This window comes from Plecotus auritus (genome assembly GCF_963455305.1).
Source record: "Plecotus auritus genome assembly, chromosome: 7".
NCBI lineage: Eukaryota > Metazoa > Chordata > Mammalia > Chiroptera > Vespertilionidae > Plecotus > Plecotus auritus.
The window spans coordinates 154,094,695-154,166,783 of NC_137774.1; positions in this window are offsets into that span (position 1 = coordinate 154,094,695).

Genomic DNA, 72,089 nt, shown 5'->3' on the forward strand with positions numbered 1-72,089 from the left:
TCTGAAGGGTCCTGGGTTCGATTCTGGTCAAGGGCATATGCCTGGTTGTGGGCTCGATCCCCAGTAGGGGCCATGCAGGAGGCAGCCAATCAATTATTCTCTGTCATCATTGATGCTTTTATCTCTCCCTCTCCCTTCCTCTCTGAATCAATAAAAAAATATATATTAAAAAATAAATAAAATCTTCATGTTCATAGATTTTAAGTCAGTGTTAGTATGTGTATATATATATATACACATATATATGTGTATATATATATATATATATACACACACATATATATATATATACATCGATACACACACACATACATATATATCCTTTCTAATAAAAAAGTAATATGCAAATTGACCATCACTCCAACACACAAGATGGCTGCTCACATGTGTTCAAAGATGGCTGCCCCCGTGTGGACACAAGATGGCCACCACAAGATGGCCAGCAAGGGAAGGCAGGTGGGAAGGACCAGGCCAGCAGGGGAGGGCAGTTGTGGGTGATCAGGCCAGCAGGGGAGGGCAGTTGTGGGTGATCAGGCCAGCAGGGGAGGGCAGTTGTGGGTGATCAGGCCTGCAAGGGAGGGCAGTTAGGGGTGACCAGACCTGCAAGGGAGGGCTGTTGGGGGTGATCCAGCCTGCAGGGGAGGGCAGTTAGGGGTGACAAGGCCGGCAAAGGAGGGAAGTTGGGGGCAACCGGGCCTGCAGGGAAGGGCAGTTGGGGGGAACCAGGCCTGCAAGGGAGGGAAGTTAGGGGCAAACAGACTGGCAGGGGAGCAGTTAGGCATCAATCAGGCTGGCAGGGGAGTGGTTAGGGGGTGATCAGGCTGGCAGGCAGAAGTGGTTAGGGGCAATCAGGAAGGCAGGGAGGCGAGCAGTTGGGAGCCAGCAGTCCTGGATTGTGAGAGGGATGTCCGACTACCCATTTAGGCCCGATCCTACCAGGATCAGGCCTAAACGGGCAGTTGGACATCCCTTGAGGGGTCCCAGATAGAAGAGGGTGCATCCTGGACTGAGTGACACAACCCCCCGTGTATGAATTTTGTGCACCGGGCCTCTAATATATATATAAAGTAGGTTTACAGTTGTTCATATGGAAAATAATTTATAAATAAAATAAGAATAACCTGTTTCCTGTACTCAAAACTGTAAGGCTACTTTTGCCCACCCTGTATATATGTATCTTTTTTGAAATGTCTAAATAACCCAGAACAGTATGGAGATAAGCAAACTATTTATATTTTTCTTTATTTCTAAATGTTACTTTCAACTTTAATAACATGTATTTAAGGTGCTTACTTAATCCCTCATTTAATGTCAAGTGAGTATAATTTGGTTTGGAGGTTGTTTTTTTAAACATGAACATATAAAATATTTAAACCAATACATTTTTCTTTTTGGATTGAAAATGTCATTTATCTGTTAAATGTATTTAATATAGTTATTTTGTAGAGCATGCTGGTAAAAGTAAGAAAAACTCAGTTAAAGGATTATGTGGTACATTAGTGTTTTAAGAAGCCAGTACTATAGAAAGTTGCTAAGACTTTCAGCAATTCTATGGGGGGTAGATTGGTTCCTTTCATTTTAAAGAGCATAATTAGATATTGCAAGAACTCTATTTAAGAAAAGGATGAGAGGCTAGTTTATGCTTCATATGTAATGCATGTCTAAAAGTGGTTTATTCTAAAAATATTTATTTGGGTATTGAAATTTATGAAGCCCTAATGACATAGATTAATGGTAAGTTTTATGCCATTGCCAATCCATTGTGGATGCAATAGTTAAGAAGTAATATCCAGAAAATATAGAAGTGTAATTCCTTAGCATTTCAAAGAGAAGAGAGGGATGGTCAGTAGGAAACAAGCAAAAATGTATTTTACCGATGAGCATCTTTGTTATATATGGAATAGATTTTAAATCTAGATCATTCTAATCACTAAGTAGAAACTTAAAATAGTAACAGGAATATATGTAATTTAATTTATACCCAGAAAACTAAAAATTAATTTAAAATTATTAAAAATGTATTTTTCTATAAATATAATAAATTGTGTATAGCTTTCAAAATTTGAAGTACAAATATAAACCAAAATAATATTTGACTAAAACAAGAAAATAATATATATACTTATAAAATAAAAACACAGGGTGCCTATATTAAATATTATAAATTGTTCATTCATTGAAAAGTATGAGCTGAATATAATTAAGTCAGGTACATGGTTGAAAAATGCTATATAAGTTCAATATAAAACTTTATAATAAACAGTAATACAAATAAAATAAGAATGAGCAATAATCCTTTGAGTGTCTACAAAAGAATATGAATTGTTCTATTCTCTTAGATGCTTGTGTTTCTCTGAATACGGAGCTAATAGAAAATGTCAGATAAGTGTGTAAATGTGTGGGTGTACACACAACAGACACACAGACCTACTACACACCATGCACAGGGATCCATATATATATTTATTTTTTGTAAAGTCTTATTATTTTAGTGGGCATTTTTCAGACCATTTACTCATATCTAAATGCAAAGCTCTCTCATATGTAATCTAAACACTGCACAAGAAAAACAATTTAACAATTGGTATTCCAAATGTCTCAATATTTATTTAAATATTTCTTCATAATGAATTTAAAATTTAAGTGTTTATTATAATTAATTACATAATATGAATTAAATGAAATGAAAGTTAATGTTGTTATATATTTAGCCTTGCTATTGGTTATGTATCTTCATCTTTATATATGAAATGTCCACAAGGTATTTCAATTATCCTGTCTTTACACTGACTGATACAGAATATACTATAGAAATGAGTAGACCACCTTCAAGAAGAATCAGGAGCACAGGAGAGGAGATATGAAATGTTACAACTGGCTGTGACAGCTGTACATAATATAATAAAAGTACAATTCATCCTTTAAAAAAAAGTGTTTGGGGGTAAGGATAGTAATATGGATGTAGGCCAGATCATAAAGGACAGCATAATTAGGTAAAGGAGGTTGGATTTGTCCACAATAGTTTTATTTTTTAACTCCTTTGATGTTACAAAATCCTTGTGAAGAAGACCAAGAAGGTATTATCTCCTCTCCATAGAACAAGTAAGCAAATAACAGGTCAGTTGAAGTTAGCCAGTTATATTGCTAATTCAATATTTGAGCTATCTTTCTTTTTCACAATTTTTTAAAATTAAAAATAATTTGTGTCTTTGAGACATCCTCTTTGTCTTATATTGATTTAGTTCTGAACATAATCCCTGTAAAATCCATCATTATGTTTCAGTTATTTTTCTCAATATTATGCTTTAAGAAGATATTACAACTTTTTTTTCTATATTCATTTGGATAAATAGTCCAGAGAATGATTTAAAAAAAAAATGAACCATTTTCACTTGGCAAGATTAATAGTAACATGAGCTAAACTATATGCATATTTATTCTGAAGTTTAGGGACATTTTTGTTAAAAGAATTTTAAATTTCACAGAAGTTATAAAGTAAAATTAAAATTCAAAATATCTTTTTTTAAGTATATTTTTTATTGATTTTTTTTTAAATATATTTTATTGATATTTTACAGAGAGGAAGAGAGAGGGATAGAGAGTTAGAAACATCGATGAGAGAGAAACATCGATCAGCTGCCTCCTGCACACCCCCCACTGGGGATGTGCCCGCAACCAAGGTACATGCCCTTGACCGGAATCGAACCGGGGACCCTTCAGTCCGCAGGCCGACGCTCTATCCACTGAGCCAAACCGGTTTCGGCTTTATTGATTTTTTACAGAGAGGAAGGGAGATGGATAGAGAGTTAGAAACATCTATGAGAGAGGAACATCGATCAGCTGCCTCCTGCACACCTCCTACTGGGAATGTGCCCACAACCAAGGTACATGCCCTTGACCAGTATCGAACCTGGGACCTTTCAGTCCACAGGCCGATGCTCTATCCACTGAGCCAAACCAGTTAGGGCTCAAAATATCTTAATGTTAATAGATTATACAAGGGTGGAGCATCTCATTTTTGTGAATAATGTAAAGAGCTCCATTATGAATTAATTTATGTTAACATTTAAGAAACTATGTGGAAGCTGAAAGTCATTCTACCATAGGCAAGCAAGCTTAGTTGAGAAAATTAAGATAGTTTAACAAACAACATCTTGAAAATCAAAGACCATAAAATAGATACCTGGGGAAAGACAATCTCAAAAGAATTTCAGGGTCTAATGAGCATAGAAAAATGAGCAGGGATGAATTGTTTCTGTAATTGTGTGTACGCCAACATAGTTTGTCTCAGATTTTATCTCCCTCTTATAAATTATATATGTGTGCATGGAAACATATTTTATTTCCTGGGAAGAGGTTAAATCAATAGAAATGATAACAATTACATTAGATTTATGGTAATATTTGGAAGAATTTAAGAGTGTATATAACTTATTACTAAAAATGGGCATTTGTGAAATGACACTAACCATAGTAATAAATATTAATAGGTTTACTAATATGTGCACATGAATTTCCATATCTCCATGCTAAGAATAAGGGAAGAAATTTGGGGATATAAGTGGGCAATCGATGAATTTGTCTTCTATTGGTAGGAAATATTGAATTTGTATTCTGGATAAATCACTAACTAGATAAACTTGACTGATACATTGAACTCTATAAGCTGAATTCCTTATTTATAAAATATGGATTTAATGAGACCTCATAAACATTCATGATTAAATTAGGTACTATAAAATATTTTTATTTAGGGAATGCTCAATAAATATTAATAGCTTATTATCAAAATGCTTTCATATCTGTTTATGAAATAGTTGTATATGGTGAAAATTACTTGAAGAAGAAATCACAGTGATACTGATAATAAAAATATCAATTGCTAGTGTTCCTTTTATTTAGTTTATTTTGACTCTAAAAGCAACCTTAGAAAATTGGAAATTCTCACCTCAATTAATCTATCTTTAACTTTGCACTAAAAATTCAAATGCATTTTCATGTATTGTAATTTAGAATTGTTACTAGATATTTCAAAAATTGTTACTGCCCTAGTCGGTTGGTTGGAGCATCATCCCATAAACCAAAGTGTCATGGGTTTGATTCCTGGTCAGGGCACATACTTAAATTGCATCTCTCTCTCTCTCCCTCTTTCTTTCTAGCTTCCTCTCTCAAATCAATGAACATTTTCTCAGGTGAGGATTTTTAAAAAAGAATTGTTATTGAATATCTATAATAATAAAAGCATAATATGCTAATTAGACTGGACAGCCGAATGATCTTCCAGACGTCATTCCTGATGAAGCTGTGGTGGCAGGAGCTGAGGCAGAGGCGATTAGGGGCAATCAGGCAGGCAGGCTGCGGAGTGGTTAGGGGCGATCAGGCAGGCAGGCAGGTGAGCGGTTAGGAGCCAGCAGTCCCGGATTGTGAAAGGGATATCTGATTGCCAGTTGGACATCCCCCGATGGATCCTGGATTGCGAGAGGGTGCAGGCTGGGCTGAGGGACACTCCCACCATACATGGATTTCATGTACCGGGCCTCTAGTTCCACAATAAAATCAGAGGAAAAAAATGTTTTATATAAATTAGTGATTAGGACATAAAAGTTTTACTTCTACTATTTTATTTCCTGAATTACTAATTATTTTTCCCTCTCTACTTATTCTAAATGACACCAAAAAAAGCAGAGTGTAATTAATTAGAAAGTAAATTTAATAGTGTATTAGAGGGTGAACGGTTGATGGACAAACATGGAGTGGAAATAGAACTCTGTAAGGCTTGGTGGGATGTTGGAATTTCCAGTAAAGAAGTCAAGGTAGGTCTGAGTGAGAATAATTTTTTTGAGTGTTGGTATTTGAGAGTGTGATCCAAATGTCTGGTGGAAGAAAATCCTAACAGAAGGGAAGGCCAATGAAGAGGGCCTGGTGCAGGATTATGACTGGGGAGAAATCCAATTCAGTTTAACTGAATAAGAGAAAAACTAAAAGAAGGTGAAGAAAAGCCAATGGGAAGTAGATGCCTAGAATGGGTACAAAACATTCAGGGCTTCTTAGATGCCTTACGACTTAGAGATAATATATTGTCACATTTAAAAGTATAGTCACTGGAAAAAGGCTTCCTGGGCAAAAATCTCATCCTGCTATTGTTAGCCAGAGAACATGGGCCAAGAAACTAAGCCTGTCTGGGCTTTACTCCCTCTGTAAAATTGCAATAGCACTGCCAACACCAGAGGATTGATGGTTCTTAGTGGTTATTTTGCAATGAGTGAAATGGGAGCCCTAGATTTTGAGCAGAGTAGTGATATAATCCTATCTAATAAAAGAGTAATATGCAGATTGACCATCACTCCAACACACAAGATGGCCACCGCAAGATGGCCAGCAGGGGAGGGCAGTTGGGAGGGACCAGGCCTGCAAGGGAGGGCAGTTGGGGGCAATCAGGCCTGCAGGGGAGGGCAGTTAGGGGTGACCAAGCCGGCAGAGGAGGGAAGTTGGGGGCGACCAGGCCTGCAGGGAAAGGCAGTTGGGCGGGACCCAGGCCTGCAGGGGAGAGCAGTTGGGGGTGACCAGGCCTGCAGGGGAGGGCAGTTGGGGGGGACAAGGCCTGCAGGGGAGGGCAGTTAAGGGAAAACAGGCTGGCAGGGGAGCAGTTAGGCATCAGTCAGGCTGGTAGGGGAGTGGTTAGGGGGTGATCAGGCTGGCAGGCAGAAGAGGTTAGGGGCAATCAGAAAGGCAGGCAGGCGAGCAGTTGGGAGCTAGCAGTCCAGGATTGTGAGAGGGATGTCCAACTGCCCGTTTAGGCCCGATCCCGGTGGGATCGGGCCTAAACGGGCAGTTGGACATCCCTCAAGGGGTCACAGATTGGAGAGGGTGCAGGCTGGGCTGAGGGACACACACCTCTGTGCACGAATTTCATGCACCGGGCCTCTAGTCTGATGTATAAAACGTTTGCTCTGACTAGAGTATTGATAATACACTATAGGGGGAAAACATGGAAAAGTAAAAGAAAACTTAGGGAACTATTATAATTCACATGAAAAACAATGAATATCTTGTGTTGGTGTTGATGAGTTTTAGATTTCAGACTTGTTTTGAAAAGCAACAGGAGTTCATGACTGATGGATAGGAGACTATAAGAGAAAGACAACAGTTAAGGAAAACTTCAAGAGTTTTCACCTGAGCAATAAAAAGGATGGGGTGACATGGTATAGGGAAGTCTGGCATAGAAAAAAATGGGTGATAAAGAAAACCAGTCAGTTTTGAAAGTGGACAGTTTGAGCTTTCTATCACATATTGATTGGACAGTTGGGTATACATATTGAATAGCCAGTTGGATTTATGTGACTGGTGTTTAGGAGAGGGAATGAGGCTTGAAATAGGCATTTTAGAATCTCAGTATAGAGATATTTAAAACCATGCAACTAGATGACTTAAAAGACATATTCTCTCTCTCTCTCTCTCTCTCTCTCTCTCTCTCTCTCTCTCACACACACACACACACACACACACACTTGCTTGAACACAATTGATAAACTAATGTGTGTTATAATATACACCTGGATGAAAATCCTTGACAATAGTGATTTATGTTATAAATTGGAAATATCATTAAATTACACAAACTTTTTCTTAGGCAACCCTGTCATGTGGTTTATTATTTGCAAGTGGTGAACACTTGAAAAACAGAGAAAGCCAGCATCTATTTCTGAATCATGGTTTATGGCCTGAAAGGACAAATTGAGCAAAAGGTCAACAGAGCAGAAATGAGCACAAAATCTTTCCTGCTGTGAACACAGACTTGCCATGGATGTCACATTCAGCTTCTTGAGTAGTTTCAAAGTGTCACTATGCGCCACTGTCACCATCGACTGAAAAGACAGCCTCACCAATCAACTAGACCACTGATACTGAATTTCTAAGGAGATGCATGAAGTAGGGAAATCCTGCAACTGTTTTCTGGTTTGCTACAGAGAATTTGCTTAAGGATAAGCTGGGAGTAAATGTCAAGCAAAACATATAACCTAAGACATGTTAGAAAATTTCCTGGAAGACAGATGAAGAGATAGAAAAAAGCAGAAAGAGTTTATTTTGAAGACTGAGAAAACTTTGCTTATTGCAGCAAACCAATAACCAGTGTAAGTATAGATCAGAAGGACTGGCTAACACATATACACAAAGAGTGGCTATGTGAGCTTTGAGATTTTCAAAAAAGATACACATGCACCATGGTCGTACTAAGTCCTTTAGCTTGATGAACATATATCACTATTAAGAGACATAAATAAATGATGGCTTCATTGTAACACTAATTACAATGTGTGGTGGACTAAAGTAATACAATTATGATTACTTTTTCTCCTGAAAAAGAAAAACTAGGTTTTCTAGATAAAATATGATTTTAAAAATATGTTATTAGTGAAACATGGGTTCGAGGTACATACTTCTTGAGATTCTTGTCCAATGGAGATGAAGAATAAATTCGTGGACTAAAAAATTTCTTTAATACAAATGTGGAAGTTTATTGGAAGCATATACAAACTCCATCTGGGCAGGGTATTCCCAAGTAGAAAAAGCCTCTCTCTCTCTCTCGCTCTCTCTCTCTCTCTCCCCCCCCCTCTTTCTGTCTCTATCTTTCTCTCTTTCTCTCTCTCTCATGGGAAAAAATATAAATCCAAAAATCTAAAATCTGAAAATCTGTCTTGTGTCCCTTTGTTTCCGGTTTATATACGCTGTAGCTCTATGACACTTTCTAATTGAACTTTCCTTAATTTAGGACCCCCTGGCTTTCCTCATTGGTCATTCTGCTCCACAGTATCCGTTTCAAAGTCCAAAGCCCACGTGGTGCCCCCTCATCCTCTCCTCCATGTTGCAACATTCCTCTATCCTCTATGAAACCATGTTTCCTCCTTCCCTATATCCTGTGACTTTTCTTTATCCTCTGTGGATTTATGTCTTCCTCCCCACTTATCTTGTGACATCTCTCTATCCTTTGCAAATTCATCTTATCTGTTCAGGTTGGAGTTGCCTTTGAACTCCCTTATGGCTTTCTCTCTGTTGCCCTGGCTAGAGATGCTTTATTACTACTTATGGCTCATCAAGCTGCTCAGGTCAGGGCTGCTTTTAATCCACCTTATAGTTGCTTTAATTGCTCAGGCCAGAAATGTTTCCATGCTCCCTGGACATCCCACCCCCCTTCCTGCTAACCCGTATCAAGTATTTTGCAAAACAAAACAAAACAAAACAAAACAAAACAAAAAACAAGGCGAAATTCTAGATGTCAGAAGTGATGAATGCACTGAGACTAGACAGAGAAATAAATAAAATGATACAAATCATTGTTATGAAATAATTGAAATAGTAATGGTGGAAGTACTGTACTTTCAGGCCTACACAATTCTTACAGAGTAGGTACCATCAAAGCCTTTAGTAATGGTGATAAAAGAAGTAACTGAATCTGTCAGCAGAGAAAATTAAGTTTGTCTTTGCCATGACTATGTGTTTGGCAGGGGTGGGGTGGGGGTGGGGCAAAAAAGTCTCACAAAAAATCAGAAGAATAGCCCTGCAGCCTTGTATTTGAACGTGAGTTTGCACTATGATCACAATATGAAGATATCCCAAGCTGAGAAAGCAGCCATTAAAAAATGATCCTGGTGTTGTGCAAACTCTGAGTGGTCTAGGAACGAAATCCAAAATTGCTCTGGAGGGACACATTAGTCCCTGTAGGATTTGTAAAGGGATGAATGAAAAGAGGCCAGATTGCAATGAGCTCACAAGCTCAAAATCACTAGTTACAAAATTCATGGTAAGTGAGTCACCAGGCACAGGTTCTGGGAGATCTCAAGCTATTGAGTTTAGATACAGGGGTGGGCAAACTTTTTGACTCGAGGGCCACAATGGGTTCTTAAACTGGACCAGAGGGCTGGAACAAAAGCATGGATGGAGTGTTTGTGTGAACTAATATAAATTCAAAGTAAAGGAGCGGAGGGGAGAGCAAGAGAACTGGATAGAACAGCTGGATCCTGCCCGCGGGCCATAGTTTGCCCACGGCTGGTTTAGAACCTCAAAGTAAAACTGAAGTGCAGAGATCCTGGGATGACAGAAAAAATTGCACACACATGTGCATAGATACAGCCCAAGTGTGTTAAAAAGGATTAAAATGATATGTGTCTTCTGATTAGATTCAGTAAATTGAGAAGACAGATCTTAATTTTGCAGTGGATAAAGTCAAGAATAAAGTTAATATATCCCCACAGAACTTTCAAAAACCATAGTAATTGGTAGCAGTAAACTTTGAAAGGTAAAGGAAGGTAATCTTTAAAGCAGTGAACTGGCTGAAAGTCTAATTTAGAAGAAGTTAGACCAAAGTATCCTGTCCCCACTCCACGCAGGCAGGAGACTGTAGCTCCCCTCCTTAAGAGTAGAAGGAAGAATCATACTTGAGCAAGTAGTGTCAAACACAGATTTTTCTTCCCTGGGGGAAAGTTGAAAGGTAGGAGACCATACAGTTTGCATAAGGGTTAAGGGATACCCAAGGGCTTCTTTTATTTCGTATTCTCACTGGGAGACAGATGTACTCCTTCAGGAAGGAGATAGACATTATCTTCTCTACGATGTATGGGAAGTCCAACGAAATTTAAAAAAATCAACACACACTTAAAATATTACCAGCATGATTTCCACACTCATAAGTGCCAGCCAGATCAAACTAGAGTAAAGGTTACAGAGGACAAGTATTCCCATATGCATGTCAGTTGAACTTGCCTTTTCTTGACCCTATCTATAATAATGAAAGTGTAATATGCAAATTGACCGAACAACCAAACAACAGAACAACCTTCTGAATGACCTTCCAGACGACCACACTATGACATGCACTGGTGCCAGCCCAGCCAAGGCAGGTGCGATGCGATTGGTTGGGGGGCCCTGAGCCCCGCCATCACCCCATGATCGCCTCGCAGAGGGAGGCCCAGGCCACCCTCTGTGGGACTTTGGATGGGAGGGGGGGGGGGCTCTGTGATCCATTGCCCTGCAGAGGGAGGCCCAGGCCAGGCCACCCATTGCGTGGCAATTGATCATGGAGCCCTGGCCAGGTGGTTGGGTCCTCCCTCTGTGAGGCAATTGATCTGAATGATCTGCACAGAGGGAGGCCCAAGCCACTGGCCAGCGACACTGTGGTGGGCGTGGGGCAGGCCAGCGATTGCTCAGCAAAGGGAGGCCCAGGCCAGCCAAGCAATTACACCCCACACCTGTTGCTTGCAGAGGGAGACAACCAGTGGCGGGGAAGAGGGTGGCAGCACCGCAAGGATGACATTTAGTGGCGACAGTGGGGGCGGGGCAGGCCGCTGGCAGCCGGGGAAAGGAAAGCCCCGATAGGCCCTGATTGCTGGCCAGGCCTAGGGACTCTACCCAAAGGGTCTGGAATTGCATGAGGGCACAGGCCGGGCTGAGAGACACCACTCCCATGCACAAATTTTTGTGCACTGGGCCTCTAGTTATACTGGTATATAAGACAATGAGACTAAGATCATCAGGAAAGCAATTAATATGAAAACAAACCAAAACAACCTAAAAAGGAAATGTTTTATTTTCTTATGTCTGACTAGATAAGTTCAGTTCTTAACCATATTTTATATCATTACTATGTATGTGAATATTTGCTAATTTATTTGTAAAAAAATACATTAGAGTGTCATTGGTTTTTTTCTTTTTTTTTAATTGTTTAAAGTATTACATGTCTCCTTTTTCTCCAACTGACCCTCCCCCACTACTCCCACCCTCCAGGATAAGCCCCCCACCGCACCAGTGTCTATGTCCATTGGTTGCATGCATACAAGTCCTTTGGTTAATCCCTTAAACCCTCCCCTGACCCACTGCCTTCTCTCTGAGGTTGGAGGGTCTGTTCAGTGTTTCTCTGTCTCTGGATCTGTTTTTGGTCATCAGTCTATGCCGTTCATTATATCCCACATATGAGTGAGATCATGTGATATTTATCTTTCTCTGATTGGCTTAATTCACTTAGCATAATGCTCCCCTGGTCCATCCATGCTGTTGCAAATGGTAAAAGTTCCTTCTTTTTTATAGCAGCATAGTATTCCATTGTGTAGATATGCCACTGTTTTTTTAATCCACTTATCTGCTGATGGGCACTTAGGCTGTTTCCAAATCTTAGCTATCATAAATTGTGCTGCTATGAACATAGGGGTGCCTATGTCCTTTCTGATTGCTATTTCTGGTTTCTTGGGATATATTCCCAGAAGTGGGATTACCGGGTTGAATGGGAGTTCCATTTTTAATTTTTGAGGACTCTCCATACTGTTTTCCATATTGACTGCATTCCCACCAGCAGTGCAAGAGGGTTCTTTTTTCTCCACATCCTTGCCAACACTTGTCCTTTGTCAATTTGTTGATGATAGCCATTCTGACAGGTATGAGGTGGTACCTCATTGTTGTTTTGATTTGCATCTCTTGGATGATTAGTGACTTTGAGCATGTTTTCATATGTCTCTCGGCCTTCTGTATGTCCTCTTTCAAAAAGTGTCTATCCAGGTCCTTTGCCCATTTTTTGATTGGGTTGTTTATCTTCCTTTTGTTAAGTTCCCTGTAGATTTTGGAGATTAAACCCTTATCTGATATAGCATTGACAAGTATGTTCTCCCATGCAGTGGGCTTTCTTGTTGTTTCGTTGATGGTTTCTTTTGCTGTGCAGAAGCTTTTTTATTTTGATGTAGTCCCATTTGTTTATTTTCTCCTTAGTTTCCATTGCCCTAGGAACTGGACTGGTAAAGATATTGCTATGACATATGTCTGCTATTTTGCTGCCTGTGGACTGTTCTAAGATTTTTATGGTTTCCCGTCTTACGTTTAAGTCCTTTAACCATTTTGAGTTTATTTTTGTGTATGGTGTAAGTTGGTGGTCTAGTTTCATTTTTTTTTTTTTTTTTGCTTGTATCTGACAAATTTTCCCAACACCATTTATTGAAGAGACTATCTTGACTCCATTGTAAGATCTTGTCTCCTTTGTCAAATATCAATTGAGCATAATAGCTTGGGTTCTCTGGTCTGTTCCATTGGTCTATATGTCTGTTCTTGTGCCAGTACCAGGCAGTTTTGAGAACTGCGGCTTGGTAATGTAGCTTGATATCTGGTATTGTGATCCCTCCAACTTTATGCTTCTTTCTCAGGATTGCTGCAGCTATTTGGGATCTTTTTTTACTCCAGATGAATTTTTGGAAAGTTTGTTTTAGAACTTTGAAATATGCCATTGGTATTTTAATGGGGATTGCATTCAATCTGTAGATTGCTTTGGGTAGTATGGATATTTTAATGATGTTGATTCTACCAATTTATGGACACGGTATGTTCTTCCAGTTGTTTATGTCTTCCTCTATCTCTTTTTTCAATGTCCTATAGTTTTCTGAGTAGAGATCTTTTACCTCCTCAGTTAAGTTTATTCCTATGTATCTTATTTTTTTTGGTGCAATAGTAAATGTGACTGTTTTTTTAGTTTCTCTTTCTGTGAGTTCATTATTGGTGTATAAAAAAGCCATAGATTTCTGGGTGTTAATTTTGTATCCTGATACATTCCCGAATTCATTTACTAAGTCTAGTAGTTTTTTGATGGAGTCTTTGGGGTTTTCTATGTACAATATCATGTCATCTGCGAATAATGACAGTTTTACTTCTTCTTTTCCAGTTTGGATGCCTTTTATTTCTTCTTCTTGTCTGATTGCTATGGCTAGCACTTCTAGTACTATGTCGAACAGGAGTGGTGAGAGTGGGCATCCCTGTCTGGTTTCTGTTCTTAGGGGAAATGGTTTTAGTTTTTGCCCATTGAGTATGATGTTAGCTGTAGGTTTGTCATATAAGGCTTTTATTATGTTGAGATATGATCCCTCTATTCCCACTTTGCTGAGAGTTTTTATCAAGAAAGGGTGTTGGATTTTGTCAAATGATTTTTTTGCATCAATTGATATGATTATGTGATTTTTGTCTCTCAATTTGTTTATGTGATGTATCACATTTATTGATTTGTGGATATTGTACCATCCTTGCTCTTGGTCATGGTGTATGATCTTTCTAATGTAATGCTGGATCCGATTTGCTAGAATTTTGTTGAGGATTTTGGCATCTATGTTCATCAGCGATATTGTCCTGTAGTTCTCTTTCTTCATGGTGTCTTTATCTGGTTTTGGAATTAGAGTAATGCTGGCTTCATAGAAAAAGCTTGGAAGTGTATCTTCCTCTTGAATTTTTTGGAATAGTCTGAGGAGGATAGGTTTTAGTTCTTTGAATGTTTGGTAGAACTCTCCTGTAAAGCCAGGGCTTTTGTTTGCTGGAAGATTTTTGATTACTGCTTCAATTTCTTTGATATTTATCAGCCTATTCAAGTTTTTTTATTCTTCCTGATTGAGTTTTGAAAGCTTGTATTTTTCTAAGAATATGTCCATTTCGTGTAGGTTGTCCAGTTTGTTGGAGTAGAGTTGTTCGTAGTATTTTTATACAATCCTTTGTATTTTTGTGGTAGAGTGTTGTTGTTTTATTTTTCCTTTTTTAACACCTTTAAAAAATATTTGTTGTTGAAAGTAGTATGGATGTCCTTTTTTCCTCCATTGACCCCTTCTAGCCCACTCCTGGCCCCTGTCCCAGTACTTCACCGCCCTATTGTCTGTGTCTATGGGTTACAAGTTCTTTGGTTGATCTCTTCCACTCACCCACCCCAGCTTATTTGGATTATTGTCTCTTGTCAATAAAAATTTAAAAAACTGACAATAGTGGCCCAGAGGCTTTCATATAGACTGTGTCCAAATATTTGGTACTGTTACTGTTTTTTAACGATGTTAATGATTTTCCTTGTTTCTGCTAAACAAGTCAAGCCAATTGAAGCAATTCCTTTTGTGAGCATTTGGGCCTTTGTTTTCAAGTTTATGGATTCAATTCTGTTCTGCAAACATTTATGAGAACTCACTTTTTGTCATGCTCTATGCCAGATGCTGGCAAAACAAAGATAAATGAGGCATGGTTACTATCATGAAGGAAGTAACTAGCAACCATATTAGGTGATAGAGTTGTACAACTGTGTGCAGAGGAGGGCAGCAATCTGCAATACCTCATTACCCACAGAATTAGGGAGACAGAACACATCAGGGTGGAAATTTTGGTGTTTATGTTATGTCACCACCAGAGATAAAATTTCAGTCTTTTTATTTTTTCAGTTTCCCATTTGCTATTAAGAAAGCACAATTCACAATAACTAGTGTGTTTCACTCTCTTGGCGTATTAGGCCAAGAATCAGGGCTTGGTAGAAGAAGACAGTAAGAGAAACCAGATAGAGGTCAGCTGAAATATAGGGCAAAAATGATAAAATTTAAAACTTGTGTTTACGTGCTTTTAAAGGTCACATAATCTTTATCAAAATTATCTATATTCTTGGTTGTTGAGTAATTATTAACAAATTCCAAAGATTGAAATCGTAAGAGGAATGGACTATTTCAATGTGTAATTCAAATCATCCAGTAGATGACTATTGCTGCTTTTTGCTGTAATATATGTATGTGCATTCCTATTTGTGTGTGTGTGTGTGTGTGTGTGTGTTCAGTGTCCCATATGTCTAACTTCTAAAAAAGTAAAAGTTGTGTAGTTTTAGAAAATGCCACCTAAGTGTAAATACTATTTTAACTAGAATTCAATAAATTGCTAAGTGGAAATCTGATGTAGAATATCAGGCTCACACTGATGCATTTCCTTCTAGGACTTAGTCCATCAAATCCTGCATAGCTTTGTATCTCTCGATTGCCCGCAATTTTTTTCTTTTTATTTCAACCAGATTTCCTATGTTTTTAGTGAGTGAGCTAATCTGTTATAAGCTACTCCAGTAACATAAAAAGCAGAAAATGACTAAACCCATTTTGTCTCCACAGTTTTATGTATTTTCCTCCCTGAAATGTTTCTATGCAAGTCCTTAAAGTTAACTGCTTTCTGCCATGGCACTATTCAGTATGAGGAAAGGAAAGGCAGGTGTCCAAATTATATTAGACATTCTTGGAAATAATAATGGTTTCTTGCCCATTGAGAAAGAAAAGTGTAGGTCATACTAGAGAGAATTCAAACTTATTGTATGCTTAAGTTTAGAATGCACAATCGATTAGAAATAATTTTCTCAGAGAGATGTTGTGAGTTTTATCACTGTCGTATTTATTTCTAAGAAACTAAAAGATTTCAACCCAAAACCAGGGTATCTCTATTTATAAGAGTAGTAGTATCTATATATATAAAAGCCTAAGCGACCAGCCAACTGGCTGACCGTCTGACCATCCAGTAGCTATGACACGCACTGACCACCTGGGGCAACCACAGTCATGGAAACATGGAACAGACTGATGAATCTCAGAGGGAAGGGGGAGGGTGGGAAGAGATTAACCAAAGATCGTATATGCATACTAGAGGACCAGTGTGGGGTCCCTCAGCCTGGCCTGTGGGGATTGGGCCAAAACTGGCTCTTCAACATCCTCTGAGGGATCCCGGATTGTGAGAGGGCACAGGCCAGGTCGAGGGACCCCACTGGTGCACGAATCCATGCACCGGGCTTCTAGTTATTAAATATAAGAGGATATTGGTTTAAAAACTTGGCTTTGGATTTGCTCTCAGTTATTAGAAAAAGAATTTAATTAGAAAAATACAGAATAACTGAGACATGTTTCACAAATGTAATTTTCTTTTTTCTTTTTATGAGCTCTGGTAATGGTTATACCTATATTAACTCCTTTGCATGGAATTTCACCTGCCGTGTGATCCTATAGGTTGCTACTATAATTACCCTCATTTTACAGATAGAAAAATTTAGCCCAGGGATGTTAAAGTCAGAGAGCTGGGATTTAAACCGATTTTGGAGATTGCAACCATTATGACATACTAAAACAGCCACTGCTTTGAGACACAATTAAACCAGTAAACTGACTGTTTGAAATTAGATGTAACAAATGAAGTAGTGCAACTGGCAAAAGCAAGACCATGACCCAGTGGGGCAAAAAAGCAATACTTCCCTCCAGTATAACCTTCCTGTGGAAGAACTCAGAAGCATGAAGGTTATCTACGTTGACATTGAGTGGAAAAGATTTTATATTCATTTGCTAAATTGAATGAATATTTTTTATTTACTAGATTTCCAGTACCAAGTTTTAGGCTATTTGAAGCAGTTAAAACATAGGAAGGTCTAGATAGAAATGCCCTAAAATATTCAAATAAACACTAAGGCACAGCTGGTAAATTTTAAGCAAGTACTTAGCAAATATGGGTGTTTAAATGATTAGTATTTATGTGCCTGCAAGGAAAAAAAAGAAAAATTAAAGCTATTAGTTCCTTACTTTCACTCCCACAGTTTTCAGATGCTAAGGTTCCCTCATTTCTATAAACTTTCATGTATAACCTTTGCTGATAATTCAACCAGACCATTTATATATTATTATTACCATAAATATGTTCATTAATGAATATTTACTTAATAAATTTATATATAATGTGTTCATTAAATTATAGAATAGGGTTCTATTTATTTTAAAATATATTGTAGATGTCATTCTGGAACATGTTTTTCTTTTTAGTATTATAATGTCAAGATGTGTATATGTAGTTGTACATGAGTGTATACTGATTTACTTATTTATTTCTGTACAAAGATATTTAAGTATTGGCCATTATTTTAAATACATGACTAATTTCATCATGCATGGTTCTTTGGGTTCATTAACTAAACTCTGTTATCAAATTGTTCTCCAAAATGTAGGTGATCTGTGAGTGCCCTATTTCTTTATCTGTGTCAATACTTTGCATTGGATAGACTATTGGGATACTACTCTAAATATAGTAATAGGTGTGACATGGTTATTTCTTAACCTGCTGTCGGGGCAGGGCCAGAGCCCTGCATGAGCTCTGGTGCTCTGAGTTGTTCTGAGTCCATTTATTCTTCTAAATTCTATCCGACTACACCAGGGCTGGTTTCTGCTTGAACCCTGCCCACTGTACTCACTGTTGGGAACTTAGTCCAAGTTCCTCCTTTATCCTCTGCTCACTAGTAACGGGTGTTGGGTCTGAGCCCCTCTGCCTGGGGCTGGACCTCCTAGGATGCTGGGTCTTAGAGAAGCCATGAGAGGTTGTGGGTATATAAGAATGAGTCTTCATTGCTGAAGCCAATGGCCATATAGCCATCAGACAAGAACAGTCCTCACAGCAAAGTCCATACAAGCAGGCAGCCGGACACCGGCTGGTGAATATATATCTTTCCCATAAAAGAGCATCAGTCTCTGTACTCAGCTATTATCTGAGCAGCCGCACACTGCCTCCTAGACTCACCACCTCACATCTTAGTGATATCTGAGTTCTCTGCCTCAGCAGCTCCTCCTGTCTCTCCTGCCCAGCTGCTCTCTCTAGCAGACTTCTTCACACACTCCATCCTAGCTGCTCTCTCTTCATACTCCACCAGACTTCTCACTTCCACCTCAGCTGACTCCAGCAAACTAGATGGTCAGTAACTTACTTTTATACCATTTAGGCAAAGAAGGCTTCGTGCCAACAGTGACATCAATCCTATTGGCTATCGAAGGGCACAGTGTACCAGTAGTATGCCCTTACACCTGCTCATGGTATCTCGGCCTGATTAGGATCCCAAGGATCAGAGTCCTTGAACATCCCATTTAGGCATATACCCAGAACGGCCTTCGGCCATTCTGGTGTATTGGTAACAAGACCTCTGCTCCCACTGGCCTTGACTCTCTGGGGACCTGGCATGGTTCTCACACTTGCATTTATCAAATTTCATGTTTGGCATTAGATTTACCTATTATACAATTTGCGTTCACAAGATATTCTTCACTCATTCTTCTATTGAATTTGGAACCATTGTCTATGAGCTTCTGTAAATTCTTTATATATGCTGAATACCAACATGTTGTCACACCATTATTTGTGTTTTCTATTTGCCGCTAGTATTTTAAGAGAAGGCTTATTTTTTGGTCAGATTAAAAAATTCTTAAAACTCTTAACAATATATTATCCTATATTCTCTCTAAATCATTTTGCTCTTCATAATCAATAATTTAAAGAAAAAATTATTTAACACATGATGGATATTTAATTATATTTGTTTGCCATATGGATAGCCAATTATCCTATTATAGTTTATTGACAGTTCTACTTTTCCTACTGATTTGCAATGCCCAATATGTTGTATGTCACACATACCATCTGCAGAGTAAATCTGTTTTTGAGCTACATATTCTTTCCATGGTATAATGGTATTAATGATAGTTTTACTCTCTTAGCTTTACAATCCTACCTATTATTTTACATTGTTTTAATCTTGATAATTTATTTTAATAACAACTTTATTATCTATCACCTTGTCAACTTATAAATAATGCCGAGTTTTTAAAATATTGGCATTGCATAATGACTTAAAGAGTAAACTCCCTTGTTTGTTTACATCTTTAAGGAAATGATTCCACACATACAAACTTACATGTGCTTTCTGCCTTAAGTTCACAGTTAATAAAGTCTCTAGATAAAGTTTGGTTTATTATTTGACATGTCAAATATATATAAAACTAGTTCAATATTAAAAAATAAAATTTTTAAAGAACAAAAAATTTGAAGATACAATTAACAAAAGGAGATCCATAAATGAACAACAAAAATGAATAGATGCTAAACATCATTTCTCTTCATTAGTGCAGTCTGAAACATAATGAGACATTATAAATATCTTTTATAATAGCAAAACAAACAGTGCCCAGTATTTACAGCAATGTTGAACAAGATTATCTTAGTAGGAACTCTTGATAAGAATGTAAAAGGGTATAAACACTTTGAAGAGTTTTATGGCAATTTTTGAAAAAAAGTAAAGCTTGTAGTTATTTTGTGATTCCACTTGAGTATATAAACAAGTGAATTAACATGGCATGTCCCCATAAAAACGTGTACATGCAATTCTGTAGCAGCTTTGGCTGCAACAATGAAAATATGAAAATTAGAAACAAGTAAAATACCTATCAAAAGATGAATGGATGGAGGGGGGCGGGTTTAGAGAGCAACCAAAAGACTTGTATGCATGCATATTACCATAACCAATGGACACAGACGTTGGGGCGGTGGGGGCTTGCCGGGGTGGGAATGGCTGTGGGGGGTGTCAATCAGGGAAAAAGGAGACATATGTAAAACTTTAGACAATAAAAAAATATTTTAAAAATTATTTAACATTCTGAAAAAAAAGAAAAAGAATATTCTAATGAACCAAATATGCATGAGAGAAGCTGACACAGAAATCTATAAGGAATCATAGACTTGCCTTCTAAGAAATTTAGAGTAAGATGAAATATAACAAAGGTTTCAGGAAGCATTGGTTTTATACCTTAATGAGAAGATTCTAAGCCAGATATTTTAAAATAGATTTTCAAATTGTTCTTTGTGGACATAGTATTTTAGTGAAACCTGAAAACTATTACAACTACTTTGAAAACACTTTTTTAAATAAATCAAAGATTTTGAAAGTGTGCTACCAATATTATTTACTTGTCCATGTAACTTAGGGGGAAATCACGTGATTTCTGTATTTTTCTGTATGTGTGTGTTATCTTGGAACTGAATATCACAAGCTTGCACCTATTATAACTCTCTCTTTATGTAAAAGTAATAATGGCAAATTTCTCTTTCATGAATGTAGAACTTTCATGAAATGTTCCAGAGGTTGAACTTTTAACACAGTGAAAGTTACAGGAGACATTTTTATCAAATCCTACTTTATTAACTTTCTGGCTAATTTAGCTGGTACATTATAACATGTAAATTGTATAGTATACAGTGTATGTTTATACATATGTTCCACATCACACATGATACTTTTATCATCTCTGTACTGGTTAGTTTTGCAGTGTAAGAATATGGTAACATATTGCATTTCAGTCTTTATTTAAATCAAGTTTCTTTGCTACTCTGTGAAATGCTTTTATATTTGGCTGTTATATATATATTTCATAAAATTAAAAAAAAAGATGAATGAACAAAATGTATAATGGTATTATATGAAACAAAAATATTTACATGCCATGCTGATAAATTATTCTAGTGAAAACAGACAGACATAAATGATTGTATATTATATTCATAACTCCATTTATATGAAATTCTAGAAAATATAAATTAATCTCTTAAAAAAAACTAGATCGTTTGTTTTAGTTTCTTTAGTCAATAGTGGCTGAGGTTAGTCCTTTGTTTTCAATATTTAATAGCAGGAAATAAGTTGCTTTGTTTTATTTCAATGGTTCTTTAAATGGGGGACGGGGGAAAGAGGGAAGAGAGAGAGTAGATCCGTGTTCCAGGAATGGAAGGCTGGAAGGCAGAAGGGATGGTCTATAAAGTGAAAGTAACATTCCATATATGATTGTGTCAGAGATATCAGTGGACATTTGTTGAAGCAGAAAGAATAACTAACTGTATATAAATTATACTTTGCTGAGGTATATTTTAAAAGTTAAATTATCTCTGCGCCCAAATGAAAAAATTAAGTAAGTCCACTCTAGATAAGTTTTATAACTCTATTATCATAACTTAAGCTTTAATAATGAGAACACATGGAAAGATTATCAAAATCATTACTCTTAAGGGAAATGCAAATAAAAACATGAGATGCCACTATTCACTTATTCAAACCAAAAACAAATCAGTACTTTTAAATAGAGAAGTAATTTATTAATTTAAATATATAATATAATAAATATATTTACTAAAATAGCTAAAGCAATGTTAGCATTCACTTCCACAAAACCATAATTTGCAATAAAACATATGTAATTCATGGTTAATAATATCTTTTAAAGTTTATATTCAATATTTCATTTAAAGAGTTTTATGTAATTTTTTATTTTCTGAATGTTCAACATTTAAGTTATTCTCTCCAGTATATTAGAATATTTTACTGAATCTGAAATGTGAGGCAAAAAAATTAATAAACATATGACCCTATGAAAACTCTCATAATATTAACTGAAACCAAATCTTTTTATAAAACCATATGTGTAAAATTCAATTTTTAAAAAGATAGATTTTATTTTATTGTCTTTCTAGACACATTGATTTTGTCAGTATCTACTTTTTTTCAGGATTTTTAGTGATACTTTATATATGTAATTTACTCTGTAAGAGTATTTTTAATCTAAAACCTGGCCAATTTATTTTTCCCCTCATAATAAAAAGATTTATTTTTAAAATATAAAATTGGGATTAGATATGTAAGGGAGTGCATAAAAAAATTGTGATGCCCCCAAACAGCCCTTTTTAATAGAGAGACAATAAAGCTCTTAAATTCTAAAATAACCTCAAATTTAAATGGTGTAAAGTATCATTTCATTAAGATTAAAATCACTATGATCAGTTTAATAATTAATACCAACATTAAATATATAAATATTCCATTTTGTTTTTTTTAAACCTGTTAAAAATTCTAATGTAAAAGTTTTGGCTGAAATAAATTTAGGAAGTAGTTAGGAGCTTTAATTAAGAACAAGTTTATTTAATTTATCAATATATAATAGCTATGTGGCCTCGCATATGTGGGATTTGGGGATATTAAAAATATATAAAAATTTTGAAAGATTATTAAAACATATTTTTAAGAACATTTGGAAAAAGCAGTCAAATTATAACACATATACCACAAAAATGCTTTTAGTGCTCACATTTTTTGTTGTATTATTTTAACATTGCTTAAAAATGGGAAATAGGCTCTAAGTTTTTCAAATAAAGTAGAGTTTTAATCATTTAAGACATTTTAATAGCAGTCACATAAAAAAAGATAGACAAAATGACCTTGCCATGCCTTCCAGCTTTATGCTTCTTTATAGCTTTAGAATAAATATGTTTTTATTATTATTCCCTTACAAATAGCAAGTGGGAGTAGGAGTATTGACATTACATGCATAATAATCAAGGTAATATCTATTTTATGAGGGCACAGTCCTTAATTAAGGTTGATCAAGTGGGTCACCTTAGGAAAATAATGACAAGTCAAAGTCCAGTGCTCAAGGTTGTACTATTTCATAAAAAGTTTCTTATTCATTTGTACTCTTTATATTACTGTACTGATACAGGTATCTTTGGATGTTAACATTTTTTAAAATTTTATTCTCATTTTTAAATGAGTTTTTTTGTTCAAGCCTTATAAAATACTTAATTATTTAATAGATATTTAGTATATAATCAGATTCTATCAAGGAAAGAACAAACATAAGGAGTGATGTTGTGACTGACTCAGGCCTTGCTTCTTTCTCCTACCCCAAACAAATTCATAGGCTAGGCCGGTGGTCGGCAAACTCATTAGTCAACAGAGCCAAATATCAACAGTACAACGATTGAAATTTCTTTTGAGAGCCAAATTTTTTAAACTTAAACTTCTTCTAACGCCACTTCTTCAAAATAGACTCGCCCAGGCCGTGGTATTTTGTGGAAGAGCCACACTCAAGGGGCCAAATGCTGCATGTGGCTCGCGAGCCGCAGTTTGCCGACCACTGGGTTAGGCCATTTAATTTTTGCATATCTACTGTTTCAAATTTCACAGTTCATTTTCAAGTTAGAGAAAATACTGATGTGTTCCTTTTCTATTTCTTCCTGAATATATCTGTGTTATCTTTTTGTGCAATGATGAATCACTTTTTGACACATCCCAATATTTTTTTCTCACATGCCTTTCCTTTTTTCAGCTCCAAATAATGAAATCATCGCTTACCCCTTTGGCATTCATTTCTACTCTGATTTGTGTGCAGAACTCTTACATTGAAGTTTGACACTGTAGATAACTAAAGGGATTGACTGTGATCTTGTCACAGTCTATTTGTTTTACACTATTTCTCTTCCCCCTCCACATACTCTTTCAATCTAATTTCATGTGAAAATATGTTTACTAGTGGGCTGCTTTACTTATTTTCCTGGACCATCAGTGGAAATTTTAACTCTGACAGAAATAATGTAGGGCTCCACACCTCCCTACTAGATACCCATTGTTGTGAGTGTATTATGCACCATCACCCATGTTCAAACTATGCCAACAACTTTTTAGAAAGTCTGTCTGACTCTCCTATTGATTTTGCTATTAAAATTTAAGATCTTCTATAATTTGACATAAATATACGAAGTGAAGAAAGTAGCTGTCCCTCCTCATGATCAGACAACTTCTAGGACTGAGAAACAGTTTTCTTTACCATGTGATACAGGTTTTAAGGGGACATTTTAGAAGGGCACAGTAGTTGTATCTTATATCAAATGTATTTGTCATCTGGCTTATCAGTATTTGATCTTCACAGTTAGATATTTACTGTAAAGAAAACTCAAAAGAGTTTTAAACACTTTAAAAATCTAAGATTGATATAAAATACGAATTTTTTCTTCCAAGATCTTCAGGAATCATTTACTGGCAAACTTCTAAATATAAATGAGATCATTTATTTTTATGAAATTTATCGTATTAATCCTGTATTTATTCTTTCAGTTGCACACTGTTTTGTATGTGTCTGTTGCCAATGTCTGTGGATGGTATACATTTGCAGAAAAGGGCCAAGTTTTAAAGTGGCTCTGAAAGTGGTAAAAATGAACATTGTTGAATCATTCTCTGAATATTTAATAACTCAACGATACTAGAATGTTGGACTGGGAAATAATCACAAAGTGTTTATTTAGACCAAAGTGTTTTCTTTCTGTTTTGAACAAGAGGAAACATCTATCACAGTCCAATGAGTAGATTAAAATCCATTAAGATGCCACATCTTACACCAAACTCAGCCCTGTAGAAATCCAGAACTCTGATGTGTACAGTCCAAATTATTTAAGTGGAAAGGCCTCTACATTATTTTTCTGTTCCTTCATTGCAGATGAGCACAAACTTGGCAATTTTAAAATAGCCTGGATTTATCATCTCATAGTTCTCAGAAGCCAGGAGAATGGACATGGATTCACTGGCTTCTCTACTCAGGGTTTCAAAAGGTTATAATCAGGCCATCTCATCTGCAAGCTCAATTAGGGAAAAATCTGCTCCCAAGATTATTCAGGTTGTCGGTAGGAGTCATTTTCTCATGACTGAAGAAGTGATGGCACTGCTTCCTGCTGGTCCGAAGCTAGGGGCCGCTCTCAGGTCCCAGGAGCCGCTGGAGGTTCCTGGAGGTCGCCAGCTCTTTGGCAAGTGGGATCCCCTGGCACAACTGCTTACTCCATCAGCCAGCAAGAACAGTACTCACCTCAGTCCAACACACAAAAAATCTCCATTGCGGTGAACTCTTATAGAACAACTAGAGGCCTGATGCACGAAATCCATGCAAGAGTAGGCCTTCCTTCCCCTGGCTGCCGGCAGGCACCCAGGACCCAGGCTTCGCTCGCAGCCCCGGTTTTGTCCAGAAGGACATCTGGTGTAATTAGCATATTACGATTTTATTATTATAGATCATGATTGGGGAGTTGAAATACATTGGCAAAATCTTTTCACCTCTGTCATATTCTGTTAGCTAGAAGCAAGTCACGGGTCCTGCCCATACCTACAGGAAGTGATTATAAAAGGTGTGAATGCGAGGGCATGGGAATCAGGAGGGACTACCTGAAGGTATGTCCATCACAACTTGCCATCTTGGGTCCAAATCACATAAAAACAATCCATTGAAATACTGGCACAGATTTTGCACAGAAAAAGCAGACATAAACTTGTGACTTTTACCCAATAATTCAAGAAGCCTTCCTATGTCTATATGAATTCTCTACCCTCTCTCAAGATTGAACCAAATCAACCTTGTTTAATCTCCTCTCTTTGTCTTGAAATTTTTAGAGAAATTATTTTCCTCTTCCTTTCTTAGCTCTCTCCTGAAGTGTTCGAGCATTCAGATATATTCTACATCAGCCCTATCCAATAGAAATATAATACAAGCCACATATGTAACCACACAAAAAGTTAAAAGAAACATTAGAACTGATTTCCATACTATAGCTTATTTAACGCAACATATTCAAAATATCATCACCTTGATATGTATTCTATGTAACATATGCTTTAAAATAACTTAAATTATTTTCTTCCTCCCAAGTCTTCAAAATCTGGTGTGAGTTTTACACTATGGCACAACTCAGTTTGGACTTCTTCCAGGACTCAACAGGCACATGTGAACAGTTCCTACTTACTGAGCAGTGCAGCTCTCTTATTAAAAATATCAAAATGAAAATTCTCCTCCAGCAATCATCCTATTGATTGGCTCTTTTTGTGTGTGTGTGTGTGTGTTTATGAGTTGTTTAGTTGTTTAATTATTGTTTATTTTCAGTATTATTTTGTATTGGTTTTAGGTGTACAGCATAGTGGTTGACAATCATACACTTTACAAAGTGTTCCCACCAATATTTTTTTTAATTCCAGAATTTTTTTTTCTACAGCTTTTACTTCCTAATCCAGCAATTATTCTTTTATCCTTTCTTAGCTGGCTTCCACCCTCAAAAATCCATCACGGTTACTATTAGTAATAGCTCCATGTTGCTAAACCAAATGGAAACTTTTCTTACTAGAATTCTCATCAGCATGTCACACAGTTGCTATCTTATTTCCTTATAACTTCTTTCTCTTTAAATTAACTGCCAGCAAAATAAATAAATGAAGTGCCAGCATTCATCCTCCATCTCTGTAACCTTCTGGATCCAGTCCTTAGTGATACTGAACAAACCAGGTGCAAAAGGAAACTCTTACTCCGTGCTGAAATCTGGCCCTCTTCCACTATCTCCCATAGCAACAGCTGATGTCCCAGGTGTTTATATAATTGCATCATTATCTACACTAATAAAAGAGTAAAATGCAAATTGACCATACCTTCGTGACACCCACCAGCCAATCAGGGGTGACTATGTAAATTAACCAAACAAAGAGGGTGGGTTAATTTGCATACGCAGGAGCCAAGAGGCCAGGGGCAGGATGGCGATAAAGCAGGTGTTCCGCACCACCCCAGCTGCTTTGGGCCTCTGGGCAGTGTGGGAAGGCAGAAAGGCAGCTCCAGCTGGAGCAAAGGCAGTGCAGGCATCCAGGGGAAGGAAGGCCCATTCTTGCACGAATCTTCGTGCATCGGGCCTCTAGTATATATATTGAATGGATATATAAAAGTATATTACATATACTTTTTAATAGCAAAAATAATTATTGAGTTTCTACTATTTGTCAAGCATTATTCTAGACAGTAAAAAAGACAGCCAAGGACAGCTAAAAATTGCTTTCATATATATGTGCTATAAAGAGCAAGAGAGAGAATATGATGATATAATGATTTGTAGATCATGGTAATATAGATGTAATATAATAATAATTGTATTATCATGTAGAGATTGACTTCTAGTTTTATTCCATTGTGGTTGGAAAAGATATGTAAAATGTTTTCAGTCTTACCAATTTTTAAAACTGTTTTGTGTCCTAGCGTGTGATTTATCTGGGAGAATGTACTGTGTGTGCTCTTGAGAAGAATGTGTAGTCTGCTATTGTTGAATGGAATATTCTGGATATGTCTTTGGTTTATTTCATCTGTAGTATTGTTCAAGTATGCTGTGTCCTTATTGATTTTTCTCACTGCATGACCTATCTGTTATTGAAAGTGGAGTATTTAAGTCTCCTACTATAGTGCATCACCTTCTTATTCCTACCTCAAATCTTTTAATATTTTCTTTGTAAATAAAGTATTCATTGTCTGCATTTACTTTCTCACCACTATTATTATTCCCTTCATCCCAGAATGATTTCCTGGGGGAAAAGCCAAGTGGATGAGGGGATTGTTACAAATGATTCCTCTAGGTGTTAAATTAATGAGATATGAGAATGGTCTGGTGGCAGTGCAATAGTCCTAGTGTTTACTTATACCACCCCTCCCCCACCACATCTAGACAAGTAAGGGTGTGAAGGAAGAAATGTCCAGTTAGAAGGAGGATAGGAGCAAATGACAATGAAATGAGCTGGCTGTATCAAGGCATAAAGAACATATCAGTGTGACTGGAAAGTGGTTAGTTAGGGAGACTATCTCAAGGTCAAAATAAATTAAATTGTTTAGAGTTTTGAAGACCATAGTGAGCAAGTTGATTAAAATGATAAGAAAGTGGTGATTTGAAGAGATTTTTAGAGAGTTATAGGATCTAATTTACAGTATACCAGAAACTTTGAAGTCATCCTTTAAGCCAACTTCTGCCAGTGTTTCCTTGTGAAATTGAGGTAGAAGCAATAGAGACTGTATGGTCAATAAAGCCTAAAATATTTCCTCTCTGATCATTTCCAGGAAAAGACAAGACAAATATTGATATAGAAAAATGTAAAAAGCCCAAATTTGGTTATTTGAAAGAATTAACAAATTAGCAACACCCTAGAAAGACTGACAACAAACAAAAAATTTTTAAAAGATTAAAAATATAAGGAATGAAAAGTTGACAGCTATAAAAATACAAATATAGGAAAGAAATATGTCTGAACATTTTTATTTCTATTTAGAAATGAATGCTATTATTAATTACCCTCCTATAAGTAGAAACAAGCTCAAATAGCATTGAAGGGAAAGAATAGAGGGTGCATTTCCAAAGTCTCTTTATGAGGCCACTATAAAAACAACAACAGTATCTCACAAGGGCACTAACACACACACACACACACACACACACACACACACACACACACACACCAGAAAATCAGTAGCAATTTCATTGTGTAGTATCTGTGCACAAGAACATGATACTTGCTAAATGTGTTGTAGGTCATCAGTATATATTGCCTGCCATTTTTAATTATCTGTTTGCAAAACGCTGACTTAATGTTTCCTCGAAACTGACTTGAGAAACAACAGTCTTTCTCAATTATGATTTAAACTTCTAACCTATTTGTTACATTATTTCATTCTGGGCAATGTTAGATATTCTAGAATTCTCTCCTCTCTGAACTAATACAGTAGCATGCCCAGACAATATTCTTTACGTTTATTAGTAGACTTCATTGAATGCAGCCTGCTTTGGAAGGGGAGTTAATATTTTCTTAAGTTTTTCACAATATGATTTATAGTAACTCATCCTTATTGTCATTTCATGAAATTGAATGCAATGTAGTCTATGGATTTAATAAAGGCTCAAATTTTACAAGCCTGAAAATTAACACCATGAAACAAAGAGGACTATGGCCACTTTCTCACCATTTTGTTACTAAGTGGTTCTAGTTACTGGTAGTTATACTGACCTCTGACAGGACTGTCATGGGCAATGTTTGTTGATGATTGAAGAACATTTTGAAAATGTGAAGTGCCACATAAATACTAAATTATTCCTGACATGAGGAACTCGGTTACACCAGCTGTCCTCACAATAATGTCAGGTCGTGGGATTACCTCTGGAAGGCATCTATTGTCTAATGTCTATCCCTTCTGTTTTCTGAAGGAGCTAAGGTTACAGGTTTTATTGTGAGTAAAATTGAATAAACTCTACTGGTTTTGTTACCTTATAATACTTAATCAGATCATAAAATATTAGATTAATAATCAGGGAAGAAAGTCCACCAGGATTAGAAGAAGGAATGATTTGAAATTCTAAAAATAGGACAAAAATGAATGTGAAATATAATATGAAGAAACTGAAGGATTCTGTTCAAAGAATTACATGCATAATTATGAAAAGTCCAAGGGAAAGATGGGAGTTGTGGTTCACAGTTGGGTACTCCGGAAATAAAAAGGATTCTATGCAATAGGAATAATGTTTGAAACTGTTGAGGATGTGTTAAAGGCATCCTATTCATATTTCTATCAGCAGAGAACAGGGCAAATAGAATGTCCATAAGTAATGAAAAAAATAAAATGAAAGCACTGTGTTATAATTTAAAATCATTTTAAAGAAATTGGTTGAATGTAAGAAAAGATAAACTATTTGATAACTTGATACTAAAAACATATTTTAAAATACATGTAAGAAAATAAATCATAGGATACTATGAAGTTACTATAAATCTGTAAATCAGGTTTGTAATTTTCTATCATTTTAAGGCAACTTATTAGAAAAGTGACAAAAATATTATTCTAGTTTCAGTACAGAATTTAAATGTGTAAACTGAAGGATGTTGTTAATTTGATTAACATGAAAATTGAGGCAAAAATGAGAGAAAACACAAGAATATTATATATCATGTTAAAATTACAAATGTTACAGCAGTTATCCAAGACTAGTATGGCACAGTGAGGGCTCTTTAATGTCCACAGACTTACAAAACCCTTCAAAAACAACTACGTTTTAAAAACTATGTTATAGAGGAGGAAAGATCAAGAACAACAATGTTTTGGAAACTGTATAAATAGTGTTTGCATTAGAAGTCAGCTGTGTGGAACACTGAGGAGCAATCTGATTTGTGGGTTTGAACTCCCATAAGTTTCTGAAATTGACTGTAACAAATACACTTGGAAATGGGGGTGAGCTTGATATGAAAAACTGGATTGATTGAAAGTATCCCTGAATGGAAGTTGTACTTACTTCACCGTCACTTTGACACTAAACATGATTCTCTGAATAGGGTAGTAAAAGGCCCTGGACTAATAGATAATAGGTACGGTTTGAAGGAAAGCTTACATACCAAGTATTATGAAAGTTGAAACCACCTATGTCTTTCCCTGCTAGAATTCTAGAATTTTGAGAGCAGATAGGCTGGCATATATTCTTCCAAGCTGCAGAATCTTACCAGCTCAAAAGCAATGACTAAAATTTCTGACACAAAGGATTCCCCCGTGAAATAGCTTAGCCAGGTGATACCTTGAAGACCACAGCAAAGAAGCCCCATCTATATGTGGAGCATTTTCAAACAGTAGTTTATTTCCCTGCTTTTAGAGATAAGAAAACCACCAAGGATCCCTAAAACTTTGCTGTAAAGAAAGCAAACAAATAAAAAGAAAAAGCCTTATTTCAATTGAGATGAAACAAATAAGAAAGGAGAAAAAAAAAACAGTAGAAAAGTAACAAACTGTTCAGGTGGATAATTTTAAAACAGATAGCTTTCGAGCATTAAAAGAAGTTATAACTTTAATACTAGAATCCAAGAATAATGGACGTGGGTCACAATATCTCCTCATTCTATTCCTATTTAGTTCTATAAGGCTTGTGATGAAAAATTTAAGAAGTAGTAGTATTATATTATACTAGTGGCCCAGTGCACGAAATTCGTGCACGGGGGGTGTGGGGGGGAGTGTCCCTCAGTCCAGCCTGCACCCTCTCCAATCTGGGACCCCTCGAAGGATGTCCTACTGCAGGTTTATAGGGATCAGGCCTAAACCGGCAGTCGGACATCCCTCTCACAATCTGGGACTGCTGGCTCATAACCGCTCACCTGCCTGCCTGCCTGCCTGCCTGATTGCCCCTAACCACTCTGCCTGCCTGCTCACCTACAACTGACCCCTGTGCCAGTCTGCTCACCCCCAACTGTCCCCCCTGCTGGCCTGCTCGCCCCCACTTTCCCTCCCCACTGGCCTGCTCGCCCCCAACTGTCCCCCTGCTGGCCTGCTCACTCCAAACTGCCCCCACACTGTCCTAATCACCTCCAACTGACCCCTCACTGATGGCCTGCTTGCCCCCAACTGGCCCACCTGCTGGTCTGCTTACCCCTAATGACCCCAGCCCCCACCAGCCTGATCACCCACAACTGCTGTCCCATCCTGGCCTGATCACCCAATGGCAACCCAAGCTCCCAGCCCCTCCATTTTATCTTTTTTTTTTTTTTTTTAGTGCCTTTTTGAGTGGAGGCCAGGGCCCACCAGGGCGGGCGGGAAGCCTGGCTTCCTCCATCGCTGGGGGCAACCCAAGCCTCCTGCTTGCTCCAGCTCCGTGGCTGCCTCCATCTTAGTTGGGTTAATTTGCATACTTGCTCCTGATTGGCTGGTGGGCATGGCTGGTGAGTGTAGCGGAGGTACAGTCAATTTGCATGTTTCTCTTTAGATAATGTTATAGAGCCAATTCTCAAACAAACTGAAGTAGAAACTTTATCTTACCTAATAATAGACAAACATGTAAATTGACCATACCTCCACTACACCCACAACCAATCAGAGTGAGTATGGAAATTAGAAGGCCAAAGATGGTGGCCACCCAGCTGCTCCAGGCATGGAGTGGCCAGGCAGGGCAGGATGCCTGCTATGAGAGGGAGGGCGGGGGCGAAAGGATCTACAGGAGCGGCACTCCAGCCACAGCGAAGACAAGACTGCAGACTCCGGAGTCTGCAGCGAAGACGAAGATAACAAACTCCAGCCGGAGTTTGCAGCAAAGACGGCAGACTCTGGCCGAAGTCTGCAGCAAATCAGCGAAGACGAACCAGCTAGAGTCTGCAGCAAAGACGAAGATGGCAGTCTGCAGCCTAGATGGCAGACTCCAGCTTGAGTCAGCAGCAAAGACGAAGAAGGCAGACTCTGGCCAGAGCAAAGGCCTGGGTCCCTGGTGCCAGAGGAAAACCAGTGCTGGAAGCCAAGGGAAGGAAGGCCTATTGCACAAATCTCTTCGTGCAACCAGCCTCTAGTGTATATATCTTGAGGAACAGGAAAGAGAATTAGTTGTCACATGTGCTATTGTTTATCATTTATAAACTGCTCTGTCATATTTAATACTAAGATGTTATTAAAGAGTGTGGACTCAATAGTGTTAAAATAGAGTGACTCTATATCTCATTTCATCACTTCTTTTGAGTCACCTTATATCAAATCACCCTTCCTATATAAGTATTTTCAAGTATAAGAAAAATCTCATTTTCATTATTCATACTCAACAGAGCCATAAGAAAAGTCAAAGGAATCCTCACTCCAATAACTTCCGTTCATCAAATTAATTAGCCTTTTGATTATAGAAGTTGTCTAGACTCTTCTGACTACATACATAGGCTGTGGTACAGGAAGTGATGTTAAGGAGTTAGTGTGCACATTTCTTAACAGGGCATAGAAGGTGACACTGAGAGGGTGGGCTGCTCTCTCGAGTGTGCCTGTTGTCCAAAACTTTAGGAGTTCAGTCAAAAATGTTAGAAAAACAATAAAAAGTTTTCATGATTTTTACTACACATACGTAAAACATATAAAATACATGAGGAGGGGTAGAATGAAGAAATACTATGACCCACATCCATTATTCTTGGATTCTTGGATTTATCTTTTCACCTGTGTAGATTTCTAGGAAAAGAAGTGGGAAGTGACCATGGAAATCAACCAATATCATGAATTTACATCCTAATATACACTTTTCTCTACAGATATTTATTTCACTTTTCACAGAAGCTGTTCCTATACAATCCCCCTTCCATGTATTTCTTCAGTAGTTCTTCCTACTGCAGATGACTTTGAACTCTTAAGGTTGAGAGCAATTTGATATCTATATATTCTGATAGTTATGAATTTCCCAATCCATATATTCTGCCATTTTTCAGAGAAGGATAAATAGCCAAGAATCAATCATTGCTTCCTTAGAAGTTTATGGAAATAGCCCATGGCTTAAGTGAGATTGACACCAGTTTAGTGTCTACAAAAAAACTATATCACTCCATGCAGGGTATATATATATATATATATATATATATATATATATATATATATATATACACACTAGAGGCCCAGTGCATGAAATTCATGCACGGGGGAGGGGGGGTTGTCCCTCAGCCCAACCTGCTCCCTCTCCAATCTGGGACCCCTCGATGGATGTCCTGGTGGGATCAGGCCTAAACGGGCAGTCGGACATCCCTCTCACAATCCAGGACTGCTGGCTCCCAATTGCTCACCTGCCTGCCTTCCTGATTGCCCCTAACCGCTTCTGCCTGCCAGCCTGATCACCCCCTAACCACTCCCCTGCCAGCCTGATTGATGTCTAACTGCTCTCCTGCCAGCCTGTTTGCCCCCAACTTCCCTCCTCTGCCGGCCTGGTCACCTCTAACTGCCCTGTCCTGCAGGCTTGATTGCCCCCAACTGCCCTCCCTTGCAGGCCTGATCACCCACAACTGCCCTCCCTTGCAGGCCTGGTCCCTCCCAACTGCCCTCCCCTGCTGGCCATCTTGTGGTGGCCATCTTGTGTCCACATGGGGGCAGGATCTTTGACCACATGGGGGCAGCCATCTTGTGTGTTGGAGTGATGGTCAATCTGCATATTACTCTTTTATTAGATAGGATAGAGGCCTGTTACATGGGTGGGGGCCAGCTGGTTTGCCCTGAAGGGTGTCCCGGATCAGGGTGGGAGTTCCCTTGGGGCGTGGGGTGGCCTGGGTCAGGGGCCTGTGGTGGTTTGCAGGCTGGCCACGCCCCCCGGCAACCCAAGCGGAGGCCCTGGTATCTGGGATTTATTTATCTTCTACAATTGAAACTTTGTAGCCTGGAGCAGAGGCCAAAGCAGGCCAGGGCTGCGGAAAGCTTGGCTTCCTCCATTGCTGGGGAAACCCAAGCCTCCTTCCTGCTCTCTTTGTGGCTGCAGCCATCTTGGTTGTGTTAATTTGCATACTCGCTCCTGATTGGCTGGTGGGTATGGCTTGTGGGTGTAGCATAGTGATGGTTAATTTGCATATTACTCTTTTATTAGATGGTTAATTTGCATATTACTCTTTTATTATATATTCCAGGATCCCATAGACTTCTAAGCTGTTTTCTAGTGAAGCACCACCATGTGTTTTACCACTTCCCCAGGATTCTCTTTGGAGACACTTAGGAACAAATCTGTGCTCTGATGTTCACTTTACCCATATTTCTTATTTAGTATGAAAGAGATGGAATGATAAAGATCAAAAAACAATATAAACACAGAATGAAGAATCATGTACATTTGTTTATATTGTTTATTGTTGTTATCAATCATAAATCACTTTGCAGGCTTTTTTTTCTTTATGAAATATGGACTACAGATTCTTTTGAATTTTACCTAACTTTTTTTTCTAATTCAAGGTTTAGATTTTGAGAAATATGAATTTTAATGCAAATTCAGTGTTCTCTTTTCATGAGTACTATTTCATCATAAAGTGACCTAAAAGAGGGTCCTGAATTTTAAGAAAATTTTCCAATACTGCCGACTATAGTTATCAAATATCATGGCAGCAGAGGTGATAGTGTTATATAATTTCAACATCATAAGTTGTGATAGGAACTTAACCACATGGCTGTCTCCTTACCATGACTCACCTTGCTATGGTTTTACACTCTGCGCAATTGAAGGATACCAGCTTTACATTTAGGACTCTTCTGCAGACTTTCCGATTAGTCTATTTCCTCCCATACAGTCTCTATTCTCTTTATCTATCCATTCCACAACTATGTTAGAATGGATAGCTCTTTTCCAATGCTATTCAGCTTCTGTTTCATCAGACGCAAGCTTATGTTTTATAGTTTCTCCCAATTTTTATTTCCCCCATTTAAAAAGATTATCTAGATTTCAGTCTGAAGCCTGAATCTAATTTGTGGTATCCTCAATTTCACATAATTCTTAACTTAATTAAATTTAATATGAAGATACAAGCTAGAAGAAATTCTAGAAATCCCGTAGATAAGTAGGTTCAATTTACAAAGGATGAGACTGAGAAAAAGAACTTACAGCATCACACAGTTGTGTACAGTTAGTGCCCCCACTTCTGTTAGAGAGTACTCACATATGTTATAGTGCATTACATATTACATTTTGTTCTATGTTTTTATATGTTTTATTAAAAATCTAGAGGCCTATTGCATGAAGATTCGTGCAAGAATAGGCCTTCCTTCCCCTGGCTTCGCTCCCAGCACCTGGGGGCCTTTGCAAGACTTCGCTCCCAGCTGGAGAGCCGCTCCTGTAGCTCCCTCTGACCCCCGCCATCCCGCTCATAGCAGGCATCCCGCCCCGCCACTCCATGCCTGTGTATGCAAATTAACCCACCATCTTTGTTGGGTTAATTTGCATACTCACACCTGATTGGCTGATGGGCGTCATGGGATGGTCAGTTTGCATATTTCTCTTTTATTAGTGTAGATGGACAACAGAAGTTCTATCATTTGTGTCTTTTCATGTTAAACAATTTTCTGTTAAAATCATATTTAATATGGAGTGTGCTTTTAGGAATATAATAATAAAATATTAGAAAACTTCAAAATGTACTAATTGCCTTTACATACTTTTGATTATTATAAACACTCTTTATAGGTGAAAGGACAGCTTTTCTATAGTGACAATTAGAAATTAGAAGTAATCTAACACACTCTGTTAAATAACTTGTAACAGTTATAAATATACTTGTAAGTATATAATTTGTAAATATTCTTGCAAGAATTAGTATCAAATTCAATTTCCAAAGTTCAAGTTGAAGTTAGAGAATGTAGTCGCTATTTCAACATGCTCCCTAATTATATGTTTGCAGAATGGGTATATATGTGTGTGTCCTTTTAACTTTGGTTTTTCTCATTCTGGATTATTATGAAAAAAATTTTACTATAATTATGCTTAAAACCTTATAGACATTGTAAAATAAATTACAGGGTAAGTCATGATATCAGGACAAATAATACTTAGCTGATGAATATAAACAAAGTATAGAGTAGCATGAATCTTATAAGCACAAAAGTGGTAAAAACAGCAAGGTTTTGAGGCTCAAGTACAAGAGAGATATATAGTCTCAACTGCAGTAATCTCAAAAATTTATATCCCAAAATGTGCAGACTTGATCTTATTTTCAGTCAGTGTGTTCTGTATGGAAGATGAACAAGCTCATGACAATGGAGTGTGATTTAGAAAATGAGATTCCGCACAGAGGAATATAAAATGTGCTTCTATACTGTACTTCATTGTGAAATTTTTAAACAGAATTTAATCAATCATTTTGAAACCTAGATATATTTGTGGAACAATGACATCACTTCTAAATTATGTGTAGTTTGTAAATGCAGAAAAGAAATGTCTTTTGTGTACATATATTACTTTGGAAAGAAACTACGAAGAACTATATTATCAGCCCAAACAGTCTTTGAAAATTTGTGTGCTACAGGGCAATTTGTCACTTCATTTTAATGGAATGTTCCATACTGAAAATGTCTAACTGCTCAGAAGAGGAATAGAAGTGTAAATTTATTATCCGAGGAAAGAAAATTAATTGACACAGGCCAAGAATGTAATAGAATTAGACCCATGTGAAATAACTGAGAACTTCAGTAACTCTTTCTAGACTCCATGGAATGATAAAATTACATGCACAAAAATTGAAATATATCATTTTTGGACAAATCTCAGGATTTATCAAAGGAATGCCATTGAAAATAGTTAAGGCTTCTTTATCTCCAGTCTTAGAACAGAATTAAGCATATCATTTAAAGTACAAATGTTATTTTGTTGGTGTTGTTATTGTTTTAGATAAATACTTACCGATGTTTAAAAATTACTGAGTTAAAGTTTAAAAAATACTTAGAGAACAGGGCATGATGAAAAAAACTGCATTCAGTCTAAAATGATTTATTTCACATCTGCTATTTGTTTGGTAGGTCATATTCTAAGAACTGAGGAAACAGGCATGACAACTATTCAAAATGAAAAATTTGATGAGCCTGATATCAGGGAAGTAATTTAATACAAAAAACAGTTAATTTTTAATCACTCCATATACCATAAAAATGATTTTAAAATTATGCATCAAAAAATAGCAATGGCAGAACCATGATGTATGTAGTAACAAGTTGGCCAGATTTTGCTAAACAGAATATAGTCCAATGTGGAAATGCAGAGAGGGTCATAGGAATGTGTTATGGGATGTGGTTTAGGAAGCTTCAGTGGTTTTCAGTCACAGTATTGCTTCCAGGGGTCCTCAAACTTTTTAAACAGGGGCCAGTTCACTGTCCCTCAGGCCATTGGAGGGCCGGACTATAGTTTAAAAAAAACAACTATGAACAAATTCCTATGCGCACTGCAGGCCCGGGACGAGTTGGCTGCTAAGCAGAACAGGCAGCGGCACCCGCCGGGCAGGATAAATGTCCTCGGTGGGCCACATGTGGTCTGAGGGCCGTCGTTTGAGGACCCCTGGAATGTAGACTGACATTTAGTTCTAAAATATTACTTACGTGGTGATTAATTAGATTCCTGGTTTGGAAAGAAATATCTCAACCTATCTATGATTTTTATTGCCTTCTTTGATAATTATGTCGACATAGCATTGTTCATAGTATTCTTTTATTATCCTTTTAATGTCCACAGTATTAATAGGGATGGGTCCTTTTCTCATTTCTAATATTAGTCATTACGTCTTCTCTCTTTGTACTTTACCTCTTGCAGGCTTTTTAGTTTTCATCATGTCCAAGAACCACTTTTGGTTTCGTTGATTTTTATTTCTGCTTAGCTGATTTTAATTTGCTTTTCTTTTTTTCTAGAAGGTAGAATTTTAATTTATTAATTTTAGATATATCTTCTTTGTAATATGTTCATTCATTCCATATTATAAGTTTCCCTGTAAGCACCTCTTTCACTGCAACCCACAAATTTGGAAGGTTGTATTTTCATTTAGTTTAAAGTATTTTTAAATGTATCTTGATATTATTTTTTTGGCACATGTGTTATTTAGAAATGTATGGTTTAATCTGCAAGAATTTTGAAGGTTTTCAGCTATTTTTTTGTTATTGATTTTTAGGTTAATTCTTTTGAGATCTGAGAACATATTTTTTATGGTATCTATTCTTTTAAATTTATTAAGGTGTGTTTTATGACCAGGAATGTGGTCTATCTTGGTAAATTTTCCATGAGAGCTTGAAAAGAATGTGTATCCTGTGTTGTTGGATGGAATATTCTCTAAGTGCTAATTAATCCTGTTGATTGATAGTGCCCTTCAGTTCAACTATGACTTGACTGATTTTCTGCTTGCTGGCTATTTTAATTACTGATCGAGCACTTTTGAAGTCTCCAACTGAATAGTGGACTCATGAATTTCTCCTTGTAGTTCTATTAGTTTTCGTTACATATTTTGACATTGTTGTTAGGCACTTGCTTGCACATTAAGGGTCGCTGTGTCCCCTTTGAGAAGGATCCCTTCATTGTTATGTAATGCCCCCCTTTTCACTGATACCTCCCCTTGCTCTAAAATTAGCTGTGTCAGAAATTAACTACTTCACCTTTCTTTTGATTGGTATTGGCATGGTATGTCCTTCTCCACCTTAACTTTTAATCTATGTGTGTCTTTATGTTTAAAGTGGGTTTCTTGCAGAAAACATATAGTTGGATCTTAATTTTTAAAAAAAATAACACTACAGTCTCTGTCCTTTAATTGATGTATTCAAATCACTGATATTTAAGTTATTATTGATATAATTGAAATAATATCTACTATGATACTGTGGCTCTTGTTTTTCTTTGCAGCAAAATAAAAATATAAAGAAAGAAAGCCAGACCATGGCAATGGTAATAAAAACTTCAACTGCCTTGTGTGCAAAAATATTGATATTGATGACAATTTGTATTCTCTACTTTCAACCCAAATCATCCATATGCTTGCAACATCAGCAGTGGCAATACTGTTATTGGTGGGGAAAAATCCTCGTCCCCATCTGTTGCTGGTGGGAGTGGGCTTCTTGCAATATCCTGAGAAAATAAATTTTCTGAGACTGGCATGGGAGGATGTGGTATTGTACAAAGCTTTATTTCTGTGGAATCAAACCCCTGAGTTTCCGAGGGCCCATTTCCCTTTGTTGGACCAAGGAAGAAGTGTAGCTGTGGCTTTCATCCCCAAAAATAAGACAGTGTCTTATATTAACTTTTGCCCCCAAAGACACGGTAGGTCTTATTTTCAGGGGACGTCTTATTTTTCCATGAAGAAGAATACGGTACACATTTATTGTTAAATGAAAATAAAGGAAATTTATTACCTGTATACGGTACAGTAGTACGGTAGTTGTCAACACAAACCAGACAAACTGTGAATCCTACAGTATCAAGAATTTACTCATTTATTCAATGACAATCATGTCATCATCTTCTGGAACATCATCATAACAATCCAATTCCTGAATTTCCTGGTGAATTTCATGTGACTCCATTTCTTTCAGAATCAGTGGACCAAATCTCTCATGTTTAGCAATAGCACTGTCTTTAAATGAGTACTTCTTGTCAAGGTAGCCTGCTCGCAGTGCATTTGCAATGCAACTGTCAGTGATTTTCTCCCATGAATTCTTCACCCAACTCACAACTTCCTGCAGTTTAGGTTTCACAAAGTTTCCACGCTGATTACTCTCCATTCTATTTTCAATGTAGTCATTAATTTCCATGCACAAATTGTCTTTGAATGGCTTGTTTATTGCAATATCAAGAGTCTGGAGATAGGCCATCATTCCTGCGGGAATCATTATCTGATCTATTTTTCTTTCGTGAAGAAATGTCTTCACATCTTTAGCGCGGTGAGTGATGGCTGCATCCCAGACTAGCAGACCTCTTTGGCTCCCTCGCATAACAAGCGGCAGCATTAAATCGACCCACTTCCTTATAACTGCTTGTGTGGCCCAGGCTTTTTCAGTTTCAAGAATAAAAACGCCCAAAACACGTTCAATCTTTTCCTTCTTGCCCTTAGAAATGATTAAAGGTGGGATTTTAGTGCCATCCAGACGAATTGCCAAAATACAGGAAACACGTGCACTTTCGTAAGCAGTGGAGGGAATGTACGCTAAGGAGGCCCCCGCTGTTCAATTGTTGTTTGAGATGATTGGCCCATAAACACTGCAGTTTCATCCATAGCAATCATGTTGGAAAGATTGTATTTAGAGAAGTCAGCATCATCAATAAAGGACTTGAATGCAAGTGCTCGCTTAATAACTTGAGTATCTTCCAACCTAAACAATGTTGTAGATCTTCTTAAAGACAGTTCACTTCGCTGAAGGAAATTATCCAGCCAGTGTTGTGATGCTTTGAAGTCTTCGGGGGCTATGTCAAACTGTGGTGCCATTGCAAGGGCAAATTCTTGAATCTGAGCCCTATTCACAACCAAAGCCTTTGCTCTCCTGTCAACAACCCATTCACAGATCAGGTCTTCCAGCTCGGAAAATAATGGTTGCCGACCTGATCCACACTTGGCGCTTTTTAGCATTTCCCTTGTCCACTTGTTCAATGAGGTTACCATACTCTGCTCGCCATTTTCAGACCAATTGGATACTCAACATCTTCTCTTTGCAGAAAGCAGTAAGATTTTGGCCCCAAGAGTCTTCCACGATTCTTTCTTGTACTCCACGGAGTAGCTTTTTCTTTTTGCGCTCATTTCTAGGGGTAAAAAAAAAAGGAATTGGGGTATCAAGGTGGGGGGAGGGGGATCACTCAAAATGACACAGGGGGGATCAGAGGGGGGAATCAAAATGGCCCAGGAGAATCAGAGGGGGGATTACCATTTTAGTAACCCCTTTTGATCCTCCTGTGTCATTTTGATTGCCCCCTCTGATCCTCCTGTGTCATTTTAAGTGATCCCCCTCCCCCCACCCCTGTGTCACTGAACACCTTCACCAGACATCCCCCCCTACCCCTTTATCAGACATTTACCCCCTGGGGCCTGCCTGGGGACTGTCACTGGGCTTGCTGGGGTCTGGATCTGGGCTGGAGCAGGGTCTGCCACTGACTGAGAACCTTCAGTCATCATGAAGGCGGCTGCAAGCATCAGGTAGTGTCACCAGAGACAGACCAGCACTCACCACCTTCGCCGCGTCCCATCAGCTCTAATCCTCCTGTTCTTCTACACGCATCTGTGAAAGTCTCCTCCTCTCTCCCGCCCCGCGCTCACCGCTCACTCCGACCTCCGCTCCGCCTCCACACAGCAGTGATGTCAGGATTCCGCGTAACGTCACTGGTTGCTAGATGCCAGTCGGGGCGGCCCTAGCGACCAGTTTACGGTAAATTAATTTTCATTCTGAGACAGAGCCTGGGGGCCTTATTTTCGGGGGATGCCTAATATTTCACTCAGAAGGAAACCTGTAAGTAGGTCTTATTTTCAGAGGATGTTTTATTTTTGGGGAAACACGGTAGTACCCAGAGTTTTGGTTTCATATTGGAGCGGTGTCCAGTCCAGCATCAGGATAGCTTAGTTTGTGTTTCCCATTGCAGTCTATCAGTCTGTTGTGTGTAGGGTCTGTATAGCTGTGAGCCACATGGGTGAATGCAAGAGAGCCAAGGGAGAGAGAGGGATAGAGGGGGAGAGAAAGAGAGAGAGAGAGAGAGAGAGAGAGAGAGAGAGAGAGAGAGAGCAAGAGAGAGCAAACTCCTTTGTTTAGGGGATTATGTATTCCCAATTTTTCACAATCTTGCTACTCTAGCCAATCATGCTTCCCCAGGCTTGATGGACAGGCACCTTCCCTAGATCCCCCTGACTCACTGTGCATGTGCAGTTCCTTGGTGCAGTTCCTTCCTGAAGTGATCTGCAGGGATGGGCGGGTGAGTGTGAAATTGCTGTTTCCTGTTGAAGCTGCCCAAATGACATGCCTATCATGTCTGGTCTTCCCTTTGTTCCTTTCCTATTATTAATAAGTAGCTAATTACAACAGTAACAATACTACCTCTTGGAAGGTAACTTTATTGGTTGAAAAGCATCTTCATTAGATAAATCCCTAGAGCAGATTTTCTTGGGAGAACTGCTAGCATTGCAGAGATCAGGAATTCACATTGTAGACAGTCTTGGGTGTTGTTTAAAATTTACTCGTTCTTTGGGGAATAGTAGCAATAACCCCATTAGCAATGACACCTTTAGTAATATTAGTGGTGGAGCATCAGGAATTGGGACTTCGCAATTAGAGATAAATTTTCAAAGTCATTGTGAACATCCTAAGAAGAAAACAAAATACTGAATTTCAACTCTTTATCAAGAGGACAATTTTGGGATTGTTATCATTATCCAATCATCCCCTGCAATTTTATGGCACAATAAGTATGGCTTACAATGAGGTGGTTAGAGACATTTTAAGTAATCAATGTAACCTAATGAATCATCATCGTAAGCAATGTAAGTGGCTATTTGGAGGTATATAAATATGATATAGATTGAGATTCAAGATTGCAAAAAATAAAATTGAATGCATTTCTTTTAGGAAGGTTAAAGCATATTTTTCTAAACCAAATTCAGAATATTCAGAAACCAAAATATTTTCAGATTGTGTATAATTTCTAGGTTAAATCAAATTTGTAAAATAATATTTTTCAAAAAAGATATAACAATATATTTTCAAAAATAAAATTAATTATCCAGTTTCTAGCCATGGTAAAAGTTTAACAAATTTTTTTATTTGTTTTTAACATATAGAGGATACAACAAAATAATTAAATTTTCAGCAGTTACCATAGTTTCTCCTTGATAAAAGTGACAAACTAGCTGCTTAATTTATTATACTCAGTTAAAATTTTCTGACCTTTTATCTCAAAAGCACTGACAGTTTGGAAGCAGTATCTTATTTGTCTTGAAAGTGAAGATTTTTTAAAAATATATTTTTGCTTAATAATATTTATTGTTTATTTTTCAAGGTTATGAACAATGCCCTTAAAAGGAGATGGCATGTTGATTTTAATTTGCTTGTAGTATACATATTGTGACATGAATAAATCAAAACTTAATTTTATGCCTTGTTGCAGACAATTACAATATATTGTTTTGTGAATTACATTTCTGTACAATAGAATACACACTTCTTTGAAAAAGTATGGTAGAATTATGTATATGCCAATATAGGATCAACACTAAGTTGTATTAAGTGAAAAAGAACAAAATGCAGGACAGTGGTATACTAAAATACATAAATATGTATGAAGGCATATGTGTGGAGCATATCTGGAAGGGTAATGCAGTGGTTACCTTTCGAGTAGAGAAAACACTTTCTTAATGATTGTACAAAAAACTCTAGAGCACAACAATATATCACAAGCTAATGCCTGTATAGCCAGTACTGAGGTCAGGATGTAGAACTTGTTAGCACATAAGACTCTGGTAAGCTCCCCTGCCCATTCACCACCTCTTCCCTTCACTCCAAAGTTAACTACTCACCTGAATTTTACAGTAATCTGTTCCTTGAGTTTTATACCTACACATTATATTCCTGAACACAGCACTTCAGTACCACCTACTTTTTTTTAACTTCCTGTAAATGGAATTACTGTATACAGAACATATGGTTAGTGTTAGTGAATAATAACAGTTAGCTGACAAGACTCCCACCAATAACGAAACATTCCCAGACATGGGAAGCCTAGCTCATCTAAGATGTGTTGGTGTTTTGGGATAATATCGCAATGTGGTATTTTATTTTATAGCAGTTTGTTTTTTATTTTCATTGCACATTTAGATTTATCTTCTATGAAGTCTGTTCTAGTTTTTTGTTTTGTTTTGTTTTGTTTTGTTTTGCTACAATCTTTTCAATTCTCTATTTATTTTCATTGTATTAGTTCTTTCTTGATAAGAGCTCTTTTCCTGGCTTGCATATGGCTGTCTTCTTAAGGTGTCCTCACCTGACAGAGAGAAAAGATACTAATCCCATCATGGGGTCACACCCTCATGACCTAATTACCTTTTCCCTATAAACCCAATTATCTCTCAAAGGTCCCACCTCCAAATGTACTAGGTGATGAAGTGATTGCTAATGTAGACTTAAACTAGTTTCTTTCTCTTCTTTCTTTTGCTTCCAAACAATCCTGGTTGTCTTTGTTATTCATCCACAGCTGCATCTACTTTTTGTTTGTTTCTTTCAGTGTTTAATTGAGCTTTCCTCATTATTTTCCGTGGGAGGGTAATTTAATACAAGTTACTCTATCAAAGCAAAAGTGGAAATCTTATTATGGTGTGAATTTGCCTTCCCTTAGTTAATAATAAAGTTGTACTCTGCTCATGTACTTATTGGCCATATGGGTTCCTTCTTTCATAAAATTGTACATGTGAGTCTCTTTCCTGTTTTTTAATTGGATTGTTAATCTTTTTCCCTATTGATTTTTAGGAGTTTCTCTCTATGTTTCATGGTCTTTTCTTATTTAGAAACCTGATCTATGGCTTATTTTTTTTTAATTCACATTGCTATCTTTTGCTAACCAGATGTTTTCAACTTTTATGTAGTCTTTTGTACTTCTTCTTTTTTTAATATATATTTTATTGCTTTTTTACAGAGAGGAAGGGAGAGGGATAGAGAGTTAGAAACATCGATGAGAGAGAAACATCGATCAGCTGCCTCCTGCACACCTCCTACTGGGGATGTACCTGCAACCAAAGTACATGCCCTTGACTGGAATCGAACCTGGGACCCTTGAGTCCGCAGGCCGACGCTTTATCCACTGAGCCAAACCAGCTAGGGCCCTTTGTACTTCTTACAGTACATTTTACTATTGAAACATATTTTGCTATCCAAACATCAATAAGATAATTTTCTATATTTCATCCTGCTTTTTTCTTTTTTATATATATTGGAATTAGAAAAGAAAAAAACTATAGAATATGATCATATATTTATAAATAAATTCATTGTTTTCCACCTGTATGTTTACTTTTCTGAACACATTTACTTGGAAAGTAGAATTCTTTTCCTACTGCTCTGCAGTATTCTCTTTATCATAAATCATACTTTCATATATGGGTGTGTCTGTTTTAGACATAATCATTTAATTTCGTTGGTCTGTCTATCCTTTATTCAATATCATACATTATTATATTTTGTAGATTTATAAATTTCATTAGTTGGTAAGTCATTCTATGCTTTTCTTTTTTATAGAGTATGTTGGTTATTCTTTGATTTTTTTACATATTGGCCTTAATTTGTATTGCTCTAATAAGCAATTTCTACTGTGGTTATTAATCATTCTTATGAGAGCGACACCGAGTCAAACTGGCTAGAGCATTGAAATTGTTATATTCATATAACTGAATATTATTTAGCAATAAAAGGAATTAAGTACTGATCCATGGTACAATATGAACATTGAAAACATGCTAAGTGAAAAAAGCAAGACATAATAAAGCATATATTGTGTGAGTTCATTTATGTGAAAGGCTCAGAATAAGCACATCCATAAAGACAGGAAGTGTTATTAGCAGTTCCCAGAAGATGAGATATGGGGGATTGATAAATGAGTGTGCTTTCTTTATGTAGTGTTTATGAAAATTCTCTAAAATTAGATATTTGTGATGGTTGCATAACTGTACATATTTTCAAAATTATACACTGAATTGTACACTTTAAAGGAGCAATCTTGTGATATATAAATTATATTTCAATAAATATGTTATGCCCTAGCCAGTTTAGCTCAGTGGATAGGACATCAGTCTGTGGACTGAAGGGTCTCAGGTTTGATTCCCGTCAAGGGTTGTAGACTCAATCCCAGGCTCTGGTCGAGGTACATATGGGAAGGAAGCAATTGATGTGTCTCTCTCACATCGATGTTTCTGTCTCTCCCCAACCCCCTTCCATGCTCTCTAGAAATCAATGGAAAAATATCCTCAAGTGAGGATTAACAAAACAAACAAAAAATATGTTATTTATAAAATATAGGAATTGATTATTGGAACAATTTGTAAATGCAGAAATTCACTAGTTATCAATAGTTTTTCAAATATCTATGAGTTTGGACATTAAAACCCATGAATGTTTTAACCTATAGTGTATCAGTGCATTTCAGAGTTCACTGGAAGCATGTAGATAACTCCTTTTGAATGTCAACATTCTAAAATCAATATGGCAAAAGGTCTGTAAACATTTGAGGATTCTTGGCTTAGCACGTATAAGAGAAAGTGTGGTGGAAAATAAGGGCTATTTTAAATATTTGAGAACCATTTCATAGAAATGCTTTCTGTGTAGGTCCAGAAGGTAGCCCTAGGATCAGTGTGTGACAACTATAAGACAATTTTTATTTACTGTCTTTAGTCACTCTTGCTTACCATATGTTGTTACTGATTATTAAAATGGCAGTAAATCTCCATCCCTCACACATTCAATCTCTCTGCAATGTGACTTTTCACTTCCTCCAAACAAACATGGAGTCTTTTTTTCCCTACCTTTTGTTGCTGGACTGACTTCAGAATCAAACAGAGTAGGCTTCAAACAGCTTTAGTTTTCTTCTGCTGTTCCTGTTGTAGTCTTGTCCCCATCACAGACCAATGTTAGCACCCTGGAGGTTCACTGAGAACATAGAGAATATTCTCAGTGAGATCTTTAATAGACAAGCCTAGATCAGCCAAGTCTTGCTCATATCAGCAGAACTATCAAGGTAACCAATGGCATCATGAGAAATAATAAATAATTGTTGTTTAACCCTGCTAAGTTTTGCTGTGGTTACTCAACAATAGCTAATTGATAGAGTATATCTCAAGGATTCCTTCTGGAATTTTTTTTAATCTGAATACATTTTCCAAAAGTAATTTTAGAGAATCATTACGTATCTGAAAATAGAGAATGGCATTTATTTACTACCATATTAAATATGGCTAACCAGTATGCAAATTATAGGTGAACTTATTTCATTCTAATATCTTGGTAATAACAAATATATTTGTATGTCATATGATATCCTACATAATAAAAGGGTAATATGCAAATCGACCGAACAGTGGAATGACTGGTCACTATGATGCGCACTGACCACCAAGAGGTAGACACTCAATGCAGGAGCTGCTCCCTGGTGGTTAGTGTGCTCCAACAGGGAGAGCACCACTCAGCCAGAAGCTGGGCTCATGGCTAGTGAGCAAAGCGGTGGTGGCAAGAGCCTCTCCAGCCTCCAGTGCAGGCGGGCGGTAAGGAGCAAGGAGTCCCAGACTACGAGAGCCCCAGACTGCGAGAGGGATCCCGCCCAGGGGTGGTATTAGGCCTAAGCTGGCAGTCAGACATCCCCCGAGGGGTCCCAGACTGTGAGAGGGCACAGGCCGGGATGAGAGGACCTTCCCACCATCCAGTGAGCAAATCTTGGGCACCGGGCCTCTAGTATAATATATTGTCAAAATGTTAGATATTATATCTAATGGTATATTACATTTTTATATAAATCTCAACCTGACTCTTCTGTAGTTCTGTTTTTGTCTTCCTGAAAACTTACCCTTTTTGTCTTTAATATTTTTTAATTTTAACATCAATAATGCCGAAGCTATTGATGCTTTTGTTGTTTTGTTGCAATCCATTGTGGCTTTTTAGTATGTCAGCTTACATTTTAATTCAATTAATTAAGATACTTGACTATTATTTTTTTAATTTTTAACTCTAAGACTTCTAAAAGATGTTTTTTTCAACACTCTCTATATCTTCTTACTTTACTATGATATTATCAATTAGTACACCTTCCCAATACCTTAGAGATGGTTTTTCTTATTTGACCTTCCCGCTCATTATTTACCTCTTCTCCCATATTTTCTCTACTTTCACCTTACTATTTTTAGCATTCTATATATTTATATGAAAGATATATTAGATACAGTATAAATCAGTGAAGGATTTGCTCTCAGTTAAGATTTTGCTGAGCAATAATGCAGGGAAGGGAGATGCAGCTAGAGCTCTTTTGTGAGTCTTCTGTGAACCTGAAGCTTACACAATTAAGGGAGAAGTACATAAAATGAATACAAAGTACCTCATCTGTGCTGTGCAAATTTTTCACATACGTATGGTCATGTGATCACTTTATGGTGTTCCCATGTAGGTGTTTGGAAAGGTACAGCCCAAACAATGGACCTGACAATCTAAACTTTGCTTAAACCACATGTACTTCTAATCTTACTAGGTCTTGGAGCTTCTGGTTTTCCTGTACTATAGACTCTAATCATGCAGTTCCCTGAAGTCTTTTCACAGTTTTGTTCCAAATGCTGAGTATGCACCTACATATCTCTTGGCAGCATGCTAATATTCAATTTTGAATTGATGAGAAATTAAAGCCATGCAGTGCTTTCCAAACAGCACATATTTGCTGAAAACAATGGGAGCCTTCACTCCCTGTTTCCCCTTGTCGATAAGGATTTTTTTTCTTGCTGAGGCAATGTTATTAATGATGTAGTATTGTTTTAGCCCATGTATTTTGGAGCAGAAAACTTATGTCAGAGCTACTGGAATGAAAATTAACTTCATTTTGTACAGTAAATTAAAAAAGTAAACTTGCTATTCATGTGCAAACACTTAATGCTTTATGGGAACTGAGGATGATTATCTCAAAGGCTCTAGAGATTCTGAAATTTACTAGGTAAGGCTATTTATTAAAGATCATGCAAAATTAAGAAGGTTAATAACAGCAATTTATTTCTGATAAATTACATCTGTATGAGATATCAAATGTAGAAATCTTGAACCTAGTATTCGAAACCTGAGTACATCCTTTGAAGTTGACAACTCTGCTAGATTTCCTATTTTTAGGAAAGATTTCATTATTAGTGACTTTTTATTCTTGCACTCTTATGTATAACCCTGACCTTGATGAATTAGGCTGGGTCACATGTGAGTTTAAAAATCCTTTTATCTGGAAGGTGCAAAATTAAGTGTACTTGAGAGAAGCAGGAAAAGTGGCTTTGTTGCTCCATGCTCTAAGTCTGACTTTCAGTGGTCCTCAGACTACGGCCCGCGGGCCACATGCGGCCCGCCGAGGACATTTATCCAGCCCACCAGGTGCCGCTGCCTGTCCTGCTTAGCAGCCGACTTGTCCCGGGCCCGCAGTGCGCATAGGAATTTGTTCATAGTTGTTTTTTTTTAAACTATAGTCCGGCCCTCCAACGGTCTGAGGGACAGTGAACTGGCCCCCTGTTTAAAAGTTTGAGGACCCCTGTATCTTAGTAGAACAAGAAGCACATTAAAGAACAAATCCAAAGAACACAGTAAGGAAAGACAGTTTTTAACAGATTGCCCACGCTACCTTCTGAAACTTGCCTGGGTGGAAACCTTCCCAAATAATAGCTCTCTCAGACTCATTTTACATTACCAACTACAAGAGGAACATGGATACACACACACACACACTGAGAAGACACCAATGAAATAATTTTGGAATAAAAAGACAAAGCAAATAATTTAATTTTTAAAAGTCCAAAGATCTCCCAATATGCCACAGCTTCTACAAACTTTCAAAAATTTTTAAAACTACATATTTCTCCTAGAACCATGTGAATCAACTGTGAACTTGACTTTGACCCTACTGAAGATCCATAAAACTCTGCCTGAGAGTAGAAAGAGAGGAATCTTTAAATTCTTTTTTTTTAATACATTTTATTGATTTTTTACAGAGAGGAAGGGAGAGGGATAGAGAGTCAGAAACATCAATGAGAGAGAAACATCGATCAGCTGCCTCCTGCACACTTCGTACTGGGGATGTGACCGCAACCAAGGTACATGCCCTTGACCAGAATCAAACCCGGGACCCTCCAGTCCTTAGACCAATGCTCTATCCACTGAGCCAAACCAGTCAGGGCTTTAAATTCTTTATAGAGGTTGTAATGTGCCACCAAGACTGAACAAAGTCAGTCAAAGTGCATCCATCCATCTCATTCATTCATTTAAAACTATTTCTGTAATGTCTTATGTCTGTCACACTTTTTTTAAATGCATGCATTCACTGATCAAGTATATAGTATATAAATTGAACTGAGGACCAGAAAGATAAACTATATTCAAGTAGTATGGGTGATCTCATAAATAGATGAAGCAAGTTAACAAAACAAAGTTAAAAAGTTATTAGTAATTCAGAACTTCATGGTGATATTATAGCTTAGTAGAGATACTACCCCGATATATTTATATATGTTAGCAGTTATGTATATGATCATAAATGCAACTGAAACACCTAAGGGAACTTGCCTGTTTTGAGAGAGCCTAATAAAGAAAACATATTTCATCTACTGAGGTTTGTGATCAAATTAACAAATAACAGCAGAATGAGAAGATGCACATACACACACACACACACACACACACACACACAAACACATAAATATAATTACTGAGAAAACCATGTAAGACACCTCAGCTGGTGTGACACCTGACCAGGTCTACTCACTCTTTAACTTACTTTCCAAAGTCCAGGTCTTGTAGCAGCTCACCTGAGAAAAATGTTGAATTTAAAGAGAATACACTAGCCCAGACCATTCTCTTTGACTGGATTAGTGCAGGAGGAGGAAGTGAGGAGTAGAGTTTCCCAAGGTTCTATCTCAAGGCATGTGGGTTTCCAGTTTAGAACTGATGACATTGTCAGTCACTCCCCAAACAGCAAACCTACCTCACTGTAGAAGCAGTTAAAGTTGCATCCAGTACAACCGCAGATGTGAACAGATATTCTTCCTTATGAGAACCGAAAATTGGAAAATGGCATTCCCTCCTAAACAACAGAGTAGAAGAAAGTACTCATAGGCAAATATAGACATCATTTAAAAAACCTCTAAGCAATCAGATAGTACATTCTTCGTTTTAAATTAGCATTTCTTCCTGAAAACCAGAGTATGTAAATATGTGAGGATATATGAGTAACTATTAGCAATATAGGAGAAGAGAGTTCGTTTCTTTAATTGGAACCAGCAGGGATCATTCTGCCAAAATACAGTTAACAAAACACAACCACATTCAAACCTGTAAATAATTTTTGTGATTTTTATTTGAGTCAAACTGTCGACAATTGCCAGGAAGCAGAAACTCAAAGTATTGGGTAATGCTCTGGAGAATGGCAGATTTTTACCTTGTTTTATACATTATAATCATAGGAGGAGACATAAATGAGTTACATGAAATCCATTGGTGATAGAGTAGGGAGGCGGGAAAAAGCAAAGCAAGGAAACTTCTGGGATTGAATAAAAAGTAAAATGATAGACACATGCTTCCTTTACACAGGTGGGTATAGGAAAGTTAACAGTCTACAATTAACATGATGACAATAACAATGAGGGAATTTGTGACACTAGGACTGTGCCCCGAGGGGTCTTGACATTCCACAGGTATGTTTGTTATTTTGGATGCAAAAAGACAATAGGCTCAGTAAAGATCAACATTGATCTTTGTCAGGGAAAATACTGGCCTAGGAGGACTTGAGTACCACTATAAACTGCTTTTTAATTAAAGGTTTTAATTTCAGATTATCCTTTGTGGTTAGTTTAGGTCTCTTGAGTTTGCAAGGCTGCCATCCAGGCCTTCCCTGAGTCAGTCAGGTTAGCATGTGGCACCTTTTCGTCCACACTGTGAACCAATAAGTCTCCCGGCCTTTGCGAGTGGAGTCTGTCTGTGTGCCTGTTTTCAGTTTCCCAGCCTACCTTAGTTTTCACTTTCTGTTTGCCTATGCCAGCAGGGGTCCTCAAACTTTTTAAACAGGGGCCAGTTCACTGTCCCTCAGACCGTTGGAGGGCCAGACTATAGTTTAAAAAAAAAAAACTATGAACAAATTCCTAAGCGCACTGCTGGCCTGGGAGGAGTTGGCTGCTAAGCAGGGCAGGCAGCGGCACCTGGTGGGCCAGATAAATGTCCTCGGTGGGCCGCATGTGGCCCGCGGGCCGTAGTTTGAGGACGCCTGGCTATGGTTTTAAGGTCAGCCAGAGTTCAAAGCTTTCTCAGGTCTTTCCTGGAAGATGTGCCATGTTCTGGCTACGACACTGTATATGCATGTGGTCTTCCAGAATTGCAGGGAAAGTCAGAGGTTTTCAAAATTCCCTGTGAATATCTCATTCCTCATTTTTGCCTTTTAAGTTTGTCAGACTTTTACGGGCCCCCAAAGCTCTCACCACCTCAGGCATCTGTGTTGTTCAACAATTGCCACTGTTTGTTTTGAAACATGCCCTGAAGATAGTGCAGTTTGTAAAGAACAAGCTCTGTGTCACATCAAATAAAGAAAAGCCCAGAGAATCAAACTTTTCAGGAAGCTGCCAGATAAGTCAAATAATGACAATTCACTGGCAAAAGCGTTAGGCTTTTTACGTTGGATATCCAAACCTATTGTGCCCCGCTAGTCGCTGTAAATTAGCTGTTTTTTGTTGTTTGTTTTTTTCACAGCTATCATCATTCTGTGGTTGTTGCTTTTCAAGGCTACTATGAATGTGGGTGGCAAGAGCATGGGATCAGGGCGAGTTCAAAAGTGCCACAAAGTTTGCTTGCTCTTACCAAGATTAAACACTTTTTTTCTTTATTTCTTTTAAAAATATTTTTATTGATTTCAGAGATGAAGGAAGAGGGAGATAGAGAAACATCAAAGATGAGAGAGAATCATTGATCCGCTGCCTCCTGCACTCTCCTACTGGAGATCTAGCCTGCAACAACAGCATGTGCCCTTGACCAGAATCGAGCCTGGGACCTTTCAGTCTGAAGGTCGACACTCTATCCACTGAGCCAAACTGGCTAGGGCTAAACGTTTTTTATTACATAAATACTGTTTGGATTGTTGCAAGGTTTAATTTAATTTCCCCAGTTTTGAAAACATTGAATTTGACAGATATTCCCTCCCCCCTCCCCAGTGTTATCATTGCTGTTATGGTGAAGTGGGTTATTGGATGTCCTTTATCATTTGAAACATGTCCTCTAGGACCCATTTTTAAGGAATTTTCTTTTCAGTTAACATGCTTATTATCTTTTTAATACTAATATATATTAAGTAGCAGTATGTTTATGATATTATTTGTGGTACTGAAGTATGGTAGCAATCTTCTCAGGTAGAAACTGCAGTTTTAACTTTAACCATGCTGTTTTGGGTTCTGTACTTATTTGCTTGCTAAAACAATAGAAAAGTTATTTTGATTTTCTGAACTTATGTATGCTATCCCAATCGATTGAATACTCCATGGATGGAGGTTTGAATATCCCATTGATTGTGATCTTACTGGTTATCGAAGCACATTCTTCTGTACCTGAGAACCAGGACAGCACAATTACCCTAAATTGCCTCAGTAGCTACAGATAATTCATTCCAGTTGACTCAGTGGTCCCAAGACCCAAAACTAATACTTAATCTTTATAGATAACTAACTTGCTCAATTTCACTTCTGTAACTGCTTTGTGCAAACCAGGTTCCTCATTCCAAACCCAAAGATGTAATCGATATCTTTGTGATATTCTGCCTATATAAGCTAGAATTGGTGAGCATTTCAGGGCTGCAAGATTTGGAGTGCTGATTGCCCCCTCATAAGCTGCTGGCCTTTAATAAATGACTCCATAATTTGACTTCTTGATTGAGGCATCCTTTGTGAGATTCGGGGTACACTACAACAATACAGTAACAAAGCATATGGCCTATTCCATTTTCTCATCTATAATTACCAGATCTCTTGCAAAGCCATGCAGCTGATCTGGTCAATGAAAAGTAAGCAGATGTCACCTGTCACTGTCAGTTGTCATGGTAGGTTATGGAGAATATAATTTGAGCAGAAAGTAGAACTGCCAATTCTTTCTCAAGTCATTTTTAAAGGTAGAAATGTGTACCATGGACTGCCTAAGAATGACTCTAGTAAAACGCAGAACCAACTGAAATGCATGATTTCTTACAAGCAGGATGCAAAGGTGATTTCTTTCCTGGGTTCTTGTCCAGGTGGATTCAAAGAATGAAACCACAGACAAAAGGTGGTATATGGAAAGATGGAAATTTATTGGAAACAAGTACAGACTCTCATGTAGGGAAGGGGTCCCAAGGGAGTGACCCACTAAACCCCTCTTTCTAAGGTTTATAAAGGCTGAAGTTATTTATCCCCTTCTGATTGGTCACTATAGCAGCTTCAAAGCTAAAACCCCCATGTGGTGCCCTAATTCCTAAAACTCCCTAAACCTGCCTATTTTATCCCTAAAAACACCTTTCACTAGCAGTGTGCTTTGTAGAAAAAATACATCATTTTCCCATCTTTAACTTGTTATGAAGAGCTTACATTCATATGCTATTGTTCCAGAGTTAAAAATGCAAATGATTATACACCCCTGTGTATAAGGGGGTGATTGTTAGAATTGGTTTAATATGAGTGCCTCTCTTGCTAATCTTTACTACTTAGTTTAATTAGTTGTGAAGGGCAGATTCACAGAAGCATCTTTCAATATTCAGCCATGAAGATTGTCTGAATCAGGGTATATTCCTCAATGCAAACCTACCTTGAGTTACGTGCTGTAAGAGTTATAAGATTAACTGTATTCTAGCCAGTGCAGTTCAATGTATTCTAAAGTCTCTTTAAATGATAGTTAGCTTCCTTCAAATTAAACATCCTAATGATGATATCATTATAATAATCTGGTTATTATTTAATAGGAAAAGAGTACAGGGAAGACTAAATAATATAGGCATGCTATTTATGCAGTTTTGCTGGAAAGCTGTAATTTAACACTCTCCTAGTCTGTTCCCCTTGACTGATGGGGAAAGGGACAGGAAAAAAGGCAGTTTGGAGACATGCCTAATGAGGTCTGAGTGATGTGGGAAGAGGCTTACCTGTTAATCATTCCTGAGAACAGCTAATTGGCCAGAATAGGCGTGGCCACTGCACTGAGCAGAAATCTGAACATTTAATCTTCTGAACAAAGGGAGGTCTCTCTCTTGGCTCTTGGCTGGCTGGCTTGTGGCTTGCACCTGACCCCTCTCAAACCCTGCATTCGCCCACATGGCCCACAGCCATGTGGATCCCACAGAATAGACTAATGGACTTTAACTAGCCTGATGGCTCTGTCAGACCCAGCTGCGACACAGACTAGAAGCTCTGGCCACTGACCCTGCTTTTGGCTCTACTGGAACCCCAGCTGGAACTTTTTCAGGACTGGGTTAAAGGGGCATGGGTCTTTAAAACCCGAGGAATGTAATTCCAAGCGAATAAAAGCCATTAATTTACCTGTGAGAATCTTAGAAAATTCTTTTTCTGAAGATATCACAAAGGCCACCCCATATCTACTAGTGTCGAAAAATTGGACCCACTAATTTCTCCTGCAACAGTGATAGGCAATTTGCCACGTAGTGAGACTATTCTTTGCAGTTGGCACCTCTAATTCTCAAAGAGAGCCTTCTTGAGTTTTTAAATATACCTGTTTTACCTCCTCATCTTTATTTCTAGTCATAGGCAAATTTTCTACAGTTGGTGTGGAATAGATAAAAACATTATTTTCAGCATGCTTTGATCACTCCTCAATTTGCATTTAATAGCCAACTAAAATGGTAATGAAGAAAAGAGGTTATATTTAGTCTAGACAGTATTACTTAGGGATACTTTAAAAAATAAAGCTAGTATTCCTCTAGAAAATTTCAACAGCCTCACAATCCTAGTAAAATTTCATACAATTTGGGGAAAATAATTATTTTTAAAAATTTACAAATAATGTCCCCACCCCAATAAATGTCCAGAGGAAATAATGAAGATATGGTACAATAACCTGCTTAATGATATTAAATGTCCTCCGCTGAAATATTGAATGCTCAATAAAGAAATTTCTCTGAATTTTTATAACAAAGCTTCTATAATATTGTTAGAATACATTAAGTAGAAGATACCAATGAGTGAAAAGATATAAACAATAATCACATTAAAATGGCTCATATAATTGTATTTGCAATAAAGAAAACAGTACCAGTAAGGAAAAAAAAACAACAGGGAAATAAAATATTAACCAAAATGTAAAAGTATATTTTTCACTAGAGATAAATATCTACCCATAGTTAAGTGAACAGAAATATCAAATGCTGAATCAACTTAGTTCTCACATCCGGAAAGGGAGATGGATGACCATTAAGATGAGCACTTATAAGACACTATCTATAATAATAAAAGCATGATATGATAATTAGACTGGACAGCAGAACGACCTTCAGGATGTCATTCCAGATGAAGCAGTGGTGGCGGGGGCCGAGGCAGAGGTGGTTAGGGGTGATCAGGCAGGTAGAGCAATTAGGGGCATTCAGGCAGTCAGGCAGAGTGGCTAGGGGCGATTAGGCAGGCAGGCGAGTGGTTAGGGGTGATCAGGCAGGCAGGCGAGCAGTTAGGGACATTCAGGCAGGCAGGCAGGCAGGTGAGAGGTTAGGAGGCAGTGGTCCTGGATTGGGAGAGGGATGTCTGACTGCTGGTTTAGGCCTTATCCCGTGGGGACTGGAAGTCAGACATCCCCTGAGGGGTCCCAGATTGTGAGAGGGTACAGGCTGGGCTGAGTGACCCCCCCTCCTGTGCACAAATTTCGTGCACCAGACCTCTAGTTGGTTTTATCGTTTTCTTGGAGTGTACCAGTTTTCTATTGCTTCATAACACATTAGCACAAATATAGAAGCTTAAAACAACCTCAGATCACCACCTTACTTGATTAACAGCATTTTTACCTATGGGTCTCATATTCTGGTCCCAGTAAACGAGCAAAGGTGCTCACATCCAACCTCAGGGGAAGCATATTCTTGAGTACACATGCCCTGGAAAACTAATCTGAAACATTTGGTTGCAAACCTTTCCAGTTGGAGATGTTCACTTATACTAATAAGAACTTTTTTCTTATTCTCATCATTTTGAGCTACAGAAGGGTCACATAGGTCAAAATTCTCATGCTCAAGATGTGTGTTAGTCATCCTTTGACACTTGTCAGATTTGGCAATTGTGTTTGTGAGTCCTTCAGTAAAGAGATGCTGAAATGCAGTATTTATTATATTAGAGAGCATATTAATTAATAGTATTTAGTTAGTAGTATATTTGCGGGAAAGCCTCTGAAAGACAGAAGGAGTGGAGGGAAGCAAATGCCTTTATAACTTGAGACCACAGTAATCTTCTCTAGCAAGTCTACCATCTCATACACAGCAGCTGTCATCTAGGGTACTATTTAGCTGATCTCTGGGTAGCCTTTGATTCATTTTTCAGGATATGTTTCTTCACTGGCCAGATGATAAATACAATGGAGATATAATAGGCATTGTTATTCCTGAATTGTTAAGATCTCTAAGGCTAGAACTTCTTCACTGCTCAGCTCAAGATATTATTGGTAATTTGCAATGGGGTGGGCAGATTCAAAGATTTCAACTTCCTCTTTTACACCATAACAGTTTTTATCCCACAATCAAAGGACAATGTTAAAAGTCCAATTGTCACTCTCAACTATACATTTGGGAACCTAGAAGATCCACTATAAAGATGACTTTATCCAAGACTGCATTTATTACCAGGTCTCTGTATGGTCTCTTTTGAATAGGGCGGGACATTAGGGGAGATCATAGTCCTTATAGTCCCCAGGGGTATCTGCTTATATATGTGAAGGTTCCAGGTTTCCAACAAGGGCACAGAACTTGGCATTGCAGACCTGCATGAGCTAAAGATTCAATAGTCTAAAAAACTGCTGGACTCCAACTAGCAAATCCTGGGCTTGGTTTCTAGATTTGTTTTCCTCTCCCATTTCAAAAGATAAGGTTTTTTTGCAAGATATAGGAGAGACATTTTGCATTCACAATTAGTTGCCAATGGGGAGTTAACTGCCCCCACCCTCTTACTATCTCTCTATAGTACATCAATGGATGTTAACAACTAACCAATCCCATTGCTCTTGTATATATTTTTCTCCACCCTTTACTTTTCCAATGACTGAGCCTAGACATCCCTCTGCACAGGTACATAATCAAATAAACCCATATGAAAGTTTCCAAAAATTGGATCACAATCTTGTATCAGGGACTAGTCATGCTCCATATACCTTATAGGATCAGGTCTTCATTATCATTCAGGCAAGGTAGATCCAGTCCTAAATCCTCACCAGCTGTATCTTAGAACCATTCCTCATATTAGCGATAGTAGTTTGGCTCTATGGAGAGCAGACAATGAGAGAGAATTAAGAATGTCAGCATTTTATTATGAAAGATAAAAGAGAGAGGAAGAATAATTATACTGAAAAAGGTTTTATTTTATTTTTAATTTTGTTTCTTTTTATTGTTGATACTATTACTGGTGCCCCCCCTTTTCCCTTCTGGCCATCACCACACTGTTGTTTATGTCTGTGGGTTATGAGAAAAAGCTTTTAGACTAAAAATCTTAAATCTTAAAGGAGAGTGGGGAGTAAGCATTGGTCAAGAGATTCACTAACTGTGACACAGATTTGACAAACTCTTCAAGGAAACCAACAGAGAATTCTAACATAAACGTGGATCTTTTGAGGAGTCTTCCATTCAGCTGAAATATCCAGGCACTGAAACCCTTGCACTAGTCAATCATCAGCTGAGGGCTCTCTTGGAAGCTGAGATAGATCCTGAAATTACTGTAGCTGAAAAAATTATTGGGAGATATGAACAGCACACCTTTATAGTTACCACATTACATAGTCCACTTGGTTATTATAAACTTTACTGCTTAAATAATTCTTTTGTTTTGATTTCATTTTTAAGGAGAACACTTTTCAAAATCTGAAGAAAAAATGCTTCTAAATATAAATGAATACACATGATACAAAAGCCATTGGTAAGGAAGGATAGACTATAAAATAATTTTATTTGCCAACAGCCAGTTAATAAATATTATCTTCCTGTGAAAGTTACCACACTTTCTATTTTTCACAGGCCCTTCCAGAAAAATTCTATGCACAAAGAATTTGTATGTATGCATGAAGAAATCAAAGTTACTGCCTTGTGATTCATTTCTGACTCATTCTGGAGTTTGCTCCTTATAAAAGAAAGAAGGCAGGGAGCCTGATCAATATTCATGTAAGCATGTTGATCATTGATCTACCAGTAAACGGTAATGTTAATTGATGGAGGATAGTCTATATCTAGAAAATGCTTGTAGCATCATACCCTGTTTTCTGATTTCTGATGGTAAGCAAACTTTCAATTTATATATTTATGATTAAAACATACTCATCGAATGTGAAGTATGCTACATAACATTTTGAGAATATTAGAGATATTTTATAACTTAGATGCTTCTCAATATGTATGGTAGCTCATGTACCTCATTAGAAATCCCATCTACTGTAGGCAAGAGAGTCCACGTCCAAAGATAAAAGAACGGACCTGGGGACAGGACATCTAAGCCTGATATATAATAATCTTTTGATATCCTTAATTCATAAGAGTTTCTTTATTACATATTTTATTTATTGACTTTTGCTTTTGAGAGAGACATTGATTGGCTTTTCCATTTATTTATGCATTCATTGCTTGGTTCTTGTATGTGCCCTGACCAGGGATGGAACCCACCACCTTCTGTATTGGGACAATGTTCTAACCAACTGAGATACCCAGCCAGGGCCCAAAAGAGTTTCATTTGACAATCCAATTCATTTTGTTAGTTCAACATGCATATTGTGATTTTTTTATATTGTTTGAACTATCCTATCTAATAAAAGTAATATGCAAATTGACCATCACTCCAAGACACAAGATGGCCTCCCCCATGTGGTCAAAGATGGCTGCCCCCATGTGGACCCAAGATGGCCAGCAGGGGAGGGAAGTTGTGGGCAGTTAGGGGTGACCAGGCCAGCAGAGGAGGGCAGTTGGGGGTGACCAAGCCAGCATGGGAGGGCAGTTGGGGGGGGGACCTGGCCTGCAGGGGAGGGAAGTTGGGGGGGGACCAGGACTGCAGGGCAGGGCAGTTGGGGGGGGGACCCAGGCCTGCAGGGGAGGGCAGTTGAGGGTGACCAAGCCAGCATGGGAGGGCAGTTGGGGGGGGGGAACCTGGCCTGCAGGGGAGGGAAGTTGGGGGGGGACCAGGACTGCAGGGCAGGGCAGTTGGGGGGGGGGACCCAGGCCTGCAGGGGAGGGCAGTTGAGGGGGACCAGGCCTGTAGGAGAGGGCAGTTGGGGGCAACCAGGCTGGCAGGGGAGAGCAGTTAAGGGCAACCAGGCTGGCAAGGGAGGGCAGTTAGGGGTGACCAGGCCAGCAGGGGAGAGCAGTTAGGGGTGACCAGGCCTGCAGGGGAGGACAGTTAGGGGTGACCAGAATGGCAGGGGAGGGCAGTTAGGGGTGACCAGGATGGCAGGGGAGGGCAGTTAGGGGCAATCAGTCTGGCCGGGGAGCAGTTAGGCATCGATCAGGCTGGCAGGGGAGTGGTTAAGGGGTGATCAGGCTGGCAGGCAGATGCGGTTAGGGGCAATCAGGGAGGCAGGCAGGTGAGCGGTTGGGAGCCAGCAGTCCTGGATTTGTGAGAGGGCAATCAAACATCCCTTGAGGGGTCCCAGATTGGAGAGGGTGCAGGCTGGGCTGAGGGACACCCCCCTCTGTTGTGCATGAATTTCATGCACTAGGCCTCTAGTTTAATAAAATCTTTTGGAGAAATTTCCAAATAGTGTGCCATAAGAATATCTAGGTTTTTATTTTTATTTTATTATCCTACAGTATTTGATATTACTTTAGGGTTAGTAGATTTTGGAGTCTTTAATCACTTCCATTATTGTGTTGTATATACCACTGGAATAATAGCTCTCTGCCTTTTTAATTATAAATTCTAGTAAGAATTTATAGTAATAATAAAATCTAGTAACTTATAGATTTCTGATTGTGTAAATCCTCAAACTTTGTCATTTAGAATTGTCCTGGCTATTCTCAATATTTTATATTTTAATATAAATTTTAAAATCAGCTTGTCATTTTGCACACAAAAACATTTACTGGTATTTTGAGATAAATTGATTTAATTTATAATTTAATTTAGAATGAATTGACATCTTTATAATACAGAGTGCTATAATCAATATCATATATCTCAATTTATTAATATTTTTTAAAATGCTTTTAATATTTTACTGGAGAAGTTTTGTATATCCTACATTAAATATGTTGCTGGTATTTTTCTTCTAAATTATATATAGAATCACTTCTACATTGTTGCTAGTGTTTAGAAAGACCATGAATATTTTTGTCTATTAATTCTGTATCTAGCAATCAACCTTAATACACTTATTTGATTGTTATTTCTAATAGGTTTGTGAATTTTATATTTATTCAACTGCGTTATCTGCAAACAATGAGAGTTTTAATTTTCCTCCCAATCTCTGTACTTTTATTTATTTTTGGTGACTTATTTCACTAGATAAGACCTCCAATAAATTTTTAAAAACTAAATATTGAATGACACTTTAGAACATTTATCTATAACTTATGAATATTAACCTTTATTCTACTGCTTATATGAAAGTAGTACACTAGCCATTTAATGGGTCAGAAAATGAGGCTCAGGAATTGCTTATACTTTCTCAAAGTCAAATTGTGTGTGATGAAACTAATTCTAGATACTCAGCTAACTCTCTGAGATTCTGGTGAGTTTCCTTTTCTTACTTGTATCACACCATCTAATTTCAAATTCAATTGAAACTACTTTTTTTCTCATGTTCTTAGTACATGTTTCCTTTTAACATTGATTGAGCATCCCCTGCATAATAAGGTTAATAGAAAATCAATTTTTCCTAATAAAGGCTACAACTAGAGTAACCATATTTGATTCTTCACATCTCAAAATTTATATATGCTCATCACTTAACTCAATAATACTTCATATGTGCAAGTATAACAATTACCTTAGTGAAATTTTATGGAATATTATTAACACATCTATCTGGAGGTCCTCTAAATACAATATTAACAAATATTTTCCAGAAGATTAGGTATTGCCATTCTCAAGTCTAGTGTGTATAAGTCACATAAATATGCCTTTTTGCTCTCTGCTTCAATGTTTCTATGTCCAACCCTAAAAAATTAAATACTGAGTGTCAAATAGCTCATCTAATTTTTCTATATACAAAAAGAATAATAAAATATAATTTAAGTAAAATTACCTTACTTCCATATGATCTGTCTGAGCATATTTTTAACTACCTACATGGGCCCGGCTAAGCCATTTTTGATGCTTTATATGGAAATGATTATAGAAGCCATTTGATGTTATTAAATTATATGAAAAAACCCTACATTTTTCTAGTTGATGAATCTCATTCTTGAGTTTCATTTTATTAAACTATAATTATTAGATATTTTAATATTCATACAGGAAAAGCCTGTATCAAATTTTGAGCTCAAAACTAAGCAGAAAGATGAAGTGTAATGGGACAGAGAACTAAAATAGCTATAGGAGTTCCTTTTCAAAAGTATCAATCCATTTAATATCCAAAGCTACAGGCATAAAAATGAAGTTTGAATATAGATGCATTATCATGAACATTGAAGTTGGCTTTCTAAAAAGTATGATTCTTAGTTCCTAAACTTTAAAGTATTCTTCCTATTTTATACATTAAAAGTTACTTTAAAGTACCATATGTTCTTTTTTCTTTCTTTCTTTTTTGTTTTTGCAGTTGAACATTTGAAATGGTTAGTGTCTAATGCTGTTTCCTGTTATTCCTCATTTAGAATTGAACTCCTTATATACTATTTAGGTATTCTGAATAAACTCCAAATGATAAGGGATATTTTTATCATTTGGCATAGATAAATTATAGTCAATTGCTTATTCAGGTTCAAAAATGAATTGTACACAGATCCACCTAGAGCTGTGCATAGTTCATGGACAGTAAATCCCCAGAGTGGACATAAAAAAGTAAAGAGTTTAAAGACTAAAAACTCTCACCTGTTCTTGGTTAACATATACTATACATATTGCAGTAAATGAGTATTGTTTATCAAGCTTTTTCTGTACACAGAAGATGTAGGGGTGAACAATAAGAGTTTTGGTCTCATGGAATTTGTATGTTTTAAAAAGGGACCAATATTAATCACCCACACATAGACATATAGGATAGTTTCTTGTTCTTACGAGTGCTAAGATTAAGAATATAAGGTGAAGTAAAGCTGATGAGGGATTTCACCTTTACACAGTGTAGTGTTATCAGGAAAATCCAAGCCACACATGATGAGAAGAAGGCAACAGTGACAATACTTGAAGAAGAGTATTCTAGGCAGAAGGAACACAGCAGGGAAGGACCCTAGTTAATGATGGACCTGAAGTTCTGTAAGATTACAAAGACCACAGCTTCAACACTGTAACTGTTCACCGGTTTCATTTTAGAATCTTTGTGGTTTCAAGGTTATATTCACTCATCCTATCTAAAAAAAGTGTAATATGCAAATTAATCATCACTCTGCTACACTACAATCCACGCCCACCAGCCAATCAGGAGCAAGTATGCAAATTAAACCAACCAAGATGGCTGCAGCCATGGAGAGAACAGGAGGCTTGGGTTTCCCCGGCAATGGAGGAAGCCAAGTTTCCACACACCCTGGCAGGCCCAGTCCTCCAATCAAGGCTACAAAGTTTCAATAATAGAAGATAAATAAATCCCAACAAAATGGCAGCAGCCATGGAGCTGGAAAGAGCAGGAGGCTTGAGTTGCCCCTGGCAAGGAAGGAAGCCAAGCTTCTGCAGCCCTGGCCTGTCTTGGCCTCCTCCGCTCAAGGCTACCAAGTTTCAATTATAGAAGATAAATAAATCCCAACAAAAATGGCTGTGGCCATGGAGCAAGCAGGAAGCTTGGCTCTGCTCAAGGCTACAAAGTTTCAATTATAGAAGATAAATAAATCCCGGATACCAGGGCCTCCACTTGGGTTGCCGGAGTGCATGGCTGCCCTGCAAACCACCAGAAGCCCCTCACCCAGGCCACCCCACACCCCAAGGGAACTCCCACCCTGAACTGGGACACCCTTCAGGGCAAACCAGCTGGCCCCCACCCATGCACCAGTCCTCTATCCTATCTAATAAAAGAGTAATATGCAAATTGACCATCATTCCAACACACAAGATGGCTGCCCGCATGTGGTCAAAGATCCTGTCCCCATGTGGACACAAGATGGCCACCAGGGGAGGGCAGTTGGGAGAGACCAGGCCTGCAAGGGAGGGCAGTTGTGGGCAATCAGGCCAGCAGGGGAAGGCAGTTGGGAGGGACCAGGCCTGCAAGGGAGGGCAGTTGGGGGTGATCAAGCCTGCAGGGGAGGGCAGTTGGGAGGGACCAGGCCTGCAAGGGAGGGCAGTTGGGGGTGATCAAGCCTGCAGGAGAGGGCAGTTAGGGGTGACCAGGATGGCAGAGGAGGGAAGTTGGAGGCAACCAGGCCTGCAGGGAAGGGCTATAGGGGGGGACCCAGGCTGGCAGGGGAGGGCAGTTGGGGGGGGACCAGGCTTGCAGGGGAGGGCAGTTAGGGGCAAACAGGCTGGCAGGAGAGCAGTTAGGCATCAATCAGGCTGGCAGGGGAGTGGTTAGGGGGTGATCAGGCTGGCAGGCAGAAGCAGTTAGGGGCAATCACAAAGGCAGGCAGGCGAGCAGTTGGGAGCCAGCAGTCCTGGATTGTGAGAGGGATGTCCAACGGGCAGTTGGACATCCCTCGAGGGGTCCCAGATTGGAGAGGGTGCAGGCTGGGCTGAGGGACACACACCCCCATGCATGAATTTTGTGCACCGGGCCTCTAGTTAAGCTATAATATTCAAAATAAACTTACTTAGATCTGGATGACCTATAAAATTGTAACCTATGGAAGCTCCTTATAATCCTGTACTAAAATGCTCAGGATTTTGTATAATACCCATTTTTGAATGAATTGGTAAATTATCCTTTTCTATGCAGCTTTGATATTTTATGGAAGTTCAGGACATTTTGCTATATTGCTGGACAGAATGTAAAGAAGGAAACCATATGCCATGAACACTAACTGCTTATCTGTATCCCTTTAGGGGGCCTTATTTTGTCTACTTTTCACAACAACTATGCAGTTATATTGTTTTGCCTGTTTCATATTAAGGAAGCTGGTATTCAGAGGGAATGTGACCAAGTTAAGAACTAGGAGGGGCAATCATGTGGAGATACACATTCAACACTACCCCAAAGCAGGTGGTCTCTCATTTACATTACTGCCAAAAAAAAAAAAGAAAAGAAAAGAAAAGAAAAGAAAGTAAAGAAAAAGAGAAAGAGGATGTGGAGGGAGAAAAGGCACTCATGTCCCAATCCCCAGTGAGTTTCTCTTGTCTGTTCCTAATGATGCATTGTTGTGACTGGATCCTTCTTTTTCAGGCTTTTTCTTTTAAGGAATTTAGAAGCAACACTATGAATATGACATTTACCAAAAAGAGAAAGTGCCAGGCCAGTTGAGAGTAAGCTTACAAAGTGTACATGGATTCCAAATTCAAATTTTTTCAATTCTAACCAAAAAAAAAAACAAAACAAAAAAAACAACTGGCTTTTGGAAATACTAATTTCTGAAGAGTGAAACATCCTTGCTTTATGTGCAAGTGAATTTTTAAATTTATCAAAATTCAATATTTTGCTGAATTATTTGAAAGTAATAAAACAAAATAAAAATATATGTTTTCCCTTAATGCAGGTTCAGAGAGGTTCAGGATTTCAAGTATATCTTTATTTTAAAAAAGCAGATAGGCTAAACTGAATATGTTTAAACATTGACTACTTAAATATAAATATCAAATAAGTGTTTAATATACTCAATGTACAAACAAATAAAACTAAATAAACAGCTATAGAGATGTAATAAATCATACCCTTTTATATTTAATGTCAAACCTGGTATTTGAAATTGCCAATTAAGGACATTAGTGAATGTCAATACTGCGATATTTTAATGACTCCAAGATAATCCCACAGCAATCAATTTAGATCAGAATGAGTTTATTGTAAAGTGCCAAAGGTGGAAAAGATGCTTGCTTTGCACTTATAAAGCTACAGTTTCTCAAAAGAATAATGCCTAGTCCAAATTTAACTATATAATTACTTAATTTGCATTTATTACAGAAATGTGATAACTGGGAAGATAGCCTTTTGGAAAATGACTTAAGAGTTAACAACAGTTCACTTAGATAAATAAAGTTTTACGTTAACTTTTGAATGCACAAGTACATTAGTGGTACTAACAAGTCAGAACAAAAATAACAACAAAACCCAACAACAACAAAGTAACATGAAGTTTACTTGACAGAAAGCCAATTTCATACTCGGCATATGTACAAAAATTAGCAATATTTGGTAGAAATGTCCTTTTCCCAGTGAGTTAAATAAGAATATGAGCTTCAGTTCCTCTATTGTAACATAGGTTTTCCTATGTTAAAGCAGGAAAAGGGTGTCTACTGTATTTTATTTTTGCACATACACAAGTAAAGATCAAATAAATGAATTCATGAAATGTGCTTAATCCAGTATTATTCCAAAAGAATATGAATATTGTGTACCCCCTTCATCATACTGAAAGCAAAAAGGCCTGAAAAATCACACTTAATGTCAAATATTCCTCTTTTATATAATGACTGGTTTAATTTAATGGTGCTTTTTAAAACCATGGTGCTGGCAGCAGGAGATTCTTCTTAACAACAAAGGCAGGTGCTGTAACAGAGTTCTGAGCTGAGCTTAGAGGTGATTTAGAGTCCAAATAAGTCAGAGAGTTGTCTAATATTTTGTGACAATAAAGGGATCAACAGCAAATATTAAAGTTGATGAGGAATTATGAAAATATGAAAGTAAAATGTGGTAGATTTCAGAAAGGAAGACATTCAGCTCCTCCCAGAAAAAGCAGTCCCTTTTCCCACCTTTTGCATGCAGGCTGGCTTTGTTAGTTGGTTTGGTCAATAGAATATAGCATTAATGACATTGTATCAGTTCGGAGCACACAATTCAAGAGGTCTTACAGATTTGCTTTCATGCCCTACAATTTTATTGCTATGTGACCCCGCCCCAAATGGTCTGTGATATAATCCAGTCACCTCCATCACTTCAATAGAAAGCTTGCTATTGCCAACATGTGAAAGTGACCTAGAAGAAGCGATTCACCAGTAAAACTGTCAAATGTGTGCAAATGAGTCAATACATTGATATCTACCAAGCTGAGACCAGAAAAAAAAAATAGCAGAATTTCAGGCATCCTCAAACTACGGCCCGCGGGCCACATGCGGCCCGCCGAGGACATTTATGCGGCCTGCCGGGTGCCGCTGCCTGTCCTGCTTAGCAGCCGACTCCTCCTGGGCCCGCAGTGCACATAGGAATTTGTTCATAGTTTTTTTTTTTAAACTATAGTCCAGCCCTCCAACTGTCTGAGGGACAGTGAACTGGCCCCCTGTTTAAAAAGTTTGAGGACCCCTGTTAGCTAAATATTTTTAAGATACTAAGGAATCATAAAGAAATACAAAATCTGAACATTCCAATAAAAAGTAAGCAGATTGAATCAGTAATTAAAACTCCCCTAACAAAGAGAAGCCTAAGACCATATCGTTTCCCTGGTGAATCCCACCAAGCCGTTAAAGAATTAATGCTGATCCTTCTCAAATTCATTCAAAAACTTGAAAAGGGGGGAATACTTCTAATCTCATTTTGTGAGGGCAACATACCCTAATACCAAAGCCAGATAAAAACACTACAAGAAAAGTATAGACCAATATCCCTAATTAATATAGATGCAAAATTTTTTCAACAGAATATTAGCAAACCAAATTCAACAGAACATTAAAAGAATTGTACACAATAAACAATTCATCCCTGGGGTCTAAGGATTGTTTAACATATACAGATCAGTAAATGTGATACCTCACATTAATGGAATGAAAGACAAAACTCGTATGATCATCTCAAAAGGTGCAGAAAATCATTTGACGAATTCAAATATTTTCTTAAACAACACTTTCAACAGATTGGATGTAGAAGGGATATGCCTCTACATGATTATGAAAAGCCCACACTTAACATCACACTCAGTGGTGAAAATGTGTTTCTTCTCGCTAATCAGGAATAAGACAAAGATGCCCATTCTCACCACTGTAAGACAATATGATATATGTTATAATATATAATTTTATAATAGTATCTGATATATTAAATTTACTAATATAGCACATATTATATATTTATTTTATATCATACAATATTTTAGCAATATAAAATATGTAGATAGTATAGAATGTACAATCCTATATAATAAAAGCCTAATATGCAAATTGACTGAACGGCAGAACCACCAGTTGGTGGGGGGCGGGGCCAGCGAGCAGGCAGCTCCAGGCCAGCCAAGGCGGGTGCCAGTGGGCAGAGGGAGTGGATGGCAATCAGGGGGCGGCGGCAACTGGTGGCAATGGGGTGATGGGGGGGGTGGGACCAGCCACTTGCCGGCCGGCGCTGTCCCTGAATCGGCCCGCTGGTCCCCTCCTGCAGAGGGAGGCCACCAGTGGCAGCGATGGTGGGTGGGGCTGTCCCCTCAGGGGTTGGGCCAGCCCCTCGCTGGCTGGTGCCATTTCTGATTGGCCCACTGGTTGCCTCCCACAGAGAGAGGCCAGACTACGGCTTAGGCCCGCTCCCTACAGGGAGCAGCCTTAAGCTGTCAGTTGGACATCCCCCGAGGGCTCCGGGACTGCGAGAGGGTGCAGGCTGGGCTGAGTGACCAACCCCAAGTGCATGAATTTTCATGCACTGGGCCTCTAGTGTATAATATATATTATGTAACAATATGAAAGATATTGTTTGTGTATATGTATATGAACATATGAAGACATACATAAAACTTTAAGTATTTTCTTACTTTAGCACTGATTTTTAAAATTATTTCTGTCTAAAACAAAAAATAAATATAAAGTCAGTGCTACCTATATATAGAAAAATCAGAAAATTTCAGTAGTTTAAAACATAACTTTTTCTTCGCCCATTGACTAGATGTTCGATCTCCTGAAATTTAACTTAAATGCAAACTTGCTGTTTGCCAAACGATGTAGACATAGGGAAGGGAAAATATTTGTAGCTCATGGGGAAAATAATTACAGTTATAATCCATATGCCTGCAGTTGTGATAACAAAATCTGGCTTTAGAAATGTTTAGCTCGAGAATCCTAATGAGCAGCAAAGGAGGGCTTGAACATCATTCTATCATTTTCTTATTTGCATATATTGGTGAGGCATTGTGTGTCTGTCTGATTCTGTGTATTTCTTTTCTTTGTGAGGCTGTGTATTATTGTGTTTGTGTATACATTTTGAGTTTAGCTCTTACTTTCCACCCATTTTTACTATTATAATCATTACTCTTTTTGCTACTCTTTTAAATTATTTTTCTTTCTACTTTAATAGCTTTCTAAGCCATGTTCTTTCCACATAATTGGCCATAGCATTCAATTGAAATAAACCTTTATTTTCTTCTCAGCTTGGTAAAAAAGAGATATTTGTTGATCCTATTATTAAAGAATAAGTGAGCCATATGTTTTGCATATCTGTCTGAAATATATTTGCATTTTATAAATATGGATCTTTACTTTTGGAAGATTTACTGGTCCACAGTAGAAAATAAAAAACTATAATATGGTAAGATAAATATATCTCATAAAGAACTGACAAAATAGCATTTTATTGTAAAACAGCTAGAATTTTCAGATATCAGACATTATTTCTAAAACCAGCAAAAGTTTAATATTACATAAAATAGTACAAATATTTTTTATTTATTACATATTTATTGGAATGTAATTAACATAGAAAAAGTGCATATATTTTAAGTGTGCAGATTGATTATTTCAGTTATCTATATATATAAAATGCTAATATGCTGTCTGACTATCCGACTAGTCGCTATGATGCACACTGACCACCAGGGGGCAGACGCTCCATGCAGGAGCTCCCGAGCTGCAGTGATTTGGCAGCGGTGGTTCTCAGGTGAGGCACCCTGAAACCAGAGAGGAGGGAGCCCAATTCCTCGTGGGGCTGCGCGATTCCACCTTCAGCCGTGGGTTATGTTGTTGCTGGGGCACTGTCAGCCCTGAATCTGGTTTACTGCACACTTGGGTTTGTGTTCTACACCCTGTACTATAGCAACTTTGCAAAGTGCCCTCTCACACTCCGGGACCCCTCGGAGGATGTTGGAGAGCCAGTTTCGGCCCAATCCCCGCAGGTCAGGCTGAGGGACCCCACCTGCCCGAGGGACCCTGCTCACTCCACAGATGCCCTTCGAGCCACAGCGCCACCCCAGGTGCGGCCAGCCAGGGAGGGACCATGGGAGGTTGCCTCCAGGGTGTGTCCAGCCTGTCTCACCCAGTCCCACTCCACAGGCCATCTTCTAATTAATTTCCTTTCTTTTTTTTTTTTTTTTTTTTTTTTTCAAATTTTTATTAAGGTATTATATGTGTACATATCTTACCATTGCCCTCCACCCCCACCCCACTCCCATACATGCCCTCACCCCCCAATGTTTTGCATCCGTTGGTTACTCTTATATACATGCATATAAGTCCTTCAGTTGATCTCTTATTTCCCCCACCTCTCCCTAACCTTACCACTGTAATTTGACAGTCTGTTTGATGCTTTACTGCCTCTGTAACTATCTTTTTGTTCATCAGTTTATAATGTTTTTCATTATCCCCAAATGAGTGGGATCATGTGGTATTTTTCTTTCATTGACTGGCTTATTTCACTTAGCATAATGTTCTCTAATTCCATCCAAGTGCCTACAAATGGTAGTAATTCCTTCTTTTTTACGGCAGCGTAGTATTCCATTGTGTAGATGTACCATAGTTTTCTGATCCAGTCATCTGCTGATGGGCATTTAGGCTGTTTCCAAATCTTAGCTATTGTAAATTGTGCTGCTATGAACATAGGGGTGCATATATCCTTTCTGATTGGTGTTTCTGGTTTCTTAGGATATATTCCTAGGAGTGGGATTACTGGGTCAAATGGGAGTTCCATTTTCAGTTTTTTGAGGAAACTCCATACTGTTCTCCACAGTGGCTGCACCAGTCTGCATTCCCACCAGCAGTGCACGAGGGTTCCTTTTTCTCCGCATCCTCGCCAACACTTGTCGTTCGTTGATTTGTTGATGATAGCCATTCTGACAGGTGTGAGATGGTATCGCATTGTTGTTTTGATTTGCATCTCTCGGATAATTAGTGACTTTGAGCATGTTTTCATGTGTCTCTTGGCCTTCCTTCTGTCTTCTTTCGAAAAGCTTCTATTTAGGTCCGTTGCCCATTTTTTTATTGGATCATTTATCTTCCTTTTATTAAGTTGTATAAGCTGCCTGTAGATGTTGGAAATTAAACCTTTATCAGTGATACCATTTGCAAATATGTTCTCCCATACAGTGGGGTTTCTTGTTGTTTTGTTGATGGTTTCTTTTGCTGTGCAAAAGCTTTTTATTTTGATGTAGTCCCATTTGTTTATTTTCTGTTTGGCTTCCATTGCCCTAGGGGCAGTATCACTGAAAAAGTTCTTTTGGCATATGTCTGAGATTTTGCTGCCTGTGGATTCCTCTAGTATTTTTATGGTTTCCCGTCTTATATTTAAGTCCTGTACCCATTTTGAGTTTATTTTTGTGTATGGTGTAAG